The sequence below is a fragment of the Schistocerca serialis genome, chromosome 9 (assembly GCF_023864345.2).
Source record: "Schistocerca serialis cubense isolate TAMUIC-IGC-003099 chromosome 9, iqSchSeri2.2, whole genome shotgun sequence".
NCBI lineage: Eukaryota > Metazoa > Arthropoda > Insecta > Orthoptera > Acrididae > Schistocerca > Schistocerca serialis.
Genome location: NC_064646.1, coordinates 219,922,032 through 219,994,120, shown reverse-complemented (window position 1 = coordinate 219,994,120; position 72,089 = coordinate 219,922,032). Strand labels below are relative to the sequence as shown.

The following is a 72,089-nucleotide window of genomic DNA, read 5'->3' as shown; positions in this document are numbered from 1 at the left end:
GATTGTCTCCTAACGCGCATCAGTCAGGCGGGCAGAGCGGCGGCCTTATCAGCAGGGGGAGGCCGGCATGCGATCGACTTGCAGTTCTGTCAGTTCAGCGAGGCTTCGGGTAGCGGCAGTTGTTACAGGTACTCCAAACTCAAAAATGTAATTCAAATTTTTTGAAATAAGAGGAATAATATCCCTGTCAGACACTAAAAGTTCGTCCAAGTTCTGCCTTGGCAATTCCTGGAAGCTGAGCCGCATGCTTCAGTGCCCAGCAGATTGCCAGCTAGGGGGAAACGGAGAATGAGTTGCAGCACACGTGCAAGCTGTTGCTGCAAAAGGGAGCGACACAGAGCGGTCGTCGACCCGTGGACGCCGGTGGCCTCCAGCTCTAAGTATGGACAGCGAAGATTTACACTCGGCAGACACGCCCCCAGGACCACATGGAGTATTCGCTGTCACGCTGGAGTCAACCCTCAGCCTTTGTTTAGCAAACAGGAGCCAGCAGCGTCGATGTCTGCCACAGGAACGAGAAGGGCAGCAGGGGCAGCGGCCCTCCCTCGCCAAGGATAGCGGTGGACAAGAGGCAAGTCTCCAGCAGGCCTGCAGGGTGATGGCAGTCTCTGCGTCCCACCAGCGGAAGTTGGCACTGCAGCCAGCAGTGGCAGAGTCCTTCCTGCAGGACTTTCGTATCCACAGACGATAACGGTGGATAGGCGTGCCGACGATCGACTCCCGTATCCACCCCTCTCATTGGATAGCTGTAAATGAGAAATGGGGTGAGACAATGCACTGAGCAGTCAACAGCAATCAGCACTCATCAATGAGACATTTCTTAACAAGGGTGGTGTATTTATCTAGGTGCTTTCCTTGCGGTCTGCAGCGGTGAGGATGACAATGACATCATGTGTCCTCGTCTTCCGTCGTTTTCTGGTGGTTCAGCTCCTGAATACTTATTGATGTACTTAGGCCTTCCATGCGGTACTCCTTTGCCACTAGTGTGAAGGTTCGCTCAGTTTCCACAGTGACAATGCATTTCACTTCCAAATTTGGGCCCTCGGTCGCTCCCTTTTGCAGCAACAGCTTGCACGTGTGCTGCAACTCATTCACCGTTTCCCCCTAGCTGGCAATCTGCTGGGCACTGAAGCATGCGGCTCGGCTTCCAGGAATTGCCAAGGTAGAACTTGGACGAACTTTTAGTGTCTGACAGGAATATTATTCCTCTTATTTCAAAAAATTTGAATTACATTTTTGAGTTTGGAGTACCTGTAACAACTTCATCACACCTACTTTGCATTAGAAGTTACACAATGTACAATTCTAATCATTCTTTCATTACCATTCAGCTATTTACATGGTTTTCAATGATTGATACATCGAATCGATAATGTAGAGTTTTGCAGCAGAAGTCATTTCTTACACAATAATGCAGTTATTCATATACTTATAGGTTCATCTATTAGTTTAAACGTAATTATCTTACTACATCTGAGTTTTGTTTACGGACCAATCAACGGGTATTTGGTACACACGTATACCTGAGCGTGTACTGACTTTACTTACAAACGGAAGTACATTACACTAACCGCAATCAGAACCGCTACATCGCTGGTAGATGTCACGTGTCACGCTTATAGTCGTGATACTGTGATGTTATCTGTTGTGGTATTCCTGTTCGTGCTGAAACATTTGTTCGGTCGTAATTCTCACTTTTTGCATTGCTACTAGTTCCTGCAGTGGGCGTAGAATGTCTGGATTCAGGGTGTTGTTTAGGAAGGTTGGGTATTGGGTAGGCAGCACCTCTAGCGTTTTCTGAGGCCAGTGGAACGCAGGTTGTTCCCACTTCCCTGTGGTCGTATCAGTGATCGCAGCTGTTAGGCGATATATCGCGTCTGTAAGTCACAAGTGATGCAGTTTATTGTTATTCCACTATTCCGTAATTCTACTCTATTTATGCGGGTTGGTTTCCCATGTTCATAATAGTTTACTATGACTGTTCCTGGTGGAGAAACTGAGTAGACTCATGTTAATATTTCCCTTTGACGTTCACTTACTTCGGCTATTTCCAGGAATAACCGGACGTCAAACGCCAGTAGGCCAGTTTTCATCACCCTACTTGGGCAGATCGTAATAATTTCCCTCTGGCATCTCTGTAGGTCTTCCAACGACATTAGAGCGTAGCCTTCTCTTTGCTTTGAAATTATTAATACATCTTTGGTCAGTACCTGAACCCATTTCCCTTAAGTTTACCACTTGAGTGGGTAGGGGTGTGTGATAAAACATTGATGCCGCCCATTGACGCCTGATACTGGGAAACGAATTAACACACGTAGCTATGCACCATGGGAACTCATTTCAACGATGGACACGTGATATAATAGTGCAAAATTTCCTACTGTTGTTTCTACTATGTGCCGTACTCCTGCTGTAAATTCTTTTTGCGCTTTGTGTAGCTGGTGAGGAATTGCTGTGGTGGCAATCATGTAGAACTTAAGCTGTCCACGGATGACATGATGCACTGCTTCTTGTAGCGTAGTTACTTCCATCCTTGCATCATTCAGACAATCTGTTAGTGCTCGTAGCAAACCTAGCTACGGCCACTGTCCCATCTAATGCGTTCAGTCGACTTAGCACTGTAAGTCACTGATTCAGGCTTGCACAGTATCTCATGCATTCTGCGCTAATTCCTTATGCGCTATCCTGGCATTATTTAGCAAATGCTGTTCTAAGTTTTACAACTCAGTGGTATGCCATTCCGCTCTGGATCGAGTAGCCTTAGCTCCCCATCGTGTCATTCAAATTCCGTATACCTTTGTGTGCATATGCTACAACGCTTATGCAGAGTTGATAGTGTCACTCATTACAAGTGAAAGATCATGTGCGACAAATACTAATTCCAATTGAGAAGAGAAATCCGCGCTTCCAAACTAGCTACTCGCACATATGATTAAAATCACTCTGCTTCTCTGCCACTTGGGACTTAGATACGAACCGTCAGCATAGTCTTGGATATACTGGCAGTAAGTCACACGATTTCTCTGACACAAAATATGCTAAGCACACACCCGCGATCATATGGCCATAAAGCGTCAACATATCGCAACACTGAGACAGTAATACAACTATATCGTCAACATCGTCCAACTTACCGACTTTTGGTTGGGTGATGATGTATATGACGCGCCATAAAATTTATACAATTAACCTGTTTCCGTTCCAATCTGCAGACATTGTCACCATCAAAAATGCACTTCGAAGCACCAATTAAAAACACTGCCAATATGAATTTACGTATTCAAACGTAGTCAGCAGCAAATGAACAAATACAAAGTTTATGATGTAACTAAGGTGGACTGCCATCTGGCATAGGTCCTATCTCAGCTAAGTCTCGTCGCATTCTCCCACACATGGTGGTCTGTTATTCCTATTTAGAAATCTTTGAACTTTTATGGCACCAGAAAAGGCATTTCACTAATAACTTTCCTCTAAAAGTTTTAATGTCCTACATCAGTTCCTCCAGTTGGAACCCTTCCAGAACACTATCTGGAACAATAATTCTATTTTGGTTCTCAGTTTTATAAAATTTGCTTTTTGGATCAACTATTTTTTTCCCTAGTTGTCCATTCCTTGGAGACGTCCATCTGCTTTTTGCAGAGGGATGTCTGTCTCTGCAAACTGCGTCTCACTTTTAGTTTATGACCTTAGTATTCTAAAGCCGACTTCCTGAAAACTTCCTGACTGCACTCTAAGTCCTGCCATGACGAGTTGGGGTCCTTGGGCACTCTGCCGCCCCACCTCGCGACGATGGTTGCTATAGGTCTCCGCACACTACCTCAAATTCTGATTCCAGTATTTAATTAAAACTTAATTATCTTCTGCCTCATAAGTTTGATCACAAAATGACTTCCATCAAAGCTCTTAAATAAACAGCTGCCCCATACAACTTCTGTTCCAACCTCTTTCTACTGTTACTCAATTCTAACTATTCCAGAACGAAGCACATTGTCAGCGGGTTATGTCAGCTAACGCACGCATCACTGCCATGTCTAAACTTCCTCTCAGTGACACTTCTGAATACTTTTGCTTAATTCGATGTATTCTATCACATTCATCTTATAATCTGCCTTTAATTCTCGCCAGGTAGAGGTAGCATTTACCTTGTTGCATTTGGGCTGTTTTGTGTTTTCTTCATATTTGCTACTTCCCTGCTGTTTAACGAAATACTTCTGTTAATCATATACTCTTTTGGTCATCTTGGCCTCCCGTATCAGCTCACTGAAGCATACTACAACACATCTAAAAAGGTTTTGCATCACCCCAGTTCCCAGGACTCCTGAAGATAGATGTTGACTGTGGATACTGTATCACAGACACAGTCCCTTTGACTGTTCAGAGATGTTACTAAACCCGCCCAAAGATGTAAACAACCATGCATCAGCAGTGCCTATTAGACGGACGGGGTCCGACAGCCGATCAGTTCCAGTTATTCCACCAGGAAGGAGGTACACGGTTCGTGTTGTCTGTAGTTCAACCATGCTTAGACGGTCAACACCACGGTTCGATCGCGTTCGCATTGTTACTTTGTGCCAGAAAGGACTCTCAACAAGGGAAGTGTCCAAGTGTCTCGGAGTGAACCAAAGCGATGTTGTTCGGACATGGAGGCGATACAGAGCGACAGGAACTGTCCATGACACGACTCGCTCAAGCCGCCCAAGGGCAACTGCTGCAGTGGATGACTGCTACCCACGGATTATCGCTCGTAGAAACCCTGACAGCAACACCATGTTGAATAATGCTTTTCGTGCAGGCACAGGATGTCGTGTTACGACTCAAATTGTGCGCAATAGGCTTCATAATGCGTAACTTCATTCCGGACGTCCATGGCGAGGATCATCTTTGCAACCACACCATGCAGCGCAGTACAGATGGGACAAACAACATGCCGAATGGACCGCTCAGGTTTGGCATCACGTTCTCTTCACCGATGAGTGTCGCGTATGCCTTCAATCAGACAGCCGTCGGAGACGTGTTTGGAGACAACCCAGTCAGGCTGAACGCCATAGACACACTGTCCAACGAGTGCAGCTAGGTGGAGGTTCCCTACTGTTTTGGGGTGGCATTATGTCGGGCCGACGTACTCCGCTGGTGGTCATGGAAGGCGCCGTAACGGCTGTACAATACGTGAATGCCATCCTCCGACCGATAGCGCAACCATGTCGGCAGCATAATGGCGAGGCATTCGTCGTCATGGACTACAATTTGCGCCCCCATCGTGCACATCTTGTGAATGACTTCCTTCAGAATAACGACATCGCTCGACTAAAGGGGCCAGCATGTTCTCCAGACATGGACCCTATCGAATATGCCTGGGATAGATTGAAAAGGGCCGTTTATGGACGACCTGATCCACCAACCACTCTGAGGGATCTACGCCGAATCGTCGTTGAAGAGTGGGACAATTTGGACCAACAGTGAACTTGCAGATAGTATGCCACGACGAATACAGGCACGCATCAATGTAAGAGGACGTGCTGCTGGGTATTAGAGGTACCGGTGTGTACATCAATCTGGACCACCACCTCTGAAGGTCTCACTTTATGGTGGTACAACATGCAATGTATGGTTTTCATGATCAATAAAAAGGGCGGAAATGATGTTTATGTTGATCTCTATTCCAATTTTCTGTACAGGTTCCGGAACTCTCGGAACCGAGGTGATGCAAAACTGTTTTTGATGTGTGTACATGTTCTCCAAAGGCATTACTTATGACAACCTTGCAATACTTGGTTGCTATCTGCACACTGATTTGGACTTCGTTATTCCTCGCTGTTGGGACACCTCTGTTTCCCTGATGCATTGTTCTCTGTTCGAGTGCATGTTGTCCCTTCCGTGTCATGACAAAAGGTATGAGCCTGAAATGAGAGAGCAGTCTGCATTAGACTACTTCCTAGTCGGGCAACCCATAATACTCTTCAGCTCTAACATTTCAGTTATTCAGTAAATCTCCAGATTACTTTAATGGCCAAGAGGTATCCACCTCATGAAGTCTTTGCTTCTGTTTCGTTGAGAAAAAGGATATATTATAGTCTCTAATTACCCTGTTATGTCTGAACTTGATAGTCCTCCTACTCTCGACGAATTATAACTCGCACTTAAAAGTCTCATATTAGGCAAGAGTGCGGGCCGTGATAACCTACCACCTGACATCCTCAAACCTGGCCGTGTTCCGCTAATATTGTATCAAATACTACTGGGAAGAAGGCGCAATACCTCAAGATATACGAGATGCAAATATAGTAACAATCTACAAGGGAAAAGGTGACACGGGTGAGTGTAACGAGTGTAGAGCGATATCTCTCTTGAGCATTGCCGGAAAGTTGTATGGGAGGATAATCCTGAAAAGGCTGGAAACTTTGGGTACTCGGATCTACCCTGAGTCACAGTGCGCATTTCGAGCTGGTAGATCCACAAGTGACACGATATTCACTTTGCACTAGCTATAAGAAAAGAGCCGCGAACATAGAATGCCATTATATGTGGCTTTTCTCGAGCTCAACAAAGCCTTTGATATCGTCAGTAGAGAGGGTCTCTACAGCGTATGGAAAAAAATTAGATCTCCATCAAATTTGTTGTTGTTAGTAAGATCTTTTCAAGGCAATATGCATGGCTCTGTTATCTACGATGGTGGTGCATCTAAATCATTCAACATGAACTGTGGCGTAAGACGATGATGTGAGTTGGCAACTACAATTTTATTTTCGGAATTTTCTTCTCGGCTCTGCTCCAAGTGGCTTTTGAGAATTGCAGTGTTGGAGTACACCTGCATACTAGGAAAGATGGAAGGCTTTTCAACGTCAGTCTTTTGAAGAGTAAGACAAAGAGCTACGACATAATCGCTCCCGAACTACTATATGCTGATGACGCTCAAATTGTTGCTAACTCTGCAAACGAGCTGTAAGAGCTCGTATTAAGATTTGGTCATGCATGCCACCGCTCTCGATGAATGAAAACAGCACTAAGACCGTAATTATGGTTCAGTGTGCTTATGCACACACTATATCACATTGGATGGAATTACTCTGCAAGTCGTGAATAACTTTTGCTGTCTTCGAACCACTGCCGAATCAAACATGTCTGTGGGCAAGGAGATTGATGTTCGAATTGGGAAAGCTGCGACAACATTTGCCAAGCTCTCTGGACGTGTTTGGAAAAACAACTAACTCTCTTTGATCACCAAAATTCTTGTATATCAAACTTGCGTCCTCCTGATCTTTTTGTATGCATCGGAAACATGGACTACTTGTCCCAAGCAAGATCGTCGCCTTCATGTTTCCCGCATGCGGTGCCTGAGATCTGTCCTTGGAGCAACATGGAAGGACCGAGTGACCAATGAAGCAGTACTATCTAAAACTAACTGCAACAGCAGTTCAGCTACCTTGAAGCAGAGACGACTCCACTGGCTGGCTGGAACACGTCTACAGTATGGATCCTGAGAGATTACCACGTGAGGCAATACCTGGGGGGATTTCTACTGCCGAAGGACCCATACGACGTCCTGTATTGAGGTTCAGTGACTCCTGTAAACGAGATAAGGAGAGCTTTGGCATCAACACCAACAGGTGGGAGGTACGAACTAGCATGAGGCCAGAGTGGCCTAATGATATATCATCTGAAATGTCGAAGCATGAAGAAGACTTGTTAGATAGATTAAAGCATAAACAGCTTCGGAGTGCTACCACTGATCCTGCCTCAGGAGCTAGATATACTTGCGACAAGAAATGTCGTGCTGCCATGGGCTTGATAAGCATACGAAAAAATGGAACTCGTAACCATACAGGCACTGTAACAATCACCCACCAAGATGTTGAGTCAATATATATATAGTCTATTTGTATTTACATGGTGTTCAGTAAACTGGCGTTGTTGGAGAAGCAGACTCATGGCAGTTTAGCGCTTTCACTTGCTGTTAATTTATTTATTGTTTTGTAAAACACAGTCAAATTAGTATTTATTTCCATTTAGTACTCAGTACAGTTTTTTATGGAATAACGTGTTAAGCACAAGTGTTTCGTCATTATCACCACATCCAAGTTACCTCTGGCATGTATGGCATTACATCTGAAGTATTAAAACTGAAGAATGATTTGTCAGCCTTCTCTTGCCTTTGTATTATTATTCTCCATTATAACTCGTGGGTGTATGTGTGTGTGTGTGTGTGTGTGTGTGTGTTGCGTCCGCGAAATAAATCGTAATGTCTGTAAACTGAGAATTAGCATTAGAGAACTCTATCATTACCATGGACAACAACAATTTTCAGTGGCTCAGAAATATGTATAATAAGTGTCTGCAAAAATATATTTGTCAATTTCCCAATACCATAAAATACCTGATCATTACCAAGCTAGATTTTAATTTAAACTGAAATCGTTTGTACCAAATAACTACTCTATCAACAAATTTTTCAATAAAAACTAATAGCATATTTAGTATAAAATGTAAAGACGCATTGTTATCAAATCGTGTGTTCAGCTAGTACCATGAGTGGTGTCTAAGCCACTGTACTTTTTAGTACTCCATAAATAGAATGTAGCAATATATACAACCAGCTTGTGTATAATTAGCGAGAAAAACCGACTTGTTCTTCATTATTTCAATAGAGGTAATATAAAATTACTCCCAGAACTTGTAACTGATCTTCTCTGTAAGAATCAGAATATGAGGTTGTAATTTACACAACAGGTATCACACCTTTCATTTCATATTAGTTACATCTGTGTTTGCATCGAGTTATTTCTAACTGATCTTCTATTGTGGAGTTTGAGTGCCAAAAATTTGTACATCAGAGTTTTATTATTGCAAGTAGGATATGAACATTTAAAGAAGGGGAGTAGATTCTGAGAGCATATAATGACGCTGTATTTTTTTCCCTTTCCCTCTCTTTCATGTATGAGACCTAAATAAGCAGATGACGATGCATTCAAGCAGCACTGCAAAGACGCCAGATGCCAGGAAGTAAACATCAACAGGCAACAGCCACTTCATTTTAAAAAGCTAAAGAAATGAAGAAGAACCAGTAATATTAGCAATTAATTAGTTGTTGTTGTTGTGGTCTTCAGTCCTGAGACTGGTTTGATGCAGCTCTCCATGCTACTCTATCCTGTGCAAGCTTTTTCATTTCCCAGTACCTACTGCAACCTACATCCTTCTGAATCTGCTTAGTGTATTCATCTCTTGGTCTCCCTCTACGATTTTTACCCTCCACGCTGCCCTCCAATACTAAATTGGTGATCCCTTGATGCCTCAGAACATGTCCTACCAACCGATCCCTTCTTCTGGTCAAGTTGTGCCACAAACTTCTCTTCTCCCCAATCCTATTCAATACTTCCTCATTAGTTACGTGATCTACCCATCTAATCTTCAGCATTCTTCTGTAGCACCACATTTCGAAAGCTTCTATTCTCTTCTTGTCCAAACTATTTATCGTCCATGTTTCACTTCCATACATGGCTACACTCCATACGAATACTTTCAGAAATGACTTCCTGACACTTAAATCAATACTGGATGTTAACAAATTTCTCTTCTTCAGAAACGCTTTCCTTGCCATTGCCAGCCTACATTTTATATCCTCTCTACTTCGACCATCATCAGTTATTTTGCTCCCCAAATAGCAAAACTCCTTTACTACTTTAAGTGCCTCATTTCCTAATCTAATTCCCTCAGCATCACCCGACTTAATTAGACTACATTCCATTATCCTTGTTTTGCTTTTGTTGATGTTCATCTTATATCCTCCTTTCAAGACACTGTCCATTCCATTCAACTGCTCTTCCAAGTCCTTTGCTGTCTCTGACAGAATTACAATGTCATCGGCGAACCTCAAAGTTTTTATTTCTTCTCCATGAATTTTAATACCTACTCCGAATTTTTCTTTTGTTTCCTTTACTGCTTGCTCAATATACAGATTGAACAACATCGGGGAGAGGCTACAACCCTGTCTTACTCCCTTCCCAACCACTGCTTCCCTTTCATGTCCCTCGACTCTTATAACTGCCATCTGGTTTCTGTACAAATTGTAAATAGCCTTTCGCTCCCTGTATTTTACCCCTGCCACCTTTAGAATTTGAAAGAGAGTATTCCAGTCAACATTGTCAAAAGCTTTCTCTAAGTCTACAAATGCTAGAAACGTAGGTTTGCCTTTCCTTAATCTTTCTTCTAAGATAAGTCGTAAGGTCAGTATTGCCTCACGTGTTCCAGTGTTTCTACGGAATCCAAACTGATCTTCCCCGAGGTTGGCTTCTACTAGTTTTTCCATTCGTCTGTAAAGAATTCGTGTTAGTATTTTGCAGCTGTGACTTATTAAGCTGATAGTTCGGTAATTTTCACATCTGTCAACACCTGTTTTCTTTGGGATTGGAATTATTATATTCTTCTTGAAGTCTGAGGGTATTTCGCCTGTTTCATACATCTTGCTCACCAGATGGTAGAGTTTTGTCAGGACTGGCTCTCCCACGGCCGTCAGTAGTTCCAATGGAATATTGTCTACTCCGGGGGCCTTGTTTCGACTCAGGTCTTTCAGTGCTCTGTCAAACTCTTCACGCAGTATCGTATCTCCCATTTCATCTTCATCTACATCCTCTTCCATTTCCATAATATTGTCCTCAAGTACATCGCCCTTGTATAGACCCTCTATATACTCCTTCCACCTTTCTGCTTTCCCTTCTTTGCTTAGAACTGGGTTTCCATCTGTGCTCTTGATATTCATACAAGTCGTTCTCTTATCTCCGAAGATCTCTTTAATTTTCTTGTAGGCGGTATCTATCTTACTTCTAGTGAGATAGGCCTCTACATCCTTACATTTGTCCTCTAGCCATCCCTGCTTAGCCATTTTGCACTTCCTGTCGATCTCATTTTTGAGACGTTTGTATTCTTTTTTGCCTGTTTCACTTACTGCATTTTTATATTTTCTCCTTTCATCAATTAAATTCAATATTTCTTTTGTTACCCAAGGATTTCTACTAGCCCTCGTCTTTTTACCTACTTGATCCTCTGCTGCCTTCACTACTTCATCCCTCAAAGCTACCCATTCTTCTTCTACTGTATTTATTTCCCCCATTCCTGTCAATTGCTCCCTTATGCTCTCCCTGAATCTCTGTACAACCTCTGGTTCTTTTAGTTTATCCAGGTCCCATCTCCTTAAATTCCCACCTTTTTGCAGTTTCTTCAGTTTTAATCTACAGGTCATAACCAATAGATTGTGGTCAGAGACCACATCTGCCCCTGGAAATGTCTTGCAATTTAAAACCTGGTTCCTAAATCTCTGTCTTACCATTATATAATCTATCTGATACCTTTTAGTATCTCCAGGGTTCTTCCATGTATACAACCTTCTTTCATGATTCTTAAACCAAGTGTTAGTTATGATTATGTTGTGCTCTGTGCAAAATTCGATCAGGCGGCTTCCTCTTTCATTTCTGTCCCCCAATCCATATTCACCTACTATGTTTCCTTCTCTCCCTTTTCCTTGGTATTGGTAGTATTGTGTAGTATAAGTAAATGAGGCATTTCATTATAGCTACCAAGTTTGTAAATTAAAAGATACTTTCATTTTGAAATGAGGTAGAAATTCATTTGCTCTTTGAGGTCAGTTATTTAATTAGTTATCAATCTCTATATAGAAGCATCTGTAAAAAACAGTTTATACGATTGGACATCATACAGCTACCTCTCTCTTGTTTTCTTGGCTTGTTGCAGAGTATGATCTATTACAGGGGGAGAACATCATTTGTAGTAACTGTAATTAATGACTGAGTAAACAAATCTGCATCAATGAACACTGTAAAAAGAAAATTAATCAATTATTAGTAACCTAACTGGTATTGTGTAGTATAAGTAAATGAGGCATTTCATTATAGCTACCAAGTTTGTAAATTAAAAGATACTTTCATTTTGAAATGAGGTAGAAATTCATTTGCTCTTTGAGGTCAGTTAACTCTGCTGCAATTAGTTATTTGTGCATTGACTCAAATAGATGAGACAATTATACACATATGTTACTGTTGAAATACTAAAAGACGAAAATCAGATGTAAAATCTTTTTCATCAGTTTAGATGTAAGAGTCAACGCAAATAAAAATGCAAAGAATACAATTGTATGTCAGGAAACACCACCACCATATAGGAACATGATAAGGACAGCAAAACAATGGAGCATGTAAAGCACCTGGCTGGGTTGCGAATACAGACTCGAATTCTAGAGAACATGAAAATAGTAGTTTGGAACATAGCCCTAGCAATGTCAAAGTAACTCGAATCAATTGAGGATTAGAAAATAATAGTCCGTTCTGAGGAGATTTTGATTTTGAGTCATAAAAGGGAACCGACAATTTCCAACGTTTGGTCCAAAGGGGAAGACACATCCAGTATTATTCTTAAAGACATTCCATGGGATACTAAACAACATATGAAGTGACCAGAAATCAGTGCATATCATAGTGAATCACTTAGAGGGAAATGCACTCCAGAAGGTATTACTTAATGTAGACATATTTATAACATACAGCCAGTTCGAGAGAGACTTCTAGTCTTCAAGGTAAAACATAGTTCAAGTGTGGCACAGCAGAGGCTAAGGTTAGTTTTCAGGGCGTAGACTGTATAATGACTCATGTGGTGGATTAAGTAATTTTATGCAGTGACATCTTGACTAGGCTACAGAGAGAACTCAGCAACTGTTGGGGTTGGTAGATCAGTTTCATTATTTAAATAATTCGTAGGAATACGGTCATATTAGAGGGGAGTGTATTTATGGAAGTCAGCGGAGACAACAGTTGGAACAGAATCGAGGTAATTACGTGTAATACTTGAAACATGATACAGTGATTGGAAAGAATCATAGAGATCCTAATTTTTGTGTTAGTAATTACAGAAGTCGAATTTATGGAAGTCAAAATTATGGAGGAAACAGAATAACAAATGAAATAAGAATGGAACAGAATGTATAGGACAGTGAAAATGTTCTAATCTGATATGGATATAAAAGCAACAAGACGAATAGTAAGACAAACTAATGCAGAAGGCTTGATTTAACAAAGTAAATTCATGTCTGTTACTAGCAAACAAGTCAGTGTGGATAATGTTGTTCAGAATCTCATTGAGCCTACAACTGGAAAGGGGGCTAGATGCACTGCAGCATTCATTAACTATTAAAATGGGGAACATTTTCCCATGCTCCCTCGTAAGAAAAAAAAATAGAAAGCCTTAACGGTTACAACCAATGGTTAAGGGCAACACAGCCAGGAGGAATTGTCCAACTGCTTACTAATACATGCAGCCAGTCAACTCTAAATAAAAAAGAACTATTGCAAGAAATACCAACAAATGGTGAGGCAGAAGTGGTATCTATCAAAGGAATGATTGTTTAGTGGCCTCTAGATAATCAGTACAAGGAAATCTGGGAAGAAGCAATGGTTAAATTCCAAATACTCAACGACAAGAAAAGGAAGACGCAGTTGGGGGATACTCGTCAGGATACAGAATTCATTACACAAACTAACTTTCCAGAGGAAGTTCATACCGAAAACGTTTGGAATGTGAATGTAAAGACAAAAGTATCAGTGAAACAGAATTCAAACAGGGTGTCTGGCAATATTCATCGGACAGAAAGGGATAAAAGAAAGTGATTTGATTACGTTCAGACAAACTAACAGCTCAACAGCAGAAACAATAGTAATAGACGATGAGTTAAGTACAAACTAGATTTCTTTTTGGAAATGATGAATAATCAGGGACTACATGCGCCAATAAAAAAATAAAATACTAGGTTTTACAAACCCACTTATCTGATACCCAAAAGGTGCCCAAATCACAAGATTAAATAGATCGCATGTTGCATTGCAACATGCGAATGTTCAAACAGTAGATACAAGAAGCCTATAGTACTTATTCAAAAAGCCAATGGTGAAGAATGTATGTTCTTAGAAGACAACAGTCGATCAGGGGTTTTGAAGAAATTTTGGCAGATACAATACCTTAGTACCATGGACCTTACATAGGGGAATTGGCAGGTGCCACTGGCTCCTGAATCCAGTGTGTACACTGTTTTCCTATTTGAAGGGAAGTGCTACCAGTTTTGTTTTGCCTTTTGGATAGAAGGTGCGTTAGAACTCACTAGAGCAATTAATCAGGCATTAGGCCAAGAAATAACAGGATGTGCCATATATATACATGAGTTACTCTCTGCATCTCAAACATGGGCAGAACATCTTCTCTTTATAAAAGTAGTGTTGGAAAAGTTCAAGGAGGAAAATATTACTGTTAATCTGGAAAGGACCAAATTTGGCACAGGTGGATTAAAAGTCCTAGACATGTTATAAACACTGAAGCTATAAGACAATCCCACAAAGTTTGAAGCCACTCTGAAATGTCCTGGATACAGAAACAGAAAGCAACTTTAATTATTTATAGGCTTGGTAGGATCCCACTGGCACTTCTTGCTAGACCAAATACGACGTGCACATGTCAATCCTGTCAAAGAACGATGTTTCGTAGCAATGGTTATCTGATTGTATAAGAGAGTTCTATAGGATCAGGCAGGTACCTAATGAGCTTATAACTCTAAGCCATTTTGCCTTTGCAAAGGAGTTTTACGTTGTTTGTTGCTCTTTAGGACTGTAGATTCGATGCACTAAGAGTCACCAAATGGCAGAAACGGCGGAGGGAATTAGAAAAAAACACTGCCTTCTGCTAGGAGACTGCTAGCAGCCTGTGAAAGAAACTACACTACAGACGAGAAAGAAAAATTAGAAATAATACGAGTTTTCTTGCAAATACCGTTATCTATTTACAGGCCAGAAAGTGACGGCATTCAGATTACAGGGCATTAGCTTTTCTAATGCAATGTAAGCTATGCAAAATAGATTGACTCATTGGGCTTTGTTTCTGCAAGAGTTCAATTCCGAGGTGCACTACATGAAAGAAGGACCAAAATTCAGAGGCTGACACTTTGTCAACACTCCCACTGAATGTGAAAGAGGGGTCAAGATGTGTCACCTACGGCAATCCATTACAAGTATATTTTCTAACGAAGGCATATTGTAGCAGTCAGACGAAACATTTGCGAAAATATAAAAAAACAGGTATTTCATACACAGACTATCAGGGAAATACAGAAATTATCTGAAAACACTGGGCAAGAAGTAGGGCAGATGAAATGTATACTTTATGAGGGCATACTGTTTAGTTGTTTGGAGGAAGAAATACCGTACTGACGAGTATGCATACCTAAGGATAATGTGATACCTTTGATCAGTAATGTACCATAAGGGGTATGGCCACTCTGGGCCAAGAAGTGCCTAAATCACAAGTGGAAATATTACTTTTTAAAGCAAACGAAGTCTTAAAATCATGTGAGCTTGCGTGAAACTTACTTGCAAAATGCAAGTGTGGCTACCAAAATAACCCGTGGAATTTCAGTACATATTTGTAATTATAAAAGTGTGGTTTAAACTTATAAAGTTATATCCCACCATCAAAGAGACAAGCAAGATAGCGATGAGGGTTATAGGCAATCAGTATTTCAACAACCTGGGAAAACCACATAAACTTTTGTCAGACAATGCGAGTATATAGGAAGAACTGATACAGCACAGTACAGTATAGGATAGTACAGAACAGTACAGTACAGAAGGTAACAGAAAGAAAATGGAATGAGACAAACACAAATGACACTTTAATTGGAAAGCAATAATTACAACGAAGTCTCCGCAATTCGTGACGGTTCCCAGGACATTAATAAACGGCAGTAAATGGTTCTTAACAAGCTTTGGGGGATCACCACAGATGACAACGCATCCTCTGCAATGTGCTCTCATGTTGGACACAAGGCTCATGAGGAGCATTCTACTCCCCAACCAGTGTGGCTGACATCTGCTTGATGGTAGCTGGTACATCTGGATGTTCTGTAATATATCGCCCAAGTATCCTAAATGTGCAAGATCAGATTTAAGTGGGAGGACAGGCAGGCCCATCCATTCGCCAAACAAGCTCTTATTCGAACAGCTCTGCTTCCTGTGCTGTTTAATGCCATTGTCCATGAAAATGTGGTCAGGGCCTTATGCATCTCTCAAAAGATGCAGATGAGGAAAGAGTAGAGTGTCACAATAATGTTGACCAGTTGATGTCCATATTCAAAGACTTGGCCATCATGTTCAACAATGATGGACATACACTTATATCGGTGGGAACACACAATGGTCACAGGTATGTTGTCGATCATAACCATTTTGGTGGTCCAGGTGTTATGGTGTAGGGAGATATAATGTTGCATGGACATACTGAACTCCAAATCTTCAAACACAGAATCCTCAATGATCAATGTCATTATTACTCTGTACTTCTTTCCAACGTTTGTCTTTTCAGCGATGCTTTCAGCCCAGACATTCTTTCATCGATGTCAATGTGACCTTTTACCAAACTGCGTGGGTGGACAAGCTCTTGCAATTACAGAATATTCAGTGAAAGGACTGCCCCGCCTGTTCCACCAACTTAAATCTCATCAAGCTAGCGTCGGGAGTGTCGGGGAGACAAGCATGTCCCCGTGCACCAGCGACCATCCAGCAGTTGTTAACTGCACTGGTGGAGGAGTGGAATGCCTTACCACAGAAATTCCTTACCAACCTTGTAGCCAGCATGGGAGTATGCCGCAGAGCATGCATTACCATCCATTGTGATCACACACCCTATCCCACCCTTTGTAACATCTAGTGGGCCTTCCTAAATTATGCTGATTTCAGTGTAATTACTGTCTTGGAATGAAAGTGTCATTTCTGTTCGTGTTGTATTCATTAGTTACCTTCTGTATCATACTGTAGCACTTCTTCTTATGTATAATCAAAGTTTCATCCAGCTATTTTACTTGGCAATGTAACATCCCATGAAAGATACTTTCATTCTGAAGTTTTCCACACTAGTATATATTCCTTTAGAAGGGGTATTAAATAAAATAATACAATAGATAAGGGCAAACGCGTGAAGAAGGCTGCTGATACTAAATATAATTGCCAACAACTGGCTCAGGAGTATTCAACAAATTATCTGGACAATGTATCTAATTAAAAACTTCAGTATCACAGTTGCTATTCAGAGTAAACAAAGTGATAGATACACTGATGTATTTGATGACACTGGAAGCAATATGAGCATTATGCGTGAAAATTTTTTGAAGTGGTTGCAAATGCAAGTGATGTAGGATTTCTAGTAACAGGAACACACATGAGATCTACAGGACTCAGATTAAAAGTAATTCTTAGAATAGATATTGGTTATTTTACATAAGAATGAGCATTTGGTTACTGATCAGATTTATAAATACTGTAATAACATAAACTTCTGGTAAAAGACAACAAATCTAACCAGCTTTATTATGAGAAAAAGAAAATTATCTCAAGCAACAAAATAAAAACTATGTTGGATATAGTGAAAGGCAGGTGAGTACAGAAAGTAAAATGAACACATAGCTCTAAAAATAACTGAGATATTGGTAACCCCCCCCCCCACACACACACACACATGAACCATAGACCTTGCCATTGGTGGGGAGGCTTCCGTGCCTCAGCGGTATAGATAGCCGTACTGTAGATGCAACCACAACAGAGGGGTATCTGTTGCGAAGCCAGACAAACGTGTGGTTCCTGAAGAGCGGCAGCAGCCTTTCCAGTAGTTGCAGGGGCAACAGTCTGCATGATTTACTGATCTGGCCTTGTAACACTAACCAAAACGGTCTTGCTGTGCTGGTACTGTGAACAGCTCAAAGCAAGGGGAAACTACAGCTGTAATTTTTCCAAGGGCATGCAGCTTTACTGTATGGTTAAATGATGATGGTGTCCTTTTGGGTAAAATATTCCGGAGGTAAAATAATCCCCATTCAGATCTCCAGGCGGGGACTACTCAGGAGGACATCGTTATCAGGAGAAAGAAAACTGGCGTTCTACGGATCGGAGCGTGGAATGTCAGATCCCTTAATCGGGCAGGTAGGTTAGAAAATTTAAAAAGGGAAATGGATAGGTTACAGTTGGATGTAGTGGGAATTAGTGAAGTTCAGTGGCAGCAGGAACAAGACTTCTGGTCAGGTGAATACAGGGTTACAATTACAAAATCAAATAGGGGTAATGCAGGAGTAGGCTTAATAATGAATAAAAAAATAGGAATGTGGGTAAGCTACTACAAACAGCATAGTGAACGCATTATTGTAGCCAAGATAGATACAAAGCCCATGCTTACCATAGTAGTACAAGTTTATATGTCAACTAGCTCTACAGATGATGATGAGATTGATGAAATGTATGATGAGATAAAAGAAATTATTCAGATAGTGAAGGGAGGCGAAAATTTACTAGTCATGGGTGACTGGAATTCGAGTGTAGGAAAAGGGAGAGAAGGAAACATAGTAGGTGAATATGGATTGGGGGACAGAAATGAAAGAGGAAGCCGCCTGGTAGAATTTTGCACAGAGCACAACATAATCATAACTAACACTTGGTTTAAGAATCATGAAAGAAGGTTGTATACATGGAAGAACCCTGGAGATACTAAAGGGTATCATAGATTATATAATGGTAAGACAGAGATTTAGGAACCAGGTTTTACATTGTAAGAGATTTCCAGGGGCAGATGAGGACCCTGACCACAATCTGTTGGTCATGAACTGCATATTAAAACTGAAGAAGCTGCAAAAAGGTGGGAATTTAAGGAGATGGGACCTGGATACACTGACAGAACCAAAGGTTGAGAGAGTTTCAGAGAGAGGATTAGGGAAAGATTGACAAGAATGGGGACAAGAAATACAGTAGAAAAAGAATGGGTAGCTTTGAAAGATGAAATAGTGAAGGCAACAGAGGATCAAGTAGCTGAAAAGAAGAGGGCTAGTAGAAATCATTGGGTAAAAGAAGATATATTGAATTTGATTGATGGAAGGAGAAAATATAAAAATGCAGTAAATGAAGCAGGCAGAAAGGAATACAAACGTCTCAAAAATGAGATCGACAGAAAGTACAAAATGGCTAAGCAGGGATGGCTAGAAGAGAAATGTCAGGATGTAGAGGCTTATCTCACTAGGGGTAATATAGATACTGCCTACAGGAAAATTAAAGAGACCTTTGGAGAAAAGAGAACCAGTAGTATGAATATCAAGAGCTCAGATGGAAACCCAGTTCTAAGCAAAGAAGGGAAAGCAGAAAGGTGGAAGGAGTATATAGAGGGTCTATACAAGGGCGATGTACTTGAGGATAATAGTATGGAAATGGAAGAGAATGTAGATCAAGATGAAATAAGAGATATGATACCGCGTGAAGAGTTTGACACAGCACTGAAAGACCTAATTCGAAACAATACCCCAGGAGTAGACAACATTCCATTAGAACTGCTGATAGCCTTGCGAGAGCCAGCCCTCACAAAACACTACCATATGGTGAGCAACCTGTATGAGACAGGCGAAATACCGTCAGACTTCAAGAAGAATATAATAATTCCAATCCCAAAGAAAGCAGGTGTTGAAAGATGTGAAAATTACAGAACTATCAGTTTAATAATTCACATCTGCCAAATACTAACACGAATTCTTTACAGACGAATGGAAAAACTGTAGAAGCCCACCTTGGGGAAGATCAGTTTGGATTCTGTAGCAATGATGGAACACATGAGGCAATACTGACCCTACGACTTATCTTAGAAGATAGACTAAGGAAAGGCAAACCTAAGTTTCTAGCATTTGTAGACTTAGAGAAAGCTTTTGACAATGTTGACTGGAATACTCTCTTTCAAAATCTGAAGGTGACAGGGGTCAAATACAGGGACTGAAAGGCTATTTACAATTTGTACAGAAACCATATGGCAGTTATAAGAGTCGATGGACATGAAAGGGAAGCAGTGGTTGGGAAGGGAGTGAGACATGGTTGTAGCCTATCCCCAAAGTTATTCAATCTGTATATTGAGCAAGCAGTAAAGGAAACAAAAGAAAAATTCGGAGTACCAATTAAAATCCATGGAGAAGAAATAAAAACATTGAGGTTCGCCGATGACATTGTAATTCTGTCAGAGAAAGCAAAGGACCTGGAAGAGCAGTTGAATGGAATGGACAGTGTCTTGAAGGGAGGATATAAGATGAAATCAACAAAAGCAAAACGAGGATAATGGAATGTAGTCGAGTTAACTCAGGTGATGTTGAGGGAATTAGATTAGGAAATGAGACACTGAAATTAGTAAATGAGTTCTGATATTTGGGGAGCAAAATAACTAATGATGGTCGAAGTAGAGAGGATATAAAATGTAGACTGGCAATGGCAAGGAAAGCGTTTCCGAAGAAGAGAAATTTGTTAACATCGAGTATAGATTTAAGTGTCAGGAAGCCGTTTCTGAAAGTATTTGTATGTAGTGTAGCCATGTATGGAAGTGAAACATGGACGATAAATAGTTTGGACAAGAAGAGAATACAATCTTTCGAAATGTGGTGCTACAGAAGAATGCTGAAGATTAGATGGGTAGATCACATAACTAATGAGGAGGTACTGAATAGAATTGGGGAGAAGAGAAATCTGTGGCATAACTTGACTAGATGAAGGGATTGCTTGGTAGGACATGTTCTGAGGCATCAAGGGATCACCAAATTTGTATTGGAGGGCAGTGTGGTGGGTAAAAATTGTAGAGGGAGACCAAGAGATGAATACACTAGGCAGATTCAGAAGGATGTAGGCTGCAGTAGCTACTGGGAGATGAAGAAGGTTGCACAAGATAGATAGCATGGAGAGCTGCATCAAACCAGCTTGTGGACTGAAGACCATAACAACAACAACAACATTGGTAACGACTGTATTTGGCGTTGCAAACCTCCTAAACAAGCACTTTGTTTCTGTTATTGACAGCTTGGGGTTATCCGGTTCAGTAAATCGTGCAATGGGACATCTGAGACCAGTCTACAAATAACTTCAGCAAAATGAAAATGACACTCACTTCTCCCAGAGAAGTAGTATCTATTACAAAATCCTTATAATCAAAGCAGTCTGGTGGTTATGATAACATATCAATGATGTTAATCAAAGAGTGTTCATGTGGACTGAGTTCTTTCTTAAATTATTTGTGTAATCAATCTCTTATCAGCAGGACATTTCCAGAGTGGCTAAAATATGCTAAAGTTAAGCCTGTTTACAAGTAGCAGGATAAAGAGATATCGTCAAACTACAGACCAATTGCACTTTCATGGCTTTTTCATAAGTGTTTGAAAAGGGTGTGGTCAAATATCTTCTTAAGCATCTGACAGCACATGATATATTATCCAAGTCAAAGTTTGCATTCCTTAAGAGTTCCAATATGGAGAATGCTATTTACACATACAGTGGGAACATACTTATATCATTAGATAACAAATTAGAGCTACTGGTATTTTCTGTGATGTGTCGAAATCCTGTGAATCACAGCATTTTCCTAAATACATTAGAATACTATGGTGTCACTGTCAGTGCTGTAAAATGGTTTGAGTCTTAACTAAATAGGAAACAAAGGGTGTCGTTTGTAAAATACCTATGGAGTAAACAAACAGTCTTTGTATCACTGGGAATAAATTACATGTGGTGTTCCTCAAGGTTCCATCTTGGGTCCATTGCTTTTTCTTGTTTGCATTAATTACCTCTCAGCTGTCACATTGCCAGATACTCTGTTTGTTTTGTTTACAGATGATACAATCATTGCAATAAACAGCAAGTCTAACACCAGTTTAAAAATGCCTCCTAATGAAATTTTCACTGACATTAATAGTTAAAAGCTAACTCACTATCACTAAACTACTACACGTAGTTCAGAACCATTAAGAATGTATAACACATGCAGATAGAAGACACTGACCAAGTCAAACTTTTTTGATCTCAATAATAAATTCAGTTGGGAAGTGTGTACCACAGAATTACTGAAGTGCCTGAACAAATTTGTATTTGCAACACGGATGATGTCAATATAAGAGATATAAACACAAAAAAACCTTGCATACTTCGTGTTCCTTCATTGAAATGAGTAATATAGTATCATATGTCGGTAACTCTTCAAACAGAGTAAAAGTTTTTACAACGCAGCAGTGTTTGGTGCAAATTCAAGAACATCATATACAAAACCTGTTGGAGGAAATGGATATTCTAACCAGTGCTTCTTGGTATATTTACCCATAATGAAATTTGTTGCAAATAGTATGTGTCTGTTTCCAAACAATGGCTCAATACATAGTATCAATACAAGGAGTAAGAACAATCTAAATAAAGACCTAAAATCATTTACCTCAGTCCAAAAAGGATTCCATGAACATGTTTCCAATAAATTTCCAGCAACCACTGAAAACTTTGTTTCAGATAAAGCACAGTTTAATCAGGGTTTGAAAGACTTTTTGATAGGTACCTCCTTCTGCTCTGTAGATGAATATTTTAATAGGGAATGTTAGATCAGCTTAAGGGGTGTGTTAGATTTCGGTACTGGCAGCACTTGGTGACAATAGTCAAGATTAGGTATTCTGTGTAAAATAAATTTATTGAAAGTGCATAACTATGTGACATTCTGACAGTGTATTAATTCTGTAAATATTAGCAGTCCCAGTTTACTGCATTGTATTCGACAATCTCCTGACATATGATCAGGGAAATGTGTATTATATTCATATGTTCTGTGTTTTTATGTTATACTTTCTGACACATTCCACACCAACAAGAATCATGTCACTTTTGGGTATATGGAGGGAAAATTGAATTCTAATATGATCTCCAAGGCCCTCAACGATGATGGCAAAAAAAGGAGAATTTCATTGAGGACATTACAAGGAAAAAAACAGATAGCAGAGCAATACTAAACAACCATTATGAGGTGGATAAATAAACAGCACACTAATATTCAGAGGTAACAAAGTGATATATTGCTCCTTAACACTAGACAGAACTGAGTTTAGAATTATTTTTTGCTTTTGTTTGGTCATGAATAAAGCAAATTGTTTAGTGGGAGCACACGTGTCTTTTTAAGGGTCTTAAGCAGCTACATGGAGTGACTTAAGACATGCAGGAGATAATCAGTTACAGAAGTAATCTGGCGAAAAAGATTATTAATTACGTACGTATTAATTGGTGTGAATGTATTTTAGTGAGTATAATTTATTACGGGTAAATACCATCATTATTGTTATGTAATGTTGACCATTAGAAATAGGAATATGTGCAAAAGAGTAATGAGGGATGGTACAGACGAAGTAGTAGAAAGTATTACACTAAGTGTCGGAGAAGGATATCGAAGAGGATGAAAATAAACGTGTACGAAATGGAGTAGACCACATGGGAATGACTGTTGAGTCTTAAAATGGGTGCTGTGACGTAAACATGTGGTTTTGTAAGTAAATGTGGTGATTTTGGGCTACTAGAGGTTTAGACCACCTAACAACCATCTTCTTGTTCGATATACACACACCAAAAAAAGTTTTGCATCACCCCAGTTCTCAGAACTCCTGAAGATAGACGTTGACTGTGGATATTGTATCACAGACACAGCCGTGCATGGCTCGTGTTCATGCCATTTATTGTTTGTCATCTATTACAGTACTGCCACCTCGTTTTATTGTTCTATTTATTGGCATCACTAACTTCCTGCCTTACTTCCCCATGAGTGGCAGAAGCAGCGTGTTTCGATAGTGCACTGTTGTACCATCTCTGGAGTGACTGATAGTATTCACGGTTTATCGTGTGTCTGGAGTTTATTTGGGAGTTTGGTTGGAGATGGAACAGTGAGGTCCGCACAGCCAGTACCAGCGGCGACGACCGTTGGTTGGTCATTCAGTCAGTCGTCTCATCGACAATGTGTATTTGGGTTGATTCCTTCCTGTGCAGAGATGTTGGTTGTGTTCCCTCCGCATGGTTGGATCCGAGCTGGTGTCTCCAGGATGTAGTCTGTTCGAAGGAAGTTGGTTCCGTTGGAGATGGACCAAGAGGGTGGTTGGGACGCAGCAGCACTGCAGTCGGGGACGGAGCCCCAGTGAGGGCCACACAGCCAGTACCAGCGGGGACGACCGTTGGTTGGTCGTTTGGTAGGTCGTCTCATCAACGAAGTGTATTTCGGTCGGTTCCTTCCAGTGCAGAGATGTTGGTTGTGTTCTCTCTGCACTGTTGGGTCTGAGCCAGTGTCTCCGGGATGTCGTCCATCTGAAAGAAGTTAGTTTAGTTGGGGAATGACCAGGAGTGCAGTCGGGCATGGAGCAGTGAGTCAGCAGAGTTAGTCAGAAGGCAGGCAGTGCGAGTACGCCCTGGGACCATGGTCGATGCAGACAGAAGGCCGTTGGCCAGTTGGTCAGCTGGTCGTCGCATGGAGAGGTGTGGTCTGCTGAGCACTGACACCAGTATCAGTCGGGGAAGAGTTGGCAGCCAGCAGTAATTGGGTCCATATGGTGTTAGTATTCACCGAGACCGCAGTCGGCGAAGGTGGTCTGCTGTTGGTCGTTTCCTCGGCCGGTCGTCTCAGTTGACGATGTCTTCGATTCTCAGGACAAACACTATTTTCCCAGTTGGGATGTGGTTGGACCTAGTTGGTTCGTTGGAACTGAGCAGTGATGCAGTCTCCACAGTGTGAAGCCAGGCTGGGGCTTTTGGCAGAGGGCACACACTGTTCCATTTGGAGGCGCTAGCTGTGCAAGCGACTTTTCGCTTTCTTCCAAAGCAGGCTCCTCAAAATGAGTAATTAGTTACCTGTTCGTAAATCTCGACTGTTACGATTTGTTCATTATTTGTGGATTGTTGTTTTCTCAACCCATGATGGGTGTGATGTCAATTCGTGTGTTTTCTTGCCTAGAATCTGCAGCCTCCGGTAGTGACTTGACAGTTGTGACTTGCGTTTTCACATTCTTTTAAACTCGTCTTGAGTGATGTTTGATGCCTTGACCTTGGTGATGCCCAGTTTGAAATTATTGGTATCTCGGTTTACTCTTCATCAGCCGATATTTTCCATTATCTGTGCACTTGGATCTGACAATTGGAAATCGGTCAGATTGTCGGTCGGTCGTGAACCGTCCCTTGGTTGTGCTGCCTTCCAATTAAGAGCTTGTTGGTCGGGCTGCCTGTCTCACCTAAGCATGCGTTAGTGTTACTTCCCATGCCGACCCTTGGAACCCTCTGAGCGCCTCTCCTTCTGTTTTACATAGTGATTTCCTTTTATTTGTAAGTACTGAGTTTTAGCGTATTTAAATTTCAAGGCTGTCCTTTTAGGACTTAAGCTGTAAAATTGTTTTCTGCATGGTGTGTGTGGCCTTCAGCCAAGTTTTAATCTTTCTTAAATTAGAAATTCAAAATCTTGGTCTTGCCCTTAAGTCATAACATTGTTATTCTTTAGTATGAGGGTTTCAGCCACGTTTGCATGAAATGTTTAAGCTAAGGCCCTCAGCCTGTTGAATTAAAAGCTCTTCTTCCTAGGCTTTAAGGTGTTAAATTGTTTGGTTGATATGTGGCCTTCAGCTGAGTTTTAGCGTATTTAGAATTAACATTGAAAATCTTTGTTTTGGCCTTAAGCTGTAACACTGTTCTTGCTTACTGTGTGGCCATTGGCCTATTTTTATTGAAGTAAAAATCAAATCAGAGGAGCTATTTCGTTAAAACCTTGAGAGTTTTTAATTCTTGCTTATGTTATTGTGTGTTTTAACAATAAAGTTTATATGTTGAGTGCAACTGACAGCAACTTATTTTGGCCGTTTTCCACAAATATAACATAATCCGCTCTGTCCCGCTAGTCCAGGGATTTCAGTGTGGGTTTCATGAGCAATAAAAAGAACGGAAATGATGTTTATGTTGATCTCTATTCGCATTTTCTGTACAGGTTCCGGAGCTCTCGGAACCGAGGAGATGCAAAACTTTTTTTGATGTGTATATATACTGCCAGCAGGGAGGTATTCTTTACTCTGCTAGAGTCAGCAGTTCTGGTTCTTCCGCCAATTTGTCAATGTACCCATAACAGCTACTTCCTTTGTTAAATGTTCTTCAACTTTATGAACACTTCAGTTGTCAGTGAAGTAAAATGGGATCATATAAAAATGTTTAGTCTGCTAAGGAGTGCTTAAACTGACATCATACAGTTTATTTTTCTGAGGCTGTGATGTTATATATGATTGTTAGTTCATTGTTGTAAGAGTGAAATGATACTGTATATGTTTTGTGCAGTCAGTCAGCAAAGGGGAGCAATGTATGGTTTCAATCTAGTTTCTTGGTATTGCACCCTTCATTTCATCTTAGCTGCATGTGTTAGTGTTTAATGGATTCTAACTGATCTTTCATTTGTGTCATTAGAATGTGAAAGACACATACATAAGAGATTTATTATTAGATGTAGGATTCACTGCTAAGACCATACACTGACGCTAAACAAACACTGGACAGCACATTCTAGCAGCACTGCAAGAAGCCAACCAAAAAATTTTTCTGATGGAAGATGTTAGGCAGTGAACATCAACGCAGCATCAACGTCATTTAAAAAGTATGAAGAAATGAAGAAGAAGCAGCAGCAATATCGGCAATTGAGCAGTTATCAGTCTCTGTATAAAGGCATCTGTGACTTCACAACTCTGGACATGGTATGACTAGCTCTCCCTGATTTTCCTGGCTTGCTATGGAGTACAACATATTAGAATGAAGAACATAATTCGAAGTAATTGTAATTATTTATTAAGTTGTGTGAGTTAACGAATCTGTGTCACTGAATATTGTGAAGAAAATTAATGAAATATAACTTGTATTGTAATGAACACTGGAATGGCACTTGTTAATGACGAATTTTATTATAGTTAACAAGTTTGTAACTTGTGTAAAAATTCGTTTTTAAATGAGGTAGAAATCCATTCATTTCTTGAGATCAGTTAATCTTATTCCAGTTAAGTTTTTTATGCATTAAGTCAGCTACACAAGACAACTATACACAAATTCTTTTTACCACACTAAAAGATTTAAACAAGTTCTAATTCTTTTTCATCAGAAACTTACTGCCAACAAAGTGACATGTTGTGATGAAAGCCTGGTGTACTGGAGTTTTGTATTAATCTTCTCATGTTTTGTTTATGGTCAAGGATTAAGTTGTGGGCACTAATAGTCACCAATAGCTTTTTTTTCTATAACTTACCGGTCAGGGTGCATGAAGTGGGCCACAATTTTTTAAGTCCATGCATCGACAGAATCAGATCAGAAGTTAAATCTCTTTCCTTCTGAAGCATAATATGACAAACTCATTGCCAAGCACATACTTCCCATACCAAAGACATATCAGCCAGTTATTTATGTACCGTCTGCATGCTGCAGATATTCATTTATGCATGACTCTCAGTACTGATACAATGAGTTCTTCACTGCATCGTACTGTTGTATCAAACGAAAATTATTAGGATTTAAGACAATCGTTATTCATTGCAACCATAAATTTCAAACATTATACACTTATTTTCTGTCTTTCAATCGTTGTTTATTCCAAACTGACCAGATGCGGCAGTTTTCCATATTTTCAGATCATATGTCGTATTACACAGTAACTTATCCTTATGGATTGTCAGTTGACAGTAAGTATATGACAGTGAAGCAATTCCTCTGGGCCGTTATTCTGTAGCCACGACTTTTGATCTCAAGATGGGCAACATTATATAAAACTGGTAATTTTGATATAAGCAGCGTCTGTCAACCAAAATATGAGTGTATTTTGTACAAATAACGATCGTGTGTCAAAATATTTCCAGATTTGACTTCAAACATTGTTGCTACATTAGTCCACAGTGTGGCACATTACTACTTGCGTAAACTGACAACTCTGAGTGTGGTGCTTGTTATTTAATCTGTTTGGCTTCATGTTTAAATAATTACATTCAATAAAATGTTCACGTATTTATAATTTATTCGTTTCTTTGAAGAACTTAGATAATACAAGCTGTATCTGGTGTCATGTAAAGCGAACAGTAGTGAAGTTGAATGCGTTGTTTATGGGAAATACGATGGCCTTTTTTTGAGTAGGGAACTACTTGAGCACTCAGTTTCTTTGTTTTCTCTAGTGTCAGTTATAAAAGAAAAGTTACATAGTACATCCTTTATTTCACATTAAACTCTGCAACCCTTAAGTCATTATCTTTGCAATAGGTAACACACATCAACACACACACTCTGCTATTTCAGAGACACACATAACATTTCTGTATATATTAAAGCGTACATGTGACAGAATGTATCATTCACACAAAAAATGGTCTATTTTAAAATGACTGTGTTCTTATTTGTGTACTTTATAGTGAGGGTTTGTTAAGCATGCTCTGTGTTAATAATGTTAACACGCACAGATCAGTTCACGTTAGTTGATATTATATTTTTTAAGGCAACTGACATTGACTGTTTCCAATAATGCAATTCAAGTAGGTTTCGAACAAACGTGCTGTGAAAAATACTAACTTAATATTTCATTTCCTCACCCAGACAAACAACGAAAAATTCTGTGTTCAAACAACTGAGATAGTTTTCTAATTGATACTACATCATAAACAGTTTTTTTATCTTACGATTACCACAAACGACTATACACTGTGTAACAAAGACCTTCATGCCCTCGACTCATGTACCATATAGCGAGGAAAAGAAGATTCACTGAGGCTGACCAATTGAACTATTCTTAAAATAGAAATAAACGCTTACCACAAGAGATATATTTAGAGTTTTGAGTGCAATTTTTGTGTAATTTCATTTGTTAAGTCTCTTGGTGTTACATGTGTCAGTTTATGTGTCACAGAACAAATGAGTGATATATCTTACTTTTTATTGCTGCATTTTCTAAAATTTTGTAAGATTTTCATTTGCAAACTTCTGAAAAAGTCTAATCGTGGCTGTCATGACTACACACATTACATGTATTCACGTACCAGTGAAAATTGCTAATCTATGAACGAATAATAAGATAAGCTAGCCAACATTCGAATGAAGTAACACAATGCAGTAAGTAGACATACACAGCCGCAGGACTGTTGATGACATCGTTGAAGTCATCGAGTGGTGAAGCAATCTCGAAGCAATGTCTCACAGCTACACAACGTTACAACAAAGCACACAAGCTATGACTGTGTCCCATGTAAGCCATTCCAAAGATACATCCATCCACTGTGATAGTGCAGCTGTATGAGTGTCTGCAACATATGTACTACGGCTGTCCAGATGGAATACAACCACATGAACGCATTTCTGTAAGAGTACAATTTCAGGGGCTGGAATGGCTCTGAGGTTATCGAAGGTGTTTAGAATACACCCAATTCGAAATAGCATCATGAATACCAAAAAGTACAGTGCTTCAGAACATCTGGACATGTTCTCACGCCGTATCAAAAAAGATAATGGACTCCGCAATATGACATATTTCAACATCTCATGTTCGTCCTGTGGTCAAACTGAAGGACAACTCACCAGAAAAGACGAACTGTAGCCAGTCGTCACATTAGTCAATACTGACAAGCATTTGCAGATAGAGCATTTTATGCTTTTGCCACAGCGATAACGATTTCATATATTTTTCTCGACTACTCAAACACTAGGTTAAAACTCGTAAGAAATGGTTGCAGCATCAGGTGCCATGTGCACATAATAGTGCCAATGACGATGAAGCCATCTGTCGGAAACTTTAGTAACTTGCTGGAAACAATGAATAAAGGTGCTTTCTTCAGTGTTTAAAGTGCTATTTATGTTTAATACTGCACACTTTTTTATTTCTAATTATGCATCATTCAGAAAACATTACATACTACATATAAATTTTATTTAAATACTGTCAGGGAATGGCGAGTACTAGTTACTGTACGCATGAGCCATTGTTAATGTACTGTATACGCGCGCCTTGAGTCTGGAGGCTCGTTAGCCACCACTGTGAGGTTATCTGTACGCTGCCAACAGCTGCACTAACTGCGGAATATGAAGCCGTGCACGTTTCCGCCAGGTCTGAAAGCCAAGACTAGTTCAGTACTGTCAGCTTGGAGCTGTGCTCAAGTACTGCGCACTACTTTTCACAATCATTGTTCATTTTCTCAGTCGTTCGCCAGACATTTCTGTGATTGCAGTAAACAGTTTATTTTAACCATTCCAAATGCCAGAAGCAGCGTTCAGTGGCATGCAGTGTTAAATATGTTCGAAATTTTCACTGACCTGCAACTAGCATCTTTTGTCACCAATCGCACTTCACCTTGGCGTCGAGTTCAATTTTAGGTTAGCAACTGCTTTGATTAATTGTTGTCACACAGCTCTTACTATCCATGCAAGATAGTGATGAACAAGTGTGCTAATATGAAACAGTGTGTCTGAAAATTTTTTCCCGCAGTCTTCTCTATGCTTAGACGAGTTGCTAAACTCTGCACTGCAGAAATGCATACCGGGATTATTTCATACAGTACTACATACGGGATTTCACTGTCTCCATTAAACCGCGAGGCACGATCTGAATTACGGCGATCGACTGTTACACAACTTCATTACGTGCCTAGATGATGACAGAAAAATAAGCGTTAACTGCAGATACGTTTCTGGGTGTTTATCGAAGTATTTCCAGTGTGACCATGACAAGAACGGTGGCCAGGTGTGCCTTCATTAGACAGCCAGTTCGTTCGCCAGCAAGGCTATACGATTTTCTGGATTAAATGACATTTAGCGTGAACCAGATCGTTCAGTGTACGTTACAAATGAACTGCTTCAACAGACCTATTCTATGGCACAGGATGAGATAGCACTTGCAAAAGGAAAATAGCAGACACCACCAAATTTGAAAATGAGAAATTGATATACGTGCAGCAATTTACCAGCGTTGTGCCAACATTTGAGATGAATCGACACGCTGCGACACTGTCCTAATTGATGTGGCTTTTTATCCTGGAGATACATTTTGTACTGATATGCTGGCTTTAACCATACATACATGCTTAGCATGTAAAAGCTAGGCTCAAACAAGGCTCTCGATATTGCTCTGTAGTTCAACCACTTACGTTCTGTAATAAGCTTTGAATATTATTACAGTTTCATATCAGTTGCATGCTTTCTTGTGGTTTCCGAAACTGTCACTAGGATCAACGTAAATGTGTACCATAGCATGAGCGTGGATAGCATTGATTGTCCATAATGGTATAGTCTTCAGTAGATCACAAAACGTTTTCCGCTGGTAGTATGAATTGCTTTCTAGGGTTTGCTTATAATTCTTGTTTAAGTGAGTTTGTGATTCACATTCGTTCTTTCCAGGATGTTCAGTTAAACAGTAAGCATGTCACAGAAACTATGAAATTCAAGACACTTACTTGATTGTCTCTGATGATACTTACCATTAGGTGAGACAAATACAAAGGACACTCCTGTAATTATAATGTGGTGGATTCGGTGAAAGGAATAAGGGAGCAAAATGTACATTTACTGCACTGTATGCTACTTTTAATTTTTTTTATTTCGTTTTGCAAGTATACCTTTTCACATACACCACTTTTTATTGTAATCTGGAATGTTATTTTGCGTAACAAGCAACCAAGCCTTCTTCTGATGGCTTAGCATAAAACCAGAACAATCATACATTTATTCCACAAAATTTCACGTACACTTTTACCAGCTTAAAAAGAACTACGAAAATTCTAGCATAATGCCTCACTTAAAATAACTATACATAAAACGTATGCAGCATATTTACAAGAATAAAGACAATACTACATAGCATAAATAAATTATAAAGATAACCAACGTAGCAAACACGATGGGAAAAAGAAATGTGCGCTCATACTGACCATTATATTACAGAGATTATTTCGAAGAAGTAGACACTGACCTGTGGTATGCATAGTTTTTCTTCTTGGCGATATAATCATAAAATTAATGAACGACAAAAACAAAAACAAAAATTTTTAAATATATTAAAATAAAAAAACACTGTAGTGGGAACACGGACCACCAACCTCTTTCACGCAAGAAATATGTGACAGAAGCGTCTCTTTGAGGCGCTGCATTGGCAGCAACGCCCCACATCAGTGATGGGACCTTCTGGTAACTAAGTCGGCAGGCTCGCTAGCTCAGTTGGTGGTCCGCGCCCTCCACAGCTTCCCCTCAACTCTCACTGGCCTTTCCTCTTTATCACACACAAAAACTCACACAACCACTCGAAGACAAACAGGCACTCACCCGCCCGCGTAAGCAGGCGTAGGACGGAAGTTAATAACTCGAATCGGGATGTGACCACAGAACACAGAGCCAGACATTTCTACGCGTGAGGCTAATTAAATCCTGGCGAGGCCAGTGTAGTGACTGCCCCACGACTGCGTGTGCTTTGAAAGCATGCAAAGGCAGCCGTATGGAGTGACCGTCTGAGGTAGACTGGTTCAGTATTCTGTAGTCTCACTTCTGTTTTGTTCCCTCTTATTGCTTCAGCGTATATGATTCAGCCAACATCGAATAAATTACTATCAGTTTAAATTGAAATCCCAAAACACAGTTATCCACAGCCATATCAATTATAACCAACCCCAGTCGTTTCTATTAACAAGAATCAAAGAAAAATTATTAAGATATCTCTCAGTTGATCGGCAAGAACGTTTAACAGATTCTTTTTTTCGCAAGAAAGATAAAATTAAATAACAGTTTTGTACATTATCAAAACGTAATATATCTCCTAAAATATAGATTTATGTCTATATGTACAATACAGAAAACTCACGTTCTCAATCGCTGTACAATTGTATTTACAAAGGGCTGAAACATTCAATAAATTAATTTCTTAAACTAATCACTTCATAGTAGCAGTCACTGAAAGCGAAGTACAAATGATGTTTTCTTTCCTCTTTGTGCCCAATTTCTCTGGGTGATAAACAAAGCATAGTAAAACCTTACCACTCACAGGTAAAAACGTCCAAATTCATTCCAGTGTACCTCCTTTTTCCAGTACGATTCAAGCCATAAAATACTAAGTGAGATGATTAAGAAAAACTAGCAACAGACTCCTCATAGTCGTTCTGCAATAGTTGTATCACTGCATTCTTCTTCTACTGTGCCGAATAAACCCCACTCCAATAGTGATAATTAGCAGATACACAGTTAAAGTGTGAAAACATCCTACGTAATTATTCAGCGACCATGAATGAAAGCTGATCTCCACTATTTCCCCCTCCCATTATAACTGTATCTGCACTCAGCATTATGTTGCAGTGAACGTATAGATTAGGCCTTTGATGCTTACAAATTGTTATATCACAGTAATGTTACGCAACAATGTACTGATTGCTTACGTCTGGCAGTCTGCCCAGATAAGATCACAGTAATTTGTAGTTAAATACTCTCTTCGAATATATTACATTTGCACAATTCTTTTTAAAGAAAAATGAAAACTTTAATCGTCAAATTTGTCCAAGCCACTACGTGCAAATACTTCAAGATCGCAGATTTCATAACTGGAAGACTTTTGTAGTTGGCAGTTTCCTTAATGGAATGTGAAGCTCACGTATGAAGGCTATCCAAGGTTTTAGGACTCTAATTAAGGACAGAAACTAGTGGATCTTGTAAAGCTGCTGAAATTGATAGACGTTATGAATGGATTATTACTAGCTGCCTATAAAGGTATCTATGTGTGTATAAAAATGGTACAACACTTCTGATAAATAAAATATTACCAAAGTATTACAAATTGACACTTTCAATGGACAAATTTGTGTTGTATTGCCGTTTATACAATATCTGTTTAGTGAATCGTGAAATGGTCTTGAGGAGACATTAAATCGAAGGATCAGCAGATTTTGTACTTTCTTCGATGCTCTCTATTTGTTTATCTCGCTCAAAAGTGACGTAGCTCTACGCGAACAGTTTTTATGCGTCTAACTGCTATCAACGTGGCCGAAAAATGAATTACCATCTTTCTCCACAGCGAAAACTGTTCTGTTCGAACGCAAATCGTGGGCACACCTGGACGCAAAAGGGGACAGCCGTTTTAATGACTGTCGTTGGACGGAAAGTACACATGCAGAGAGGTAAGTACCTGGAGTCGGCAGACAATTTGAGACGCGACGGCGGGGCAGCGACGAATTCGTTTGGACGAGGGCGGAGGCGTGCCGGAACGCTGCCGACACCGCCGGCTGCGCGCTGAGTGTGGAGGAACTGGTTCCAGCGGAACCCTAACAGGTGGCAGACGGGCGGGCTGGCCACTGCGCCCCGTGCGGTCCGACATCTGCGCTCAGCGCCAGCTGCTGGGCTGCAAAGGCAGTACGTGCAAGCTCTCGCGTCATTTGTTCGCTCTATCCGACTCTCTAGCTATTTTGGAACGACATCTCCCAATCAGCGAAGTGCTCTGGCGGGAGACACGTGGATGTTAAACTTGCGAACTGGCGGCGACTAGGACTGTTCTCTTCCAGCTGGCTGCTACACAATGAATTTACTGCTGGAAGCAATCTTGGGCACGCTCGAATGGGTATCCAACAGCAGGCCGCTTCATACCCAACTTTGGAGTCTAAGGATGCGAGACTCGCTGGTGTAAAACTCCGGTCATCGTGCCAGGCGCACCAAAAAATCTTTGGACTCTATATAGCTTTCTTGGCACCGGTATCGAGCTTGATATTGTCTGAATTCCGTAATTTGTTTTTAAACGAAGTTGCTTTTTCGCCATAGGTTAAGAAGGTGTACGTAACCACTCCACAGGCTGGCAAGGTGTTACACATATATCCAGTAAATCTAAAGAGAAAAGTAGTTCTCGGTGGGGGAAACCCTGGCAGCAGACACGAGGTTTTTGATCTCTCGACACTGGCGGGCAGAAACGAGGAGGAAGGTCAATCGTGACGAAACAGTGAGACGACGCGGAGACATCGACCGGTAGCGTCCCCGTCTTTAGTGAAGGTGCCTTAGAACATTCACGTGTCTTCTTTAGTGCGGAAGGTGTTGGCAGCCGCGACGGACGCAGGCACTGTCGCAGACTCGGCAGCGGCGCGACGGCTCGTCTTCTCAGTGGCGCTTCATGTGCAGCGACAGGTGGTCGGAGCGCGAGAAGGAGCGCTGACACAGGTGGCACTTGAACGGCTTCTGGCCCGTGTGCTTGCGGAAGTGGCGCGTCAGCTCGTCGGAGCGCGCGAACTTCCACGTGCACCCGTCCCACATGCACTGGTACGGTTTCTCGCCTGAAACATCAAGAAATGGAGACAATCAGCGCTACTGAGAATCTAGGCAGGGCTATAATAATGCAGTGGGAGGACATGACGTTGTTATATGACGTTAATATACAGGGTGTAACGGGTATAAGTGCACATAATTTTAAATGTGGTACCTTAACATGCACAAACACACTAAAGCGCCAAAGAAACTGGTACAGGCATGCGTATTAAAATACTGAGATAGGTAAACAGGCGGAATACGACACTGCGGTCGACAACGCCTATGTAAGACAACAAGTGTACAGCATAGTTGTTAGATCGGTTACTGCTTCCAAGAACGGAACCAACGATGACTTAAGACAGTCGTTCAACGTGACAGAAGTGTAACCCTTCCGCATACAGCTGCAAATTTTAATGCTAGGCCACCAACAAGCGTCAGCGTCAGAACCATTCAACGAAACATCATAGATATGGGCTTTCGGAGCCGAAGGCCCACTCGTGTACCCCTGATGACTGCACGGCACAAAACTTTAGGCCTCGCGTCGGTGTGTCAACACCGACACTGGACTATTGATGACTGGTAACATGTTGCCTGGTCGGAGGAGTCTCGTTTCAAATTGTATCGAGCAAATGGAGGACGTGTTCAAATGATACAAATGGCTCTGATCATTATGGGACTTAACTTCTAAGGTCATCAGTCCCCTAGAACTTAGAACTACTTAAACCTAACTAACCGAAGGACATCACACACATCCATGCCCGAGGCAGGATTCGAACCTGCGACCGTAGCGGTCGCGCGGTTCCAGACTGTAGCGCCTTTAACCGCTTGGCCACCACGGCCGGCGGAGGACGTGTACGTGTAAGGAGACAACCTCATGAATCCATGGACTTTGCATGTAAGCAGGGGACTATTCAATCTGGTGGAGGCTATGTAATGCTGTAGGGCGTCTGCAGCTGGAGTGATATGGGACCCCTGATACGTCTAGATACAACTGTGACAGGTGAACACGAACGTAAGCATCCTGACTGGTCACCTGCATCCATTCATGTCCACTGTGCATTCCGACAGACTTGGGGAATTCCAGCCGGACAATGCGGCACCCCACATGCCCAGAAATGCTACAGAGTGGCTCCAGGAAGACTGTTCCGAGTCTAAACACTTCCGCTGCCCACCAAACTCCGCAGACATTCTGTCGTCTTTTTGCATCTTGTTAGAAACCTCGTTCGTATACCTTATGTCGTTTATGAGTTGGTGGTCTCTACTCTACGCGAGATACCCAAAACGCCTGTAGTGTCACTTCAAAAAGGGGGAAAAACTCCCTGTATGAGATACATAATACAATATGATCACTTTGTGCGGCCTGTCTGAATTTCTTATTGCTCTATATTCGTACAATGTAACAACTTATTCTCAGTCATTTAACAGATTTTAAATTAAATTTGAGAAACTTTTGGGACTAACAGACTTACGGTGTAAATGACATTCATGCAGCATGAAGCGAGAATAGTAACATGATTTCCGAAACAAGGGAGCCCCAGTGTATATTAAGTAATTAGTTACAACTATGTAATTAGTTACACCGTTTGAAGTAAATTATATTAACAAATATTATGACTTTCTGAAATCAGCCACATTGACGGAGCTGATTCAATAATTGAGACATCCAGATTTATATTTTGTATGGTATTCCTACACCACTTTAAGGTCGTGATAGATTTCCTCCTCATTCATGTCCAATTCTGAGCCTGTGTTCTGTCTTTAGATGTCGTCGTCGACGGGTAGTTGAATCCTAATTTTAAATTCTTTAATTTTTTTAAAACTAGATCAAGCCATTCTTCACGAGCCATCTTGTTATACAAGAAAAGACAAGTATGTCAGTCCCTATGTCCAATATTTTCAGAGATGTTAGTTGGAAAAACTAAGTTAAGCAGAAAGAAGCTTCTCTGTTCTTGCTGCCTCAGATTTCACGCAAACTTCGTGCTTTCGCAATTTTAGCCGTCTAATCCTAAGTTGACTATTGGACATAAAACGACAGAACTAAAATTTACAACTGTCAGCTGCTTGGTCCTGGCGCAGTCAATGGAGAATATCTTCGGCAGATTTAATTTTTTAGCCAAATTGTACATGGATGGAGAAACAAGAATGGTTTACCTCACGATGCTGTTCAGAAGGACCAGTCAGACCAGAAGGGTACAGAGATCGCCTTGAAGTTGTCAAGGATACTATGTCACGAAAGATAGGATGGCAGAGAACATCGAAAGAGTTTAAAGAAGGGCAGCTCCTTTTCTGGCGAAACAGGAGGGAGGGTGTTATGGATACGATGCGTGAACCTGGGTGGTAATCATTGAAACAAAGGCGTTTTTCGTTGCAGCGAGTTAACTTTTCATGCAATTTCAATCACCAACTTTCTCCTCAGAGAGTGAAAATATTTTGTTGCTGCCTCCTATATAGGGAGAAACGATCAGCGTGATAAAATAAGGGAAATCAGAGCTTTCGCGGCAATATTTAGCTGTTCGTTTTTCTCGCAAACTGTTTGAGAGTGGAACGACAGAGTTTGTAAGTGGTTCGATGAACCCTCTGCGAGTCAGTCATACTTAGATTTTGTATGGTTTTCCTAAATTACTTACGGGAAATGACATATTAGTGTTAGTTTCTCCCACGCTGTTCGAGAGTGGAAGGGCAGAGAAATAGGTTGAAGGTGGTTCGATGAACCCTCTTCCAGGCATTTAATTGTGAACTGCTAGGTAGTCATGTAGATGCACATAATTAGCAGCAATTACTGGGTGAAAAAGATATGAATCGGCGGTAGAAATGATTATGTGTTTAAGCCCAGCAATCATAGCATAAGCAAAACTATGTGAGAACACAGTGCAAGGATGCGTGGCAATGACCGTAGTATGTGATGTACGACGTGCAAGTACCTGGTACCCTACTAACAGCAACGCGACAACTTTCTTGCAATTAATTATCCAGGTCCTTGCACTTTGTGTTCTCCCAATAATAACAGCCTTGTTAATGAAAAGTACAGCAGGGTGCATGTTTCCTGCGAAGCGCGTGTCAAGTGCACAAAGCTGTATAGGAGGCTTTAAGACATATAGGCAGTGCTGCGTATCGAGCACAGCAGAATGGTAAACGCCTATATCCTCCAGAGTAACAGCAGCTACAGCGACGAAGCGAGATTAATTGTCGGAAGAAAGACCAGCGTCGCTAACACGTTACATAGCGCCACATGTGGGATAGTGGGCTCGCAGCAGGTGACATGAATAATGCGTCGTTAGGTCAGACAATGGCGATTAGATGCGGGGCGCAAAGTAGCGCTGCGCCGTACACGAGTCTCCAGAGTGTCCGCGCCGCAGCTAACGACCAGTAAGTTACGTCGACAATTATTTTCCAGCCGTCGAAATTAGAAACACCTAGCACGCTTCGTCTCGCGGTTAATGGCGTCGTCCATTGAGGCGGCGTCGCCACGCAAATTAGTGACTGGGAAGAGCGCAGAAGAAAGGACGCGTATTTCACGGCGCGGCGCACGGGCTTGCTGCTCGCGGCCGGTAGAGCGGCTCCCGCCGGGAGAATCGATCCTAAATTAGCCATCGGCGATCTAGAGGCTGTCGCGCGCGGCGGAGTACCCTGCCAGCAGTCTTTGTACGACAGCGGCGCCCGCTGCGGGCGGACACGCGGTCCGCGTGACCAATAAAACACCGGTCCCTTCCCACCACGCTCCCTTCCCGCCGAGCCACGCCTGCTCCCCACTCTACCCTCAGGCGTAAATGATACTGTCTGTTCCGATTGCGGTGGGAAATACGAAACCAATTAGGTCATATTCACCGCGCCCGCCAGCCGGTAATTCTCGGCCATTGTCGGCGGCGGCGCAGTGCACCGCGAGGCTCGTTTCCAGGCGCTGATTTACCGGTGTGCTTTGCCGGCGCCCACTTAGGGCACATAAGTCGTGCGCCGCTGCGGCGTCGCCACAAAGTAAATAAACAACCCTACTCCCCCCCCCCCTCCACAACCACCACCACCGCCTCCACCACCTGCGTTTCCACCGAGCTCCTCTCCTGGCCCGCGTAGCCACATTCCCGTTCCGTCCTTCGACATATATTTATTTGGGCTAAACCGCTGTGCTCAAATCTGACGCAATTTCTTTATTTATATGAGTCTGTCTCGCGGTTCGCCACCCTCTGCCCCTCGTACGCCGCCCGCTTCCCACGCCTTTGGCTTTTATTCGTTTTTGGGGTGCGCCGGCGCTCGTGGCACGAGCAGATAGGCCACAGCGGTGTCGCGTGACGGAGTGCCGAAGCCGACCCATTGTTCTGCGCCCCGCCAGAGATGAACCCGGCCGGGGCCGGCCCGCTGCGGTCCGCCTTGCATCATCGCCGCAGACGTCCGATTTGTGCCGAGATTAACATCCCAGTTGCAGCAACCTTCCCACGTCTGACGGACGAAACCCTGACGCCAATCAACATTTCACTCCTTTCATACTGCTTTTGAATTTATCACAAAGAACATTAGCGTAAACCCCTTACGTTTTTACGATATTGCACGATAACAATGGAACATAAATTCCAACCAAGTTACACACAAAAAAGATATACATTTAGAGGATGATTCAGCAGCCCTCACCTATGGGTTTTACGCAACCCGTGACGCCTTCAAAAACCACAAGCGAGATTTTCATGGTCTCTCGCTCGCTAAACGCAAACAAAAAATGAGCAGAACCTTTTTCTAGGAAATTTAATGTAGCTAAACTTTGTAGTGAGATAAGTTTTCACTGGAAGCCACAGTTTTCGAGTTATTCAACGAAAGCGCGTTTGAAGGTCACTTTATCCGTACGTTTTTGTTGAATAATTCGAAAACTACCACCTCCAGCGGAAACTTATCCGAGTACAAAATTCAACTACGAGGGTTGGAACTTTAATAGTGGCAACTATTTATTTACAGCTCGAACCAAATAGATATGTGTTTCAAAGTTTTACTGAGGTTCACCAGCATTGTGCATAACCCTTTGCCAGCGATGTGAAAGTCGTAGGATACTCTTAGCAGTACCACTTGTGTTGACAGTTCGAGCGGCTTTGTAACAGCTCTAAAACGAATTCTGTGAAGTGTTTCCTTCAGTTTAGAAATCGAATTGAACTCACGTGGGCTTAAGTCAGGGGAGTGGAGTAGGTGGTATAGCACTTAGCAGCCCCAACAGTAAAACAAATCAGTAACAGCTTGCACTGTACGTGCTTCAGCATTGTCCTGCAAAATGACGGTCAGCCCCTGCAGAATATGTCATCACTTCTGTCTCTATGCTGTTCAGTTTTAGAACACAACCTACGACCAGCTTAGAGACAGAAGGGATGACACTTTCTGCAGGACCTGACAATCATTTGGCAGGACAATGCTCAAGCACGTACAGTGCAAGCTGTTACTCTTTTGTTTGACTGATGGGGCTGCTAAGTGCTATACCACCTACTCCACTCTCCTGACTTAAGCCCTCGTAAGTTCAACTCGATTTCTAAACTGAAGGAAACACTTCGCGGCATTCGCTTCAGAACTGCTACAAATTCATCGGGCAATAGACCGCGCCGCTCGAATTGTCAACCCAACTGTCACTGCTAAGAATATCCTACGACTTCCACACCGCTGGCAATGGGTTATACACAATTCTGGTGACTACTTTGAAGGTCAGTAAAACTTTGAAACACGTATCTATTTTGTACGAACTGTAAATAAATAGTTGCCACTATTACAGTTCCAACCCTCGTATATTATTTCCTATAAAAAGGTCCTGATGATTTTTTTTCCTGTAGGACTAACAGTCTGCATACAGTGAGCGAGAGTATATGAAAATGTTGCACGTGGTATTTTAAGGCGTTGCGAGTTGCGTAAAACCCGTTGGTAGGAGCAGCTAAAAAATTCTTACAGACACTAGACGCTACACACGGTGATTCTGTGATGATGTTATAAAGTTTCAGGGACGACGGAAAAGAGTGAATATATTAATTTGAAGTAAGGGACCCTAGTCTGGAAAGGACAGGAGTCCATGGACATAAGCGAAAATGTACTCGAGTTGTGCCTTAGTCTCGCACTGCATTCGAACTACGGACTCCAACTTCCCCAACTCTCATCGTGACGTGCAGAATTCCCGCTGAATTCTCCGCAACACAACAATTGTTGAAAATTGCGTCCATCAGCCTCAATGCAGGCATGGCATCGTTGCGCGAAGTTCTTTCATACCCACTGTAATCTCTCCCGTGTCGTTTTAACAGTGCCACAGGCAGCGAGAATTCTTGTTAGGAATATCCTCTTCAGTGTCGACGTCTCGTACACAAGATGTTTCACTTGTCTCTCCAAGAAGAAACCAAATGGAGTAAGATCCATCGCCACGAAACATGACCTCCTCCACCGATCCACTTTTCAGGGAATGTCTGACAGAGGTGTTCACGAACCATCAGTCTAAAGTGAGGTCGAGCTCTATGATGATGTAGCCACATCCGTTGACGAATAATAAGTGGGATGTTACAGGAACCTGCATACGCTGGTACATTAAGCAGGGAGGAAGAAAAAAAGAATCTGATTATGCCCGTCCACACGTTGAATGATAATCTGTGTTGATGGCTTTCCACAGCTGTATGGTAGGGTTTCCCTCGACCCAATCATGACTGTTGCGACTATTTAGCATTCCATATCTGGTAAAACATGCTTAATGCGTGAAAATAACATAAACAGAAAGAGAAGATCGGCTGTAAACAGCAGGAATAAGCACTGGCTGGACAGGACACGAGATCCGAAGTCAGCAGTTCAAGCATGCAGTTTCTGTGGATGTAGGTGTGTAGTTGTTTTTCACGTAATACTGGCCACATAGTACTCTGCGACATATTTATTTCACGTGCAGCTGGTCGAGTGTTAATTGCAAGCGCCTCATCAACTCAAGCAAGCACTGCAGCTTCTAAGTCGGGAATCCGTGGGGTTTGTCGTCCTCGTCCTCGGTCATTGTACTGTGTTACTGCTTCAGTTAATCATTGGAACACTCTTGGAAACATGGTATCAGCCGGACGTGTTCTATACGGATATTTGGTCCCTGGATTGTCTAAACTAGAATCTTAGCAACAACAGTACAATTGAGAAATTTCACTCTGCAGCGGAGTGTGCGCTGATATGAAACTTCGTGGAAGATTAAAACTGTGTACCGGACCGAGACTCGAACTCGAGACCTTTGCCTTTCGCGGGCAAGTGCTCTACCAACTGAGCTACCCAAGCACGACTCACGACCCGTCCTCACAGCTTTAATTCCGCCAGCACCTCGTCTCCTACCTTCCAAACTTCAAAGAAGCTCTCCTGCACACCTTGCAGAACCAGCATTCCTGGAAGAAAGGATATAGTTCGAGTCTCGGTCCGGCATACAGTTTTAATCTGCCAGGAAGTTTCAACAGTACAATTATTCCGATGTCAGAGGTAGCAGAATAAATTTCGGTTATAGGTTTCGACTAGGTCGCTTCCGCGCCAGGGTACCTTACATAAACCTGACTCATTTACCATTTTCTATCGTCCCAGAAAGTTTGTATGTCATCACGGAGTCACTTTGCATAAAGATAAAGGTCGAAAGTTCAAAATGGTTCAAATGGCTCTGAGCTCTATGGGACTTAACTTCTGAGGTCATCAGTCCCCTAGAACTTAGAACTACTTAAACCTAACTAACCTAATGACATCACACACATCCATGCCCGAGGTAGGATTCGAACCTGCGACCGTAGCGGTCGCGCGGTTCCAGACTGCAGCGCCTAGAACCGCTCCGTCACTCCGGCCGGCAAGGTCGAAAGTGACCGAAGGCATAGTGGCACGAATGCCGACTTAAGGAAGAAGACAGCAGTAGTCTGGGGGAAATACGACATAAAGTCACATCAACAATTAAAGTCGATAACATCAGTTGGCCAAAGTAATACGTACACTGCACAATATGGTGATGAGACACGCTTTTAAACGACACCAGCTTGAGTTACTGCGAGTCGAAAAATGTATGGTGGTTAATGGGAATTTATACCATTTCCTATACTACCTTGTAAAACGAGGTGGAAGAGAGAAAGAGGCCGTTTTTACCCTTCCATACGAATTACCACTCCCGTTCGTTGTGTTCCTAGGAGCCATGATCTGACAATAGAATACACGAAAAAGGTGGTACATATTCAGGAAGTGCGGGTTTCGAACCTCATGTTGTTAGCCTTATTAAGCTTTACGGTACAAGCAGTCACATCTCTTGGAAAAAAATTTCTATCACAGAAAGTCTCGTGTGAAATTTGAGAAAACCTTAATAATCGTTCATTAGACACAACGATGTGTTCGTTCTCCTCTTACGAAATGGAGAACGAAACAATTACATTTCCACTGTACTGACGGTTATATATGTTGGCAGTAATTAAAATTATACATAGACAACGTTCAGGAGCTATAGTTTTGAAGACAGTCTAGTAGGCGCACAGGCTGACTAACGTAACTCTGGCCTGAACATTTTGCGGAAATGTCAAGAGACAGTCACGTGCGCAATCTTAAGAGCACTCGTGGAAGTTGCTGAAACTGTCACGACAAGGCGGGTGGTCTGACGAGTTGGTAGCGGCCAGAGGAGGGTCCTGCTGGGACGCAGCCCGCGGCCCTGGTAGACGCAGCGCAAGGTGGCGCGCGGCCTGCGGTGCCATTACCGTATTTGCATGCGCGCGGCCGCGGCCACAGCCACGGCCATTACCGTAAATCAGGAGCGCCGATTGGCGGCTCGCGATGCCATCGCCGCCAACACTCGCCGGCCAGCGCGTCCTTCTCGTCTGCTCCTTTCCCTCACTTCTATTTTAGCCCACACTTTTGCAATTCCGAGAGTAGGACTTGTACCAGAGGCGCATTAGCAGACAGTGCAGTCTTCTAGTATTAGCTATATCTTAGGTCTACCTGTCTACAGATATACTCCGCAAACCGCTTCACGGTATGTGGGAGAGAATACTTTGTGTGCAGCTGTCATTTCCCCCAATTCCTTTTCCTGTCGCGAATGGTGCGCCGAATAATTGACTTTTGGTAAACTTCCTGTCAGTTCGAATCTCTCTCATTTTTGCCTCTATGGCCTTCTTATTAGGCGTATGTGCGAGGAAGCAATATGCGCTGAGGTGACAAGCGATATGCATACATACATGTAGCGGTAGTATCGCGTATACAAGGTATAAAAGGGCAGTGCATTGGTGGAGCGTCATTTGTACTCAGCTGATTCTTGTGAAAAGACTTCCGGCGTGATTATGGCCGCATTACGGGATTGATAAGACTTCGAACACGGAAAGGTAGGTAGTGCTAGATGCAGGGGACAATCCGTATCGAGAATCGTTAGGGAATTCAATATTCCGAGATCCACAGTGTCAAGAGTGTGCCAAGAATATCACATTTCAGCATTACCACTCACCCCAGACAACGCAGCAGCCGACGACCCTCACTTAACAACTGAGAGCAGCGGCGTGTAAGGCGAGTTGTGAGTGCTAAGAGACAAGCAACAATGCTTTAAATAACAGCAGAAATCAATGTGCGACGTACAACGAACGTATTCATCAGGACAGTACGGCGAAATGTGGCGGTAAAGGGCCATCACAGCAGAAGACCGAAGCGAGTACCTTTGCTAACTGCACGACATCGCCTGCATAGCCTATCCTGGGCGCGTGACCTTTCCGGTTGAAAACTAGACGACTGAAAACCGTGGCCTGATCAGATGAGTCCCGATTTCAGTTGGGAAGAGGTGATGCGAGGATTCGAATGCGGCGCTGACCCCACGAGGCCACGGGTCCAAGTTGTCAACAAGGCACTGTGCAAGCTGGTGGTGGCTCCATAATGGTGTGCGGTGTGTTTCCATAGAATGGACTGAGTCTTCTGGTCCAACTGGACCGATCATTGACTGGAAATAGTTATTTAGAGATACTTGGAGACAGTTTGAAGTCATTCGTGGACTTCATGTTCCTACACAACGATGGAATTTTTATGGATGACAATGCGCCATTTCACCTGGCCACAGTTGTTCGCGAATGATTTGGCTATACATATCGCCCGATATGAATCCCACCGTACATTTACGGGACATAATCGAGTGGTCAGTTCGTGCACGAAATCCGGCGCCGGCAACACTTTTGCATTTATGGACAGCTATAGAGGCAGTATGGTTGAATATTTCTGCAGTGGACTTCCAAAGACTTGTCGAGTCCATGCCACGTCAAGTCGCTGCACTACGTTGGCGAAAGGAGGTCCGACACGATATTACGAGGTATCCCATGACTTTTGTCACCTCAGTGTACTAGTCGACTCTTCTAGAAACGTACGGTCGCTGAACGTTGACAGTAAATTTGTCTTTGAGGTCAGCCGCTGAAGGTGGATGAGAATCGCGCTACGCTTTCGCGCTTACCAAACGAACCAGTGACCCGTCACTCGCTGCTCGTGTTTGGATCTTTTCTACTAGTATATGTAATCCTCTACTTGCGTATGTACTATGCTAGTACATAACACAGGTATGCATGCAGATGCTCGAGCCTTTCGAATTTCGCAATCCTACAAATGGGAATCGCTAAAATAACTGAGTTATATTTAATCAGCCGAGAGATCGCTTCAAATATATTTTCTCCGTGTATATTAAACATGATTACTTTCGGTTATGTTGTTCAGAGCCGGCCGTTGTGGCCGAGCGGTTCTAGGCGCTACAGTCTTTCAGCAACTTCCACGAGTGCTCTTAAGATTGCGTACGTGACTGTCTCTTGACATTTCGTTCTGGTTTAAGCATTTCTAAGTTCTAGCGGACTGATGACCTCAGATGTTAAGTCCCATAGTGCTCAGAGCAGTTAGTTGTTCAGAAACGCTTTATCTGGCATAGGTTTCCTATTTACTTTAACTGCCTGTCTTTACAGTTCTTGAGCTTCGCTCGTCCCGGCCGGCCGGAGTGGCCGTGCGGTTCTAGGCGCTACAGTCCGGAACCGAGCGACCGCTACGGTCGCAGGTTCGAATCCTGCCTCGGGCATGGATGTGTGTGATGTCCTTAGGTTAGTTAGGTTTAATTAGTTCTAAGTTCTAGGCGACTGATGACCTCAGAAATTAAGTCGCATAGTGCTCAGAGCCTTCGCTCGTCCCCTTCCAGTGCTCTGGCGGTTAGCGTCGTAGCCTCTACATCTTGGGTTTCCATTTTCGAGCTGGTTGAGGATTCTTTTCGCTTTTCGCTAGGGCATTGGGCTTTCGTGTTATCCTCATTATTTCATTTCATCTACACCGACGGGGATGTCACCGATGTGGCGTCAAAAAGAAAGACTTGCACCAGGCAGCCGATGGACCCCCGGACACAGTCTCCTCGCCAATAATGCCATACTATGATTCGTTACATTTCAGTTCAGTTCTGCGTAGATTTCCTTCTCTTTTTCCCCAAGTTTTGTTAAGTAACTATACTTGTGTGCCAGAATTCCGACCAAGAAAGTACGTTGTTACGATCCGAGAGGTTAGAGAAGACCGAAGCAACAATGAATGATTACGGTGGCGGTTAAAGGGTTGACAAGATGTTGGTGTCCACTTCTTTAGGGAAGATACATAAACTCAGTTTATGAAGGACAAGGAAATGTGACGGTTATTGTCTTCCTTTCGCCACTCTGATACAGTAACTGTGAGTTAACGCTGAATACCTATTTCAAGAAGCTTCGTCCAGGATTTAAAGCCCACCGCTCTCGGATGCATTTCCACGGTATTAATTACCACGCCGACCTCATTTAATCGTCTGTGTGTGATAGAGTGTCGTGAGAAGAATCTCGTAACTGTATTTCAAAAGGCACAAAAGGAATAAATGAAAGGCGAAGCATAAGGCAAATGATTCAGTAATGGAAATGTGTCACTCGATATCATTGTAATTTGGAACGAACACCTCTCGAAATTATCACTGGACTCCTGGCTGGTGACACTTAGGAAGACTATTACACGGTCGTAAATACGTCTTCGCGTTCCCATTACAACGGCGTCGTAAATCTCGTCAAGATGAAGAGGAACGTACGACGCATAAACACGGCAGAAAAAAATACGATAAATAAGAGGCAAAGAAAGGGCAATTCTGAACTGTCAGAAGACACAGAATCGGACAGGTGTCGGGAGCAGCTGTGGAAAGGTGGTTGGCCGCGCATTTGGGGTGGGCCGCCGGTCGGAAGGAATTATGTGCTCGGTAAGCCTAGGAGTCACCGTGGGTAAGGTGCGCGGGTGGGGAATAAATCACGCTGCCTCCCCTCCCCACTCCCCAAAAGAGAAGAGCGGTATGTGGGCGAAGCGTAAAAGGAACGAAAGCCGGGGAAAAGGCACGGCGCTGCCGCCGGATAGCGGCCGGGGTCCCGCCCGGCTGCGGCTATCTGCGCCCATTTATCTGCGCGCGCGCCACAACTTACATCTATGACAGCGGCGGACCCACATAAATAGCGGCGACAACGCGGCCGCGAGCCGTCCCCGCGGGTAGGACCGCGCTCTGCCTACCTGGCGACGCGGCCGCGGCAGGCCGGAGCAGAGCAGAAGCAGGGGACGCGACGGCTCAATCCGCGCACAGCCTCCGTTCCTCATCGCCGAGACCGCGCATTCTGACCTGTCGGCGGGACGGCCTAACTAATGCCTCCAACATCTCGTCCCCCCACTCTTCGCCCGTGCCCTTTTGTAGGCGTTACCCACATTTCTGAGGTGAACGACACTGCACGTGCTTTCCCTTTGAATACTGCAAGTGTGCTTCACTTCTAAATGCCGTCTTCCGCTCCAAACGGCGTCACAGAGCGTGTAGTAGCGTATGTACATTGTGTCCCGTCCATCTTGACGCCCCAAATAATTTATTGTCTAGAACAAAATAAAAAAATTATCACGCAAAAGATGCTCAAATACTAGGAGAACATTAACCTACATGGCAGAATGATAAATGTTATTGCAATTAGTAAATAAATAAACAAACATTATTAAAATTAATGTAGTCATTCCCATTTTCAAGAAGAGACACAAGATATATGCAAATGATTATAGACTGAGGTGACGAAAGTCTGGGGATACCTCCTAATATCGTGTCGCACCTTCTTCTGCTCGGCATAGAGGAGCAACTCGTGATGTTATGGACTCTACAATCCGTTGGAAGCCCCTGCAGAAATACTTAGCCATGCTGCCTCTAAAGCTGACCATAATTGTGTAAATGTTGCCGGTGCAGGATTTTCTATACGAACTGACCTCTCGGTTATGTGCCATAAATGTTCGATGAGATTCATGTCGGGCCATCTTGGTGGCCGAATCATTCGCCCTATTGTCGAGCAGGTTCTTCAAACCAATCCCGAACAACCGTGCCCCAGCGACAAGGTGCATCATCATCCATAAAAATTCGATCAAAATGGCCTCCAAGTGGCCGAACATATCCATCTGCAGCCAACAATCTGTTCATTTGGACTAGAGGACCCAGTCTATACCATTTAAACACAGCCCACATTATTATGCAGCCACCAACAGCTTGCACAGTGTCTTGTTGACAACTTGGGTCCATAGCTTTGTGAAGTCTCCGTCACGCTCGAACCTTACCATCAGTTCTTACCAACTGAACTCGGGACTAAAGTGACCTGGACACGACTTTTCAGTCGTCTAGGACCGAACCGATATGGTCGCGAACCCAGGAAAGGCGCTACAGGCGATGCTGTGCTGTCTGCAAAGCCACTCGCGTCGGTCATCTGTTGCCATGGCCCATTAACGTCCAACTTCGCCGCAATGTCCTAACGGATACGTTCGTCGTATGTCCCACATTCATTTCTGCGGTTATTTCACGCACTGTTGCTTGTCTGTTAGCGATGAAAACCGTACGCAAACGTCGCTTCTCACGGTCGTTAAGTGACGGGCGTTGGCCACTGCATTGTCCGTGGTGAGAGGTGATGGCTGAAATTTGGTATCCACGGCACACTCTTGACAATGTGAATCGCAGAGTAATGAATTCTCTAACGATTTCCGAAATGAAATGTCCCATGCGTCTAACTCCTACTACCATTCCGAGTTCAAAGTCTTAATTCCCATCGTGCGGTCATAATCACGTCGGAAACCTTTTCACACGAGTCACACGAGTACAAATGACATCTCTGCCAGTGCGCTACCCGTTACACCTTACGTACGCGAATGTGCATATCGCTATCTCATGACCTTCGTCACCTCAAGTGTAGGCCTATCTCGTTAACAGCAATCTGTTGCAGAACTGTTGAACATATTTTATGATCAAGAATTATGACGTTTTTGAGATCGAAAATATGCTCTATAAAAATCAACCCAGATTCCGTAAAGAGGGGTGTTATGAAACTCAGCTCGCTCTGTTCCTCCTGACATGCACAGCGCCGTAGACAATGGGGCTGGGGTTGATATCGCGTTCCTTGACTTCCAGGAAGGCTGTTGAAACCATCCCGCACTGACGCTTAGTGAAAAAAATAATACGAGCTTACCGAGTATAGTACAGATTTGCAGCTGGATTCTAGACTTCCCTGCAGAAAGAACTCAGAATGCTTCTCTCAACAGAACAAAATCAAGAGATGTAAAGGTAATTTCCGGTGTATCCCAAGGAAGTGTGATACGACCGTTACTGTTCACGATTATATAAACGATGGAGTGGAAAGTGTCGGAAACTTTTTAATTCTGTTCGCGGACGATGTGGTTGTTTATAAGAAACTAGCAACGCCAGAAGACAGTATTTGCAGAACGACCTGCAAAGGATTAACGAATGGTCGAGGCTCTGGCTGTTGACCCTGACGTAAATAAATGTAACTGCGAATACACAGGAAAAGAAATCCATTACTGTACAACTGCACTACTGATGACAAATTGTGGGAGACCGTATCTACCGTAATATACCTAGAAGTAACTACACTGAGCGACACTGAATGAAATGACCTCGTAAGGTAAGCGGTAGGAAAAAAGATCAGAATGAGCAGAGCTTTTTTCGTTTAGTAACCTAACAAGAAAACAAATTTTTATGCATTTAAGCGTGGTATTCTGTTATTAACTTATTCGGCAGCACAGAATCACACATATAAGAGCCTATTCCCATTCAAAAATTTTACATAAAGTTACTGAAATTTTAACTTGTGTGAAGCTGCAACTACATGAGACCGGTGTGAATAGTTCCGATGAGTCCAACCCTGTAACAATTGTGCCCCCCCCCCTCTTCCCCCATATACAGGGTGTTCGGTGTTCGGGGAAGAAAGGTCAATATTTTACACTGTGACAGTATAAGTAATTCTGAACAAAAAATGTTATATGAACATGGTCCGCAAATGCTTCGTTAGGGAGGTATGGGTATTGAAAGGAACTTTAATTTTGGAAAATTTATGTGCACAACGTGAACGTATACGCAATACAACTGGACCGTAACGTGACTTTCTTGAAAACAATGTTACAGACAAGTATAGTTATGTTACATATTTTACATAATGTTTACTTACTTTGCATTTAGTACATAATGCATTACAACATGCATGTTACATGTATTCAGTTGAGAAAGACGTACCACGTCTTTTACACACGGCTTTCACACTTATCGCACATATGTTGTACAGTTCACAGAACACGTTTGAATATCCCACCATGAACGTCAATGCACTTTTGCGCTCTAGCGATAACATGTTGTGTTGCTTGTTCAATTGCCTGTGGTTGGTTTCTAATCAATTCAGCATCGTCCATGATGCGACGAAGCAGTTCATCTCGTGCATTTACCTTCACTTTGTGTACCACTGATTTCATCCAACCCCATAAACATAAATCTAAAGGTGTAAGGTCAGGTGATCTTGGAGGCCAGTTAACAGCACCGCCACGGCCAATCCATCGATTGTGGTAGGTGAGGTTGAGATGGTCCCTGATACGTAAGGTAACTTGTGGAGGGGCACCGTCATGTTGAAAGTTCATTAAAGTTCGTTTGGCTAAATGAACGTCTTCCAACAGTTCAACAAATGAATTTTCCCAAACAAATGAATTTTCCAAAAATGCGGGTACCTCTCTCTCCCGTCAATTGCTTATTGGTAATAAATGGACCTATCAAAAGGTTACCGTTCATGTCGCACCAAACATTTATGGCAAAACGAACTTGGAAATTGCTATCCACTGAAGCGTGTATATTTTCCTGTGACCACCGATGATTAATGGGTGTGTTGTTTATTCTATGTCGTGAAAACTGGGCTTCGTCAGTGAATGGTACGTATGGAAACAAATGACTATTCTCAATTACCCAGTGACAGAATTGAAGTCGTTGGGCATTGCCCCAACGTGGAGATTTTAGACACGCTGTATGTGAAATGGATACAGGTTTTCCGCATGTAATGTTTCCCATACACGTGTCTGTGGAACATTCATACGCAGGGACATTCTTCGTATGCTCTTACTGGGACTTCGCTTCACACTTGCGATAATTTCTCCCTGTTCTTGCAAAGTTTGTTGACGTGTACGCTCGGGCGAAAAATATCTACTTGGAAGAGAGCCTGTTGCACGCGTAAGTGATAAACGCTTTGGTAAACACTCTGCGATCAGGAAATCGTCGAGTCGGAAAGCGCCTGTGGTATTCTTCCCTTGCAGCGATATCTCTACCGTCGCAGAAGCCATAAACATACACCATATCTGCGTATTCCTAATTACTGTAGACGTGTGGCATTGTTAGCAGCGCTTGTACGAATACAGTTAACACCATACACTACACAGCTAACCGATCCGTCGCCGGTACACTAAATAATGCGGCTTACACGGCACAACTGGGCAAACAACGGGTGGTTGTATTTCGTACGTCGCATGACCATAATACGTGGTAGGCTGCACAGCGTAAGCATGGCATGTACCCGTGCATTGTTTGTAAGAAAATTACGTTACGGTCCAGTTGTATTGCGTATACGTTCACGTTGTGTATATCTATTTTGCAGAATTAAAGTTCATTTCAATACCCACACTTCCCTAATTTTTTGGTCAGAATTACTTATACTCTCACTGTTTAAAATATTGACCTTTCCTCCCCATCACTATATATATATATATATATATATATATATATATATATATATATATATATATGTGTGTGTGTGTGTGTGTGTGTGTGTATGTGTATGTGTGTGTGTGTGTGTCTGAGACAAAGGACATCACAGTCTCAGAGGTGTATTACAACTAGTTGCAATCCCCAGTTCTGAGCAGGGTTTTTTGGAGGTTTCCTTTGATTATTATCAACGAATTCTGGAATGGGAAATCTCCTCCCACAGTTTCCCAATTGTCCATAAAGCACACTGTACAACAAAAAGATCCTCATACTTCAGCAGTAAACTGAAATGTAGGTTGCTGCCTGGCTCAAAAAGAGTCCATTGACAGCTAGCACGACATGTCGGTCATTTATTTCCAAAACTTGGTCGTTACCAACTTCGAGTAACTCTTCTGTTAGTAACAGAGATAACGCCTCTTTATAAGCCGTGAATCTGTTGTCTACGCTCGTGTGATCTTTTTACGGTGAGCATCCAACGAGTCACCATCTAACTGGACGGTTTCAAGAAGTTCTTGGTACTGGCGCATACCTAGCAGTTGCTCCTGGAACGGTGTAATGCCGAGACACAAATCTTCATCAAGAGAATTAGACACAGCCGAGATGGAGATAGGTAATATCAGGAAGAAACCTCGGGGAAATGAACGGCGCGAGGCCTGGCGATTAATTGGGCCCGTAGGAGGCAGCGCGGGACATTAAACAGGGAGAGCCCGCTCGTTCGTCATGGCGGACCCTGGCGACGACACACAGCAGGAATTCCGGCGATTAACATCAGCTCAGTATTTCCTCTTTACGGAGAGCGGCGGGGCATCGGAAGCTCTGGCATTCGCGTTACCAAACAATCGCTCGCCTCGTCGGAGATGACCAGGCAGCCGCAAGGCCGCGCTCTTGCGCTCGTCTCGGACACCTGCTGCCTCGGTCGTAAGTCGCCTCGGAAGAGGCGCACGTGCGTCTTTATCTCGGACAGGCGGAACATAAAAGGCCTCACGACCTGAAGCAGCTTGCTTTCAAACGTTTCTCTCATCCAATTGCTTGCCAACAGTTTAAAGACTACCGGCGCACTCGAAGAAACCTCTGGCAAAGCAACGACCTCTCGGAATGCAGTGGTCCAGTAAAGCAAAACTATGCAGACTCTTGCAGGCGACTACTTACGGTTCGACAATAAGACATAACGAAAACCTTACATGTTTATCAAACCCGCAGATGAACAGAGCCTGTGCATGTCACTCTGGTTCCATCCAAATTCTGAACAAAAGCGCCAAGCAGTTGAAGGGAGTTTCGGTTTGTCACGTTTGTCCCCAGCAGTCTTTAAATACATAAGATTTTTTTGCAACTTTGTTGCAAGATTTTGCTGCTGACTACGCAGAAACTCACTCTCTCACTAGGTTTTAAGATTCTTACACCAACTGGTCCCTTTTTTTCGTCTACGTGACGTGGTGCTACACAGTCCAGGATGTCTCAAAGAGCGCCGAGGCTGATGTCTACGGACAATGGGACAGTACGAACTTCCCTCACCGATTTGATTTATACCGACAGGGCGTGTACTACACGACTAGGACTTTCAACATAGAGGGTGACAATTATTGAAGTATATGAAAAAAAAAAGTAAATTAGTTACAAACTACGGCATGCACACGCTTTATTCAACATGTAAACGTCATTGCAGATATTCGGATTTAGGTTATGACATGTTCGATATGCCTGCCGTCACTGATGATGATACGGCGCAGGCGGATAGCGAAATTCTGCTTGACCCGCTAAAGTGTCGAAACATCGATGCTGTTGATGACCTCCTGAATGGGTGTTCCCAGCTCGGCAATTGTTTTGGGGTTCTGCACAACATGTCTTTAATACAGCTCCACAAAAGCGAGTCGCATGTGTTCAGATCCGGAGAATATAGTGCCCAATCGAGGCCTATGCCAGTAGTTTCTGGGTACCCCAGAGCCAGAATGCGGTCCCCAAAGTGCTCCTCCAGGACATCAAACACTCTCCTGCTTCGATGGGGTCGACCTCAGTCTTGCATGAATCACATCTTGTCGAAATCGGGGTCACTTTGGGTACTGGGGACGAAATCATCTTCCAGTACCTACACGTACCGTTCGGTGGTCACCGTGTCATGAAGGTACATCGCACCGATTATTCCGTGACATGCACAACACACAGCAAACCAGTTGGGAGCGAAAAGACTTCTCGATCGCGAAATCCGGATTCTCAGTCCCCAAAAACGCCAATTTGCTTATTGACAAACCCGTCCAAATGAAAGTGGGCTTGCCGCGCGTGATTAGCCGAGCGGTCTAGGGCGCTGCAGTCATGGACTGTGCGGCTGGTCCCGGCGGAGGTTCGAGTCCTTAGGATAATTTAGGTTAAGTAGTGTGTACGTTTACGGACTGATGACCTTAGCAGTTAAGTCCCACAAGATTTCACACACATTTCTATTTTGAAAGTTGGCTTCGTTGCTTAAACAAACCATACAGCGTATATTAATTCCCATCACGCCCCGTGGCCAACCGTGCAATTTGCACATCGTAACATGAACCGTTCAGAAGTTATGACGATTACATTTCGTATAGTTCAATAAATGTCACCCTGTACAGGATGCCACAACTGTCAGCCGTTTTCGAGAAAATTGTGTTTGGAAATTTTAGGCGTTCTCATATAATTTGTATGGTTTCTAATAATCGGGGGTTCCGCAGCGTAGCGATTAAGCTTTTACTTTTATAACGCGAGGTCAGCTGATTAAATCTCGCTGCCAGTTTGCGACGTAAGCTAGAAGCTACGAAATTCAAGGATGATCGAGAACCGTTTATGGACGTAAAGACACAGCAGGGTTTTTTTTTCCAACAGACGCACTGAAAAAACGAGGCATATGCAAAAATGCGGTGTTCGCTATAAACGCTGTATGTTATAATACCTTTTGTTTCCCATGTTTCTATGATCAGCATCATCCTGATTCGTGCAGTGCTTCATAGGCTACGCGTGGCATAAATGTTGATATACTAATATAAATAAAGTAACTACAGAGATTAATTTGAAAGTTCTTGTGTGTCCTTTTTTACTTCCAACCTCCCGACGAAACTTTTTTCCTCCTTATCCCAGGCCAAAGTTTACGATAATAATAAAAGAATCATTAAATACTGATAATCTGCAGAGTCGTAATAAATCTGTTGTTAGAAGCACTTGGGAATAAAAAAAGGACGTGCCTGCAGGTAGATTCGATACAAAGACTTCACACTTTTGAAACTGAGCAGTTACTCGCTCACCTGCGGACTCCTTGAATACGTTCTAGGCAACCATACAAAGCAAACAAATACGACTAAAATTTTCAAACTCCATTTTCTCGATAACTGTTGCAAGTTGTATCTTTCTGTTTACTTATGCTGAAGTCATATTCGTGCCCTACAGGCCCTGACAGTATGAATCAAACCGGTGAGGGGAAGTTCCTACGGTCCACTTGTGAGCCAGCGACGCACTTAGAAGAAGTAACAGTTTCCGCCCTGATAAGCTCGCAACAAAAAATTATCTTAAAACTTTTAACGAACAGTCGCGACATGCTTTATATTTTTTTTCTCATTTCCACGAGGAGTGCAGCCCTTCTTTCGTAGTGAGAGTGATTCAGTTTCCCGTAACTGAACATAGCTCCGGGAGGAACATATTTACATTTTACGTTTTGAACTCTGTCCACAGACCCTGTAGGCCCCTGTGGTCAGCACACCGCTCTCACGGCCGTTGCCAGTCTTCGTGACACGGAGCCGTTAACGCTCGGCCAGACAGCTCCTCAGCTGGCATCACGAGAATATGTGCACCTCGTTCCAGTCCTCACACGATGGAAGAATCCCTGGCAGTACCGAAAGTATAAGTTGGGCCCTTCGCAAGACAGTCAACCACGTTGACCACTATCAGCCACGGAAATGGGCTTATGCGCAACGGCGATGCTTATTATTAATGCCACATGCGAAGAGACACTTTCTCCTAGTTGATTCTAGTGACTGCTCTGACAATTTGACTGAAAATGCGCCTCTGAACCGTACATTATGTGAATAAAATGAGTCCAGACAACACCAAAATCGGATAGAAACCAAACGCAGAAACGTCATCTGGCGATAATTCAGAACTTCTTAAGCACACCATTTAATTACCTTGAGTTGCGTTCACTCCAAAATAAAATTCCTGTTAACATGACTGGAACTGACAGGAAACTTCGTAAAATAGTTTCTCCTGAAATTATTTTACATTGTGCCACAATTAGGTCTCTTCAAGTCTCTTCGTGAAATATTTTTACGATGCGTTCTATTTTGAGAAAACCTGGCAAACGACCGGAAATCACTAACACGTTTTACTACGAGTAGTATTCGCTAAGGTCCAAGAGGTGTAGATATCTGAAATAGCTGCGCGTAGCATGTCGGCAGCTCGATAGCGCACATCAGTTGAGAAGGTGCGCGCAGCGCTACTGTGCGAAGTATTTTCAGAATAGTGTAAGTGTACGAGTAACACGACAGAGTCCTTGCACACTCCTTACGGAGAGTGATGCAGTGCCTCGTGAAATTAATACTCGGCACTGGATAGATCGTGAAGCGCTGTTGCACAGTCACCGGAGTTACAAGACCTTCTTCCACTGATTATCGTACACTTTGTTGACTATACACCGAAGTATAAACTAGTTAGGAATTACTAGTACGCGTTTTAAATGCTCGAGCTTCTATTAAAGTTGAATGTAGACACTATTTTTATTAGTAACATATTGTCCTCCTACATCGACATGGCGATAGCATTTTTGAACAAGTTGTAATAAAGTAGTAGAGTAATAAAGTAGTAGAGTAATAAAGTAAAAGTAATAAAATACAGCGGGTACGCTCTATTAAAATACTATAGCATAGGAAGTTTCCATTCCTGAGTGTTTCAAGTGTTACTTCTGAATCACTGAAAATATAGCTCAGCCTGACACGACAGATTCCTTCAGTACAGTCCTCTGTAAAATATGCCCGTTCCCACATGAAATGCCGTGAAGAGACGCTCGAGGAGAAAGGTGGTACATGCATAACATTGAGTGTCGCGTCGACATACAGGTAGAGTCAGATACTTACGGCGGACCAAACGCGCCTGGGAAACGATGGGCCCAAAGGCGCAGCTTACCGAAGGAAATAGACGTGTGTGAGTTCCTAAGGGATCAAACTGCTGCGATCATCGGTCCCTAGACTTACACCCTACTGAAACTAACTTATGCTAAGAACAAGACACACACCCACGCCCGAGGGAGGACTTGGACCTCCGGCGGGAGGGGCCGCGCAATCCGTGACATGGCGCCCAAAACCACTCGGCTTACCGAAGGAACTGTGAGAGACAAGCATGAAGTAATGCAGGGCACCAAGGTTAACCCACGGCTCGATAGCTGCAAGAGGATCAACTGCTATGCTACACAATAAAGAGTCCAGAAACGTCTCACGGTCTAAACGTCTCGGGTTCGATACTCAGTCATTTCTAGGATTTTTATGTGTCAGTTTTCACTTTTTCACCTCTGGTAATATCTTTTGACGTGAAAACTACTAGCTGCATCGTGGTTCGGAATTCACCTAAAACTGCAGATCCCACTGTGCCTAGCTGGGTAAGCTAGTTCAAAAAACACAGGAAGGCATCAGCATACAGCCACAGGACTACGCCAAGTACAGTGTTGGCGCATTCAAACCGATTTTCGGACTGATGACAGCTTTACAATTTTAGGGTTCCGTAACTCAATTGGTAAAACCATAACACTTGAATGATCGAGATAATTCTCATTTATTGTTCTGTCTGAGTTGAACATTTTTCATTACATTACATGTTTCGATTACTCTGGAGCATCTTCAGATGCAAGCAGTTGCGTCAGCAACCTGTCTTGTCTACTCAGAACCACGTATCAGAGTACTGTCAGACTTATACGATCGCTTTGTTGTCCCTCCGCCCGTCCGAGCGTCTGTCCGACCGACCGTCTGTCCAACTGTAAGGAAGCCTTTTTCTCAGGAGCGGGTGGATGTATCAAGTTAAAATCAATGTCACATACTAAGGTCCACTAGTTATATAAAAATTTAGGCTTGTAAGTCACTGCAATTAAAATACATGTCCATTTACGACACATAGTTTTGATACCCGCAATCTTACTCATCAAAACCTATAGGGTTCTTAACGTTGACCTAAAATCACGAAATTCGAAAAGAAGCAAGGTTTCACAGCACAAGTAAAGGAAAAAATTCCGAAAATTGTTAAACTGTAATTATATCATATAAAAATACCATTGTTGTCATTATAACTTACACTGCAATCATTATCCGTCAAAAGCATAAGAGAAAAATATTACTGGATGCAAACAAAAAAATGTAAATCTTTCTCTCATTTTATTATAATGATCATTTCTCTCTGTGTAGGCGGGAGGGAACAACATATTTTCACACTCCGAGGAGAAAGTTGGTGACTGAAATTTCATGAGCAGATGCTACTGCAACGACAAACACCTTTGTTTTAAAGACTGGTACTCCAAATCGCCTATCATACCCGTGGCGTTTTCGCCCCTGCTTTGCGATAGTACAAAACTAACCGCCCTTACTTCAACTTTTTCGATGTCGTCCGTCAATCCTTACCTGATGCGGATCCCACACCGCACAGGAATATTCCAGAAGAGGACGGACAGGCGTAGTCTAGCAGTCTGTTTAGTAGACCTGTTGCATTTTCTATGTGTTCTGCCAATAAATCACGGGCCTTGATTTTCTTTGCCCGTAATATTATCTACAAACTGCAATCCATAAGTATTTAGTTGAATTTACGGCCTTCAGATTTGTGTGTTTGTCCCGTAACCGAAATTTAGCGCATTCCTCTCACGAGGGGACCTTCTGGGAGGTGCATCGAGTTATGAGCTCCCACTTTGTCTGCTTATAGTGTGGGTAGGCACCTATCACACCCTAAAGTTGTAGGTACCAATGCGATTTCGTTTTTGAAATATTGCCTGTTAAAGTTTCGGCAGATCTTTATATACAGAAAAGTTTCACTATTGTGCCAAGTGAGCGAGTAGCCGAGTGGCAAGCGAGCGAGACCTCCGCCCAGGCGACCCTGGTTCGAGACACATTTATGCTACTAAACGACAGCATCATCTGCAAACAATCGAAGAGGGCTGCTCAGATAGTCTCCTAAATCGTTTATGTAGATCAGGAACAGCAGAGGGTTTGTAACACTTTGTTGGGGAACGTCGGATATCACTTCTGCATCAGTCGATGATTAGGAAATCACGAATCCAGTCGCACAACTGAGTCGATACTCCGCAGGCACGCAATTTGGTTAAAAGTCGCTTGTGAAGAATGGTGTCAAAAAGCCTTCTGCAAATCTAAAGTTATGGAATCAGTAACCATACTAATAAATTTAAACCATTTCAAACTCAATTACATATAACATTTCAGTGATCTTTATAACTCCGTGTGTTTCACTTGCTTTCGTTTATGGGAACGCAGACATACTGAACGTAATGTCATCTACTAGTTGACACGTTTGAGGATGCGGTCGGTAGCGAACAGGGCCATTCGACTTCCATCGATACCGCTACTCAAGTCAGCAAACGATTGGCGCATGAAACATGAAGGTAGATTATTGTTTAACGTCTCGTCTACAAGAGGTCATTGGAGACTGAGCAGACCAGTGAAGGATGGGGTAGGAAATCGATTGTGCACTTTGAAAGGAGTTATCCCTGCATTTTCCTTAAGCGATGTAAGGAAATCACGAAAAACCTACATCTCACTGGTCGGTAGGGGATTTAAAGCGTTGTCCTCCCGAATGATAGCCCCACCACCTCGCTCGGCATTAGCGCTTGAAAGTGGCAGAGAAGGAGTGGTGTGGTACCTGTATGCGTGCGCTTGTGCGCCTTGAGGTGGGAGCTCTTGGTGTAGACTTTGTCGCAGCCGGCGACGTCGCAGCGGTGGACCTTGCGGCGGCGGAGGCTGTCGCCGTAGTCTCCGGAGGCGATGGAGGCGGCTGCGGCGGCGGCCGGCGTCTGCTGCAGCGCGGGCGGCGACCCGGAGGCGGCGCGCCCGTTGTGCTGCCGCGACGCCGCCGACGCGGGGGACGGCGACGGCGCCGACGAGGCGGCAATGCGCGGCGGCAGGTGGAACGCCAGCGACGACTCCTTCAGCCGCTGCGGCGCCGGGGGCGGAGGCGGGGGCGGCTGCTGCGGCCGCGGCAGCGCCGTCGTCGTCGCCGCCGACGCCACGGCGCCGTTCGCCACGCCCGCAGACTCGCTGCCGCGCGGAGGTGACGCATCTGGAACGCAAGCAGAGTCCCTGCTCAGACGTCTGTTCTGTTGTTGCCACTACACACCCATATTCTTTAACTAATCAAACTCTCACGTACAAGACGGCTTCAAACGTCTGATCATATTGCGAATGAGTTAATGCGTTACATATTTGACGTTACGTATGGAAGAAACATTAAGTTTAGAAAAGGTGCATGTTTAAAGTTTCTTGAAAATCGCAAAGTGCTCTCAGTATCAAACACTGGATACTAGTATAGTGTGGTTAATCTGCGCTCCGTTTTCAGGGACAGCTAGTTTCTCATGCGACTCACTGTTTATTACGTCGTATATCCTGAACTGTGTGTCGTAAAATGACATACTTTTGCAGGTGCAGTCAAAGAAGGTACATGTGGATACTATCTATAAAATGTCTTGCAAATAGAACTGGTGAAAAATACAGTGAGACCTCTCTAATCCGTCCTCTACGGGACTGCTAGTATGGTCGAAACGCAAAAAGGTCGGATTATCAGAGGAACGCTTCCGTTGACCCACAACATCACAATACAGTACAGTACAAATTTAATTTCACCTGGGAATACGGTCTAAAATATTGTTCCATGTTAAAATAGTAACAAAACGAACACATGCACACAGTAAGTAATCTTACACGAAAGTGTAACGTACAGTAGCGCACGTACTTTAAAACACCTCTGTATCGTACAGAAAACATTTCTAACTCCGTCCGAACAGGCCTCGAAACGCACGACGGTACCGACCGACCGACCGCCGTATCATCCTCAGACGATAGGCGTTACTAAATGCTGATTAGACGGGCATCTGGTCAGCACACCGCTCTCCCGGCCGTTGGCAGTTTTCGTGACCGTAGCCGCTACTTCTCAGTCAAACAGCTCCCCAATTGGCGTCACCAGTCAAGCAACTCCCCAATTGGCGTCACAAGGACTGAGTGCACCCCACTTGGCAACAGCGTTCGACAGTCGGACTGTCACCCTTCCTAGTACTAGCCAAGCCCGACAGCTCGTAATTTCCGCGATCTGACGGGAACTGGTGTTATCACTGCGCCAACGGCGCTGGCAAAATATGTTGTTACTGTGAGTGAAAGTTTAACATCTGTACATACGTTATTACAGTACTTCACTGACACGCAGCTGATTTGCGCTCAACTGTTTAAAACATGAGAAATCACATGGTAAAAAAAGGTTCTGGTATTAAGAAGGACAAAAAAATCTGTAATGTTCTTTTGTTTAGCAGACGATAATATTGATTTTGCCGCTATTTTCCGCCACTTCTTAACTTCCAGACTATTGGGGTGGACCTAGGGCTTTGTTCGATGTACTGAAGGGGTATGTCAAACGCATTTTTTGCATCTGCATGTGATACTCGAACCGCAGATTCATTGTCTTCGTTGCCGTCATCATCTTTCTCATTCTCATCAGTTGTTCGAGTTACAGCGTAAATGAGTTGGTCGTCAGTTAATTGTGCTTCTGTTGTGCAATGAGCATCAGCTGTACTGATCTACTCACTTACGTCACTTAGCTAAACGTCCGCTTTAAAGACAACGTCACCTGTTTACGTTTATTTGGTGCCAGAATTTAGTTTTACAAACTGTAATATGTAAGACTAACACTGAAACTACCTGGCAGATTAAAACTGTGTACTGGACCGAGACTCGAATTCGGGACCTTTGCCTTTCGCGGGCAAGTGCTCTACCAACTGAGCTACCCAAGCACGCCTCACGACGCGTCCTCACAATTTTACTTTCGCCAGTACCTCGTCTCCTACCTTCCAAACTTTACAGAAGTTCTCCTGCGAAACTTGCAGGACCAGCACTACTGGAGATGAACACTGTCACTAATTCATAAAAAAAAAAAAATGTGCGAACAATAACAAGTTAAGAACAAGTTATTTCACACAAAAAATGATAGAATTATCTCACCTAGCAACGGTCTAGCGTCTACTGATCCACATCTCAGACGATGAGCCATGGACAGCTCCTGCTGCCTCTGGATCACGGGTTCCCGGATTCGAGTCCCGGACGGGTTGGGGATTTTCTCTTCCAAGGGGACTGGGTGTTTGTGTTGTCCTCATCATTTCATCATCATCATATGTGAGAGTGACTAGATTGGATTGTGAAAAGAAAATGGACTGTGTAAAAATTGGGACTTTGTACGGGCGCTGATGACCGCGCAGTTGAGCGCCCCATAAACCAAACATCACCACCATCATCATCGACAGCTCCAATCCAGACTGTAACAGCGACCTGCGTAGGTAAACAAACACCGGAAACACGTAAGCGGACGCTGAGATAAGTGACGTACGTGAGTAGACCAGTACAGCTGATGCTCACTGCACAACAGAAGCAGATTAACTGACGACCAACTCATTTACGCTGTAACTCCAACAACTGATGAGAACGAGAAAGATGATTAATATGTTCAGTGTTCTTGATAAAATAACGTCTCCACTGTTTCATTTAATCCTGTTAATCTTGTAACTGAGTCACTGATGGGAAGGTTACCTCATGTCAAGTTAGTAACTGTGATATAATTTCTCAAATTTAAAATCATTCTTTAGCCCTGGGTAGCATGTTTGGTTACGATTCTACCGTTTTTTCTCTAATTTTTTTATGACTGGAGATCACAAACAGAAAGAAACACCAACTTTGGGAAAACTTCTAGCCTCTGTTTCATTCTGAGAAAAATTGTCCTGGCTATGGAATTTGTTTTAACATGTACGAAACTGACAACATTTTTCTGGGCAGTCATAATCCATTAGAATTTTAAGAAAAAATGAAGCATCAGAATTATAGCCATCAGTGGTTTATACAGACACATTACAGTGTGAATGAATGTTGTCACAGTGATAGTGTTAGAGGAGTATCGTGAATTGAAAGTACTGGTCAAAGTATAACTGTTGTGCTATTCAAGGCACTGGTGGGCTCCTCTTGCAAAGATATTGTAGTGTACGTTGTACACATAGGGTAGTAAGTGATGCTGTGCATTCCGGAGACACTGAAAGGAAAGGTCCACTGCTATGACGCTTGTTATGCGTAATAGTAAAACATTACGCAAAATATTGATGGAACATGCACAAATATAAACAACGAGACTACTGCTACAAACCACTCTTGCCTTGTTTTGCCACATAAAAGGGGTTAACTGCTCTTCGGCGACTTCACCGACCAGTAGCATTACTCTGAGACATTATTTTCTTCTGGGCTGCATCATACTTCGTTTCTTTCCACTTCCCCACATAAATATACCAAATACGACATAATATCATGTGTGATACTACTGATATTGGCCTAATAGACCGGAATGGAAATGGAAAGAACTGTAACAATGGCAAGATGTTTTCCATTTGATCAGACGCAGATGGATTGATCACCTCGACGTATAACTCGCCACAATAAATTATTTCATCAGCGGTAGCGAGAAGTACGTTACTCACAGCAGTACGCATTCGTGTAGCGACGTTGCACTCTCACGTAATGGATGCTGCACTCTGGTACCTCGCGGACATCTTCGCGCAACAGGCCTAATGATTTGTTACAAACGCCGTGAAATTTTCTGATGTTGGAAGTAAAATACGAGTGACAGTGTCGAGGGAGAAGGCAGTGGAATACGCATGCAACATTCCAAAATTTTGTAAGGTCTGTGGTTTGCAAAAAAGGGAAGGAACGATACAATCTCGAGATATCCGAGATTCAGCCATCGCCGCTAAAGTGGAAATGATTGGCCTCGAATAAACAATGAACTGACGACATAGAAAAACTACTATTGGGCATTATGTTAAGCGTGAACATTAAAAATGAATTAATTCTGCGAACAAATTCATGTCTGTTTTTCGACTGGATTTCAAAATTTAGCAGTGATACTTCTCTGACAGCAGCGCGTGTCGGAGAATATCGACACGTACGCTGTTGCTATCTCCCTCCCTCATTGTCGGTCAAAAAACGTGACTGCGCTATCTTCTGGCAAACGGTAAAGGTGCTTTTGGCAAGTAATACAAATGTAACTTACACGGATTGCTTGTCGACTGATAGTTTGTGCTACATCTTCTTAGTTGCGTGGCATGTCCTCATAGTTATTGCACAATAAATCGTTAACTACATCGTCTTTTTACATGCGTGACATGTCCTCGTAGTTACTGCACAATAAATAATTAACTACAGCCGCGCGGGATTAGCCGAGCGGTCTGGGGCGCTGCAGTCGTGGATTGTGCGGCTGGTCTCGGCGGAGGTTCGAGTCCTCCCCCGGGCATGGATGTGTGTGTTTGTCCTTAGGATAATTTAGGTTAAGTAGTGTGTAAGGTTAGGGACTGATGACCTCAGCACTTAAGTCCCATAAGATTTCACACACACATTAAGTACGTCGTCGCAAAGCCTGAATTCTAACTCAAAACAGCAAATTATGAAGCCCCTAAAGGTCCACTCATCCTGTCAACTATGTGGTCGATCAGCGAAACAATGGAACGGAATAGGGCTAAGCTTCATCATAGTTACTAGAGGCGCACCTCAGACGACCAGACAAACTTCAGAATGATCGTCATCTGCGAGAACACAGGTGTATCATTATCGTGTGGACGAGGCCACATGGATTATGGAGAAGAATGCGACGTGGTAGTGAAAGGCGAGCACGAACTATCGGTTGGCACTCTCCAGCAGCAACAGCAGCAGTTAACAACAAGAAGTCATTATCGGAGGGGCGGAGTACTTACAGTGTGGCTTCGGCGGCGAGCATGGCGAATTCTAAACCTGCAGGACTATCGATAGCGCAGGCGTTCCAAGCGCCACTGGGACGGGCTGAGATCGATAGCGTGGAGGCACACGTATAAATAATGGCCATGGGCACCGGGTGGAGGGGCTCTCTCTCTCTCTCTCTCTCTCTCTCTCTGTGTGTGTGTGTGTGTGTGTGTGTGTGTGTGTGTGTGTGTGTGTGTGTGTTGGCGCGCGCACTAACGAGAGAGAGAGAGAGAGCGGAGGTGTTCCTAGCACTGGCTCTGCCTCTGCAGACTCATGATTCATAAGTGCGACTAGCGGCAACCGTTTCAAGTTATGTACGGCGCTCCACATTTTGCGGCAAGTCGCGCGCCTGCTTCTTATCCGGCCGTGAAATTGTACCTGGCAACGCAAACTGCTATGAAATAGCTGAATATTTCTCCGACAACACTTTAGCCTCTGCAGCAAGTTGTACGCTACGCATCCTCCACCGGTATCTACATCTTTAATCTGACGTAATATATTCAGTGACATGGAAAGTTTGCTGCACTACTACATAAGCTGCGAATACAAATGTATGGCACTGAGAGTCGTTGTAGCGTCCTGAAAATTGTTAATTTTATCTTGTTACCCGTCATGAATGTCGTTGAAGGCGAGGTCAGTGGGCAACTGTTCAGTTCCAACAATGCTAGAAGATAGAAAGACGAAACCATGTCAAGAAAACTTGTCGCTCGACATTCGGAATGCACAAGCCGGTACGACAGGAGAGCGCTGTCCTGTGCAGTGTCATTTCACTGCGACTCAAGCACGAGTTCCATCACTGTATCACTATAAAGGAATGAAAAGAGGTGCGTATTAAGCAAACAGCACAAAAGGTTCGGTAAAACAAGTGCATTAAAATTATTACAAAACCAAGAACGATCTGAAAACTTCACCAGCTACTATCTAAATCAGAACTGGAAGTTCAAGTGTTACTTTCGGGAGTGGAGGACTCGGGTATCAATAATCTTATTTCACTCAATCATTGGGACAGTTACGCATAAGAGTCTATAAATTCAACCGTCCAAGATCTGCGCGATTCTGGCGATGAAATCAGCTATACGATGAGCTGAGCCCCTTGGGGGAAAGATGGAACAGTAAGTAAAGTGTCTCCCAGTTCATTTTACTTTCCTCTCCGAAGAAGGAAAAAGACGCACTGGATTTACTGCAAAAGAAGTTGTCTAAAAATGCAACATTCACTGTGGCACACGAAGTATATGCCGGACATGAGACCCTTGTAAATGTAGTGATCACTGATATTATTTTGCAATAGTTTCTCTGTTATATAGCATGCTACTGCCAATTTCTCCAGTTCCGCGAATTTTGCATAAGTAATGTGCTTGGAGTAGATTTAGAATTGTCCAGGTTTCCTTTTGGCTTTAGAACAGAATGAAGGAATCACGCGGCATCTGGAAGAAGACGACTCTTTTTGAACTAGGGTCGTCTGGGAAAGTCAGGTCCAATCTGTGTGTCGAAGCTTTCCGTAGAGAGAACGCTAAGAGCTTCCAAAATTGAGCTTGGTTACTGGCTCGCCAATACCGCCGTTGTGTTTAGGAGTCACCTTCATACATCGAATGCCACGCTGTTGTCTTGTTCAGTCCGAAGACTGGTTTGATGCAGCTCTCCACACTACTATATACGTGCAGGCCTCTTCACCTCTGCCTAACTACTGCAACCCACATCTACCTGAACCAGCTCACAGCACTCATTTTGGTTCATTGACGCCTCAGGATATATTCTGTCAAGTAATTCTTTCTTTCAGTCGTGTTATGATAAGTTTTTCTCTCCAATTACATTCAGCACCTCTTAATCAGTTATACGCTCCATTCGTCTAATTATCAGTAGCACCACATTTCAAAAGCCTCTACTCCCTTCTCAACACATTCCACTTACGCTACACAAAACTTTCAGAGAACATTTCCTCATATTTACATTTATTTTCGAATACGGTAATACGGTAACTCTTTTCGTGCTATTGCCAATCTTTGTTTTATATATATCCTCTCTACTTCAGCCGCCGGGCGGTGTGGCCGAGCGGTGTGGCCGAGCGGTTCTAGGCGCTACAGTCTGGAACCGCGCGACCGCTACGGTCGCAGGTTCGAATCATGCCTCGGGCATGGATGTGTGTGATGTCCTTAGGTTAGTTAGCTTTAAGTAGTTCTAAGTTCTAGGGGACTTATGACCACAGGAGTTGAGTCCCATAGTGCTCAGAGCCATTTGAACCATTTTTTCTACTTCAGCCAGCATCCATTATTTTGCTGTGTAAATAGCAGAGTTAATCTAATACTTTCACTGTCTCATTTCCTAATATAATCCCCGCAACATTACCTGATTTGCTGCGACTACATTCCACATGCCATTTAAGTCTTACAAGAATAGTGAACTGTGAAACGCTAAAAATCTTAGAGATAAGCGAACCAGTAAACCCCAGTAAGACTATCTCCACTTGAGGGGGCAGGGAAGTTCCTGACGATAGAAGGGTCAAATGGAAATTTCTGGACCGCTTCGCTAAAGACTCAATTTCACATGTGACGTTGGCTGGGCGGATAGTGGAGAACTTTGTATTGTCAGAGCGTTACCTCGTGAGATATATGGCGCCGGCGAATTCAGCAGGAACAGATAGGACAGTCTGTTCCCGGCGTGGAGTTTATTGTAGAGAAGTTGGCATTCGCATGGCGTACGCTGCGCCAGCGCTTCGCGCATACCCAAGTAGCGGATTCCTGGTGTCAGCTGCCCGACGCAGGTTCCGTTACAACTCGCAGTAGCGCACAGTTGTATACATGGCTGCGCATACTGACTGCCGGTTAGTGTTTCTGATTCCGCTTAGGGAGATGAGAGGCAGTCGCAAGCACAGCTCACGTCTTCGTCGACGCTGACAGGGCTGGAGTTTCCCCTAGCAATGCCTGGATTCAATGCGACAAAAAGAACCAAGTTGTAAGGTAGCCTTGTTGCAGATGTGCGTGCTGTTACGCCTGATTCTTCTCTGCATGACGTGGGTGGTGTAGTAATAGTCACTATAACAGCTGGAGTATTTTGTCGTTAGTTTATTGTTTGGGCTGACTGGGGTACGTAGGCGTGCTCGTACAGCTTAACGCGCTACCTAGCGAGACATGGAGATGCCCCTCACCAGAATCGAACCTGCGCTGCAGACTGTCGGCCGCTGGCTGATACACCGGTCAGCCCGAGTTATGGTTCTTAGGCGATTTTCTCCGCTCGATCAGGCAAATATAGGGCTGATTCCCAATCTCCGTCTCACAATGTACAATGCAGAGACATTTAAAAAACGGTAACTGACAGCATAAAGTTTATACGCGATACTTGTTGTAACATGGACATATTAAAAACTGAAATGCACAGCACTGATGTTCCAGAATAATCTTTATTTTACAATTCGCTGTCAATCGGGTTTGGGTTTTCTATGGCATCCTCAGACAATTTAAAATTAAACAGACAATCCACACAACATCAGCGAGAGTTGATAGCTGCACAAAAGTTGTTTCCCAAAGATTTATGACCTTTTAGGACCATATATCTTTACAAATATAGAAGCATAATGAAATTCACTATGAAGTTATGAACAATAAATTATATATTGCTTTAAATACAAAGATTAAAAGTATAACAATGTTCAGAAGAAAAAAGGCATACTAACGAGTATTGGCCCACACTACTATGTAATGTGAAGAAAGTAACTTATTCTTTTTTGTCTGTTCGTCTTATTCACCAGTTATAAAATAAATTACGCCCAAGAGTCCACTTCCCTCGGTGGCGAGGATGGTTAACGCCAATGAGGATCGGTAACGCCTAATAAATGCCACATTTCCAAAGTTGCTTTGAATGGAGTCATTTGTGAGATTCTATTGGTACTCACTCATAAAGCTTGTTCTGAGGGACTGATGATCTCGTAGTTTTGTCCCTTCACTCCCGAAGGCAACGAACCAAAGCTTGTTCTGGACCTCTGTGATACGGTGGCTAGGATTGGTGATCAAGTTCTTTTAAACGTCACGATGAATCTACGGATGAGCAAAAGGCCTGTATGCCAGATAATGCACATTGGCAAGTACTGTAGGCCAACAGAAAGCCTGAACGTCTCATTCAGTGCCCTGTCGAATGCCGGCCGGGGTGGTCTAGCGGTTCTAGGCGTTACAGTCTGGAACCGCGCGACCGCTACGGTCGCAGGTTCGAATCCTGCCTCGGGCATAGATGTGTGTGATGTCCTTAGGTTAGTTAGGTTTAAGTAGTTCTAAGTTCTAGGGGACTGATGACCTCAGCTGTTAAGTCCCATAGTACTCAGAGCCATTTGAACCCTGTCGTATCTTCGACATGGATAGTGCGCCTGCCACCGAATGACACAATGATGATGCCGTTACTCTTCGAGGTCGAGGCTTATGGCCCCATATGCTACCATTTTATGGAACTCAGAATGTCATTTCTGGCTTCTACTTTCATCTTTATGTTATAACACTGTTGCTTGAGTGTCAGTGTGTGGTCACGTGTGGCATCGACGTACTTTGGGTACGACTTTACAATACAACTGCATTCTTTGCCGTAAGGCACTGAGATTGCGATGTGTTTGTCTGCGCTTAAGATAGAAAGCACACAGTTGGTTGTAACAAGGCTTTTGGCGTAGTTGATTCTCGTTTCATCGTATGGAACAACAATATTTCACCTTCGATATTTCGGTCTTCATGAAGGCGAGTCGATGACTAAACTATTTATATGCTGAATTGCTAAAATCACTTGACACAATGAGATACTGTGGAGTAAAATGCGCATGCATCTAAGACAGTCGCCACAGGAGCGCCAGTCATAGATAAAACCTGTGCGTCTAACAATAAAATTTAGCAATCGCCGAGTGAGTAAATCCACAGTGCTTGGAAATTATGTGCTTAATTATTACAATGGATGCCAGGTCTCAGAATGTCAGGTACCGAAGACTGGGAGCAATAATCGCTCTGAGAGAGCGGACGGGAAATGAGTGGTCTCCGTGAACTGTCGAATTGGAAACTCACGTCTGTATTGAGCAGGTTGTCTGCCAATTGTGTCTGAGCAGCTTGCTTGACTACTTAATAGGATGAGGCCTTAAGGCGCACAGTAAACTACATCTCATGCAAAAAGAATCGACCGATTTGCTCCATTTGCCTAACCTGGAGGAAGCGGGTAATATTCAGAAGGTCTCCCTTTACCATAGGACAGATACAGGAAGACTAGAATTGGTTATAGAAATTGTCCCTAGTCCACGGGCTATCCAAAACACTTCACCCTACCTGCCTATCGCCAACAGGACCCGAGGTATGAGCCCCGGAAAAATCCCGATTTTATGCGCGGCGTTCTGGAAGATATTTGGCAGCGCATGCTGTCACATACCTACCGATATTCTATCCGAATCTCACAAGTTTATTCGAAGCATCTACTCCTGAGAGGACTCGGCCTGAGATTGCCACGGTTACTCATTGCAGGGAGCAGAAACAAGGTGCGGTGGTGGTGCCCATCCTTGAGGATGAACTTAGTTTCTGCCCAAGGGAGCAGGCAGCGGAAGGCGGCTGGCGGCACGCAGAGGCCCGTGGCTGCAGGCGGGCGGCCGATAGCCGCTCTCCTCTCCGCTGCGCGGCGCCCTGCTCGTCATTACAGATTGGCCACGCGCGGCCGCTACGTGATCGACATTTAGCCACACGGCCGCCGCGCCGCACGCACGCCGCGGCCGCAGCCGGAGGTGGCCCAGCATCACAGCCGCAGACTTCTGCCACCCTCACTGCCTAGCGCTCTACTAAACACCTCGCAAATCACGATGCACAACCCATTTGACCAGTCACTAACGGTCGCAGCGCGGCAAATTAATCGCATACATGACGCCATTGAGGCCAATCGAGAGTAGTTTTCCAGCGTTTCAAGTCCTCATCAAAAAGTCTTGACAGAAGAGAAGGAACGAATTCAGTGACGCGCTGCTACAATCGTAACAACAGAGGTGCTCGGAGAACTTCAAATATCAGTCGTGGACGAAATATGAAGTAAATCTCGCGAAATCGTGTTGGCTAAATGCAGACAACCTGTTTTCGAGAACGACTGTGCAACAACTCTGTTACCACCATTGCATATCTCACGTGTCCATCACGAGAACAGGGTAAGAGATATTAGGGCACGCACGCGCGCGCACGCACGCACACACACACACACACACACACACACACACACACACACACACACACACACACACACACAGTCGTATCAGACAGTTACGTTTCCTTCATCCAACAGGCGGCTCTAATAGGACATAAAATCGCTAATCCCTTGCGGAGTATACACAGCGTATCCTTCCTGAGAATCGTCTGGCAATTTCTCTCATGTTTCGGCAGATATTCACTATTTCAAATGGTTCAAATGGCTCTGAGCACTATCGGACTTAACTTCTGAGGTCATCAGTCCCCTAGAACTTAGAACTACTTAAACCTAACTAACCTAAGGACATCACACACATCTATGCGCGAGGCAGGATTCGAACCTGCGACCGTGGCGGTCGCGCGGTTCGAGACTGTAGCGCCTAGAACCGCTCGGCCACCCCAGCCGGCTATCACTATTTCGCTTCTGAAATATGTTGCTGGAGTCGGCCCAAACAAACACTGCCTGTCAAGTCTTTCGTGCGATGCCCAGTGTTGACGGAAAGCGTCGGTTCCATCCTCGTTTCAAACAAAACGATTTTTACGGTGGAATCTTACGTTCAGTTCGACAGTATAGTCACATTTTAGTCCTTTGCGATGTTTTTTTTATCGATATGTATTAACAGTGACAGCAAAACATGGAAGAATAACCAGTACATCGGCAGCCGCATCAGCGTCCTGGCCCGCGCTGACTGCTACCGCCATGCAGTAGCGCTGCTCAGTCGCTGCTGGAGTACTGGTTATCTTCGGGTTTTGCTGTCCCTCTTAACATATACAG

The 72,089-nt window shown here is 43.2% G+C and overlaps 1 protein-coding gene across 1 annotated transcript; it reads right to left on the bottom strand.

Annotated features, from left to right (window-relative positions):
* Positions 1-31,440: 31,440 nt before the first annotated feature.
* On the bottom strand, positions 31,441-65,139 carry LOC126419501 (Krueppel-like factor 8). Its single transcript, XM_050086692.1, has 3 exons — positions 65,117-65,139; positions 59,992-60,131; positions 31,441-35,152 (listed from the first exon to the last, which is right to left on the bottom strand). Exons 1-3 carry the CDS (start codon positions 65,137-65,139, stop codon positions 34,980-34,982), a joined length of 336 nt encoding a protein of 111 aa, XP_049942649.1. The 3' UTR covers positions 31,441-34,979.
* Positions 65,140-72,089: the final 6,950 nt, after the last annotated feature.

Excerpts from the sequence above, each read along its gene's own strand:
- LOC126419501 (XM_050086692.1), bottom strand. The coding sequence starts at position 65,139 with ATGCTCGCCGCCGAAGCCACACT. Across the intron at positions 60,132-65,116 it reads CTCGCCGCCGAAGCCACACT|CGCCGCAGCCGCCTCCATCG; the intron begins GTAAGTACTCCG and ends GACGCCGGCCGC. Across the intron at positions 35,153-59,991 it reads GCACAAGCGCACGCATACAG|GCGAGAAACCGTACCAGTGC; the intron begins GTACCACACCAC and ends TTGATGTTTCAG.